General features: G+C 46.2%; 1 protein-coding gene across 3 annotated transcripts; it reads right to left on the minus strand.

Moving 5' to 3' along the window:
- Positions 1–15,759: 15,759 nt before the first annotated feature.
- Positions 15,760–59,417, minus strand: uox (urate oxidase). 3 transcript variants are annotated; one of them, XM_085983508.1, is made up of 8 exons: positions 59,310–59,417; positions 49,689–49,904; positions 47,757–47,873; positions 37,371–37,449; positions 25,939–26,125; positions 23,891–24,014; positions 17,092–17,175; positions 15,760–16,111 (listed from the first exon to the last, which is right to left on the minus strand). In XM_085983508.1, exons 1-8 carry the CDS (start codon positions 59,340–59,342, stop codon positions 16,037–16,039), a joined length of 915 nt encoding a protein of 304 aa, XP_085839634.1. In that variant the 5' UTR covers positions 59,343–59,417; the 3' UTR covers positions 15,760–16,036. The 3 variants fall into 3 exon arrangements, with proteins under 3 accessions (XP_085839634.1, XP_085839636.1, XP_085839635.1); XM_085983510.1 differs by lacking the exon at positions 59,310–59,417 and adding an exon at positions 58,705–58,786; XM_085983509.1 differs by lacking the exon at positions 59,310–59,417 and adding an exon at positions 51,610–51,684.
- Between the last annotated feature and the right edge of the window lie 12,672 nt (positions 59,418–72,089).

The raw sequence follows: 72,089 nt of genomic DNA on the forward strand, positions 1-72,089 counted from the left end.
CAAGGCACACAGATGTAATTCACTCTCCATTTTAAACCAGACATTCTGCCCTTAAATGTCATCCTCTGTCCACCTTTATAATGGAAGCTTCCCACGTAATCCTGTCACGCTGTAATTGCATCTTGCTGCCAGTGGTGGCACTGCAGTGCTCCAACTGGGGCAGGTTGCAATTACAGCCTGGTAAGTTTCACATAGACATAAATGGTGATGCAAGAATTAGTAATGGAGAAAGTTGTAAGGAAATGCATGGAGATGTACGATTCCTTAAGTGAATTGTAAAGGTCATCTTGACAAGTGCCCTCGTGTGTGTTCTGTCTTGTTCAACACAGAAAAGTAATATAATTGTAACAAAACAAAATTTAAAAATAAATTCTTCCCCCCTGCAATGAGGAGGGTGCCTTAATACTTAACAGGCCTCGAGCCTGCTCCGCCATTCAATGAGATCATGGCTGATCATCCAAATTCAGTACCCAGTCCCTGCTTTCTCCCCATATCCCTTGATCCCTTTAGCCTTAAGAAATATATCTAACTCCTTCTTGAATATATTTAATGAATTGGCCTCTACTGCTTTCTGTGGTAGAGAATTCCACAGGTTCACCACTCTCTGGGTGAAGAAATTCCTCCTCATCTCTGTCCTAAATGGCTTACCCCTTATCCTTAGACTGTGACCCCTGGTTCTGGACTCCCTGGCCATCGGGAACATCCTTCCTGCATCTAGCCTGTCTAGTCCTGTTAGAATTTTATAAGTTTCAATGAGATCTCCTCTCATTCTTCTAAACTCTAGCGAGTATAAGCCCAATCGACCCAATCTCTCCTCATATGTCATTCCTGCCATCCCAGGCATCAGCCTGGTGAATCTTCGCTGCACTCCTTCCATGGCAAGTACTTCCTTCCTCAGGTAAGGCGACCAAAACTGCACACAATACTCGAGATGTGGTCTCACCAAGGCCCTGTACAACTGCAGCAAGACACCCTTGTTCCTGTACTCAAACCCTCTTGCTACGAAGGCCAACATACCATTTGCCTTCTTAACCGCCTGCTGCACCTGCATGCTTACCTTCAGCGACTGGTGCACAAGGATACCCAGGTCTCGTTGCACTTCCCCTTCTCCCAATCTATTGCAGTTCAGATAATAATCGGCCTTCCTGTTTTTGACACCAAAGTGGATAACCTCGCATTGTCGTCTGCAAACTTGGAGATATTACATCTAGTTCCCTCGTCTAGATCATTAATATATATTGTGAATAGCTGGGGTCCTAGGACCGATCCCTGCGGTACACCACTAGTCACTGCCTGCCACTCGGAAAAAGGCCCGTTTATTCCAACTCTTTGCTTTCTGTCTGCCAACCAGTTCTCTATCCAAGTCAATACCTTGCCCCCAATCCCATGTGCCTTAACTTTACACGCTAATCTCTTACGCAGGACCTTATCGAAAGCCTTCTGAAAGTCCAAATACACCACATCCACTGGTTCTCCCTTATCTATGTTACCAGTTACATCCTCAAAAAATTCCAGTAGATTAGTCAAGCACGGTTTACCTTTTGTAAATCCATGTTGACTTTGTCCGATCCTTTCACTGTTTTCTAAGTGCTTCGCTATTACATCTTTTATAAGACCTGATCATGATGTGTTTATTCTCTTGAAAGAAATGTTGAAATGAGGCCCGTTGGATGTCCTGGATGAAGAAAAGCAGGGAGTTGTCCTGGTGCCCTGGGTAACATCCCTCCCTCCCTCTACCAAAACAGAATAACTACTCAAGCATCTCATTAGCATTTGTGGGATCTTGGTGTGTGCAAAATAGCTGCCTGGTAGGTCTAAAGGAGTCGTTGCTCTTCAAAGTAATTCAGCGTATGTGAAGCACATTTTGGGGATTTTGATTTTTTAAGACTTCTGAAGAGGTGGTTTGTACGCTTTGAAAAGTTCAGTAAGTTTACCGAAATGAGGAGTCAAGATGGCAACTGGCTACCCACCTTTTTAAACAGTGTTTGCATATAACAATGATGTATTAATTCCTGGTGTTAAACTTGCAATGATGATCTTGTTTCATTAATCCTTAATGAGCAAATTGAAACATTTCTAGCTGTCCTTAAGTGTCAGTCTTGGCTCAGTTGGTAGCGCTCTCTCGCCTTTTGAGTCCGAAAGTTGGGGGTTCAAGCCGCATTCCAGATACTTGAGCACATAATCTAGGCTGAATCTTCACTGTACTACACTGTTACAAATGCTGCCTTTTGGGTGGGATGCTAAACCGTTAAACTGCTCTCTTGGGTGAACATCTAAGATCCCATGGAACTTCGAAAAAGAGCAGGGGAATTCTCTGTGTCCAAGCCAACATTTATCGCTCAGTGAACACCATCAAAACAGGTTGCTGTTAGTGGGACCTTGCTGTGTGCAAACTGTACGCCAAAAGTACTTCATTGGCTGTGAAGCGCTTTGCATCGCCCTGAGGCTGTGAAAGGTGCTATATAAATGCAAGTTCTTGTTTTTAAAAAAAAAAAAAAAAAAAATTTTTAATTGTAAATGTTGGAAATCTGATATTAAAAACCAAAAACGCTGGAAAACTTTAGAGAGAAAGGACAGGTAACATTCTGATTGTAGACCCTTTGGTCAGAAGCACTTTAGTGAGGTTTGACCGAGAGAGAAAAGAAGGGAGAGAATCAGCAGATACTTCAATCAGTGTAACCCCGAGCTTCCGGTCGCCTGTCATTTTAATTCTACACCCCACTCACTCTGACATCTCTGTCCTCAGCCTCCTACACTGTTCCAATGAAGCTCAACGTAAGCTCGAGGAACAGCACCTCATCTTTCGATTAGGCACTTTACAGCCTGCCGGACTCAACAATTTCAGATCATAACCTTTGCCCCTATTTTTGCAGACAGCAGAGTTGGTGATGATTCTGCTATTCCCATTTACACCTAGACCCATCTTTTGTTTCTTGTCCTAATACCATCTCCTTTTGCCAAGCACCAGCATCCCTTTTGCCATTTAATGGCCCAGAAATTCGGGTCGGGGGCTTCCTGCAGGTGCAAGCCCCCGACCTGCACTTACCTTGCGCGCCGGCCGTTGAGCTTGTAAGTTTTGCAAAATTCAGGCAGTTCCCCCCCCGAAGATTATATTTAATTAAAAGAGACCCTGGTTGGACTGATTTTAAAACCAGGGCACCCAAAATGGCTGCGGTAAACCTCGTGACGAGGCCAAATGCGATTTTAAAACAAAGGTTTTGCAAAGTAAGCAGGTCAAGGAGTTCAAGTTTTAAACTAATCAAGGATTTTGTAAAGACTGATGAAATGGACAAAAGACTGTAACATTCCAGTCCTCAAGTGGGAATGGGCTCCATCAAGCCATTAGACTCTCTGCATTTTAAATCGGGAACCGCTCACCAGAGACATTAAGCCTGAATGGGAGCAATTCACAACTTGTCTTTAACAACAGCCAGGGTTTCGCGGCTACTTTAGACATAACGACTATCACTCTACAGGTCATTTTTATAAATGTTTTTAAACATTTAAGCGAGCTCACCCAAATCATACAAAGGACTGAACTGATTTGCCGAGCAAATAAGGGCTACCGAGAGGAGTATAAATATAGCCCCTCAGGAAGCCATGCTCTCTCTCTCTCTCTCTCTCTCTACTCGCCTCCCGCGCCCTGCCTGCCACCACCCCAGGAAGAGGACCTACGAAGAAGAGCCCGTCCCAAGAGGTGAGAGACCCTGCCAGAGACTCTTTTATTACTGGGGTATTTTCACCTGGACGGTACCCTGTGCAGCATTGAAACCACGTGGCATCGAAAGGCAGCAGGGCAAAGAAGCAAGATTCTCGTCTGTTTAAACAACTCGGACTGGTGAGCGTGGAATTCTGACCCCTCATAAGATAGCCTAGCGAGGTGTAGAGGGTGGGAGTTAAGGGGATTGCTAAAATTGTCATTTTAGTCATTTCCCCTCGGTGTGCCGTTTTCTCCTCCCCTGTTAAGTGCAAGTGTACTGCATTCATATCTTTTTGTGTAGTATTGTTATCTTATTTTCTCTGATAATAAATTTTGGTTTTCTTTGTACCAAACCACTAGTCTGCTCGTTTGTCTATATCGCTATCTGCCAATAAGCCTGGGGATCAGAACTAAGGGGTGAGCGATTCGAACCACTCATAAAGCAGCCGGAGACACAACCGACTGGCCAAAGCAAGTAGCAAAACCCCCTACAAGCTGTGGGCCCCCCGTGGAATTCCGATCCTGGGCCTGCTCCAGCTGCCGGCGCGCAGGGGCGCAGTTAGTTCGATGCGTCCCCTGGGATCACGTGGTCCATGGGGAGCCAATGGTAGCAGGGAATGCTCCATTCATAAGTTTGGCAGGAAGAGCTGTCAAAACTTAGAAATACTACGGGGCCCCAAAACATCACTAAATCTTCAAATAATTTTTTTTTTTTAAATCACATTTTTTAAATAAACTATAAATTACATGAAATAACTATTTTAAACAATAATTTAAATTTTTGAAAAAAATAATTACATTTACTAACGGGGCTAAAAAATAAACTTACCTTTCTTTAAAGTATTTAAAAATAATAAACCTGTGGGAAAAATGTTTTAATTTTAATTAATTCACCACTTACCTTGTGAAAAGCAGGCCTTACGCCTGCTTTTTAAATGTGTAACTTCTGCAGACTTACCCTCCCGGGAAAACCTGTATATAAAAAAAAACGTAAGTTCGATGCGCACGCGCAGCCTCACCTGCGCACGCGCTCAACCTCTGAACCCCTGCTTTCAGGGGAATGGAAGTGCCGGTTTCCCGTGCATGCGCAGTGCATGCAGGAAACCGGCACTTCCATTCGGCCTATGGGTGAGTACCCCGTGCGTACTCATCCGTGGAGACCCGAATTTCATTATCTCCTGTCTTCCACCCTATCACAGACCTTCCCTTTTGTTCTTTCCTCCCCCCCCCCTCCTTTCTCTGCCTCCGTACTTCCTTAAAACCTGTTACATCTCTAACTTTTTCCAGTTCTGACAAAAGGTCATCGATTTGAAACGTTAACTCTGTTTCTCTCTCTCCACAGATGCTGCCTGACCTGCTGAGTATTTCCCAGCGTTTTCTGTTTTCACTCATCACAGAGATGGAATTACAGGGCTACGTTTTTTTTAATTTTTTCTGGGATGTGGGCGGCGCTGGCAAGGCCAGCATTTATTGCCCATCCCTAATTGCCCTTTAGAAGGTGGTGGTGAGCCGCCTTGAACCACTGCAGTCCGTGTGGTGAAGGTGCTCCCACAGTGCTGTTAGGGAGGGAGTTCCAGGATTTTGACCCAGCGACGATGAAGGAACGGCGATATATTTCAAAGTCAGGATGGTGTGTGACTTGGAGGGGAACTTGGAGCTGGTGGTGTTCCCATGCACCTGCTGCCCTTGTCCTTCTAGGTGGAAGAGGTCACAGGTTTGGGAGGTGCTGTCGAAGAAGCCTTGGCGAGTTGTTGCGATGCATCTTGTAAATGGCACACACTGCCGCCACGGTACGCCAGTGGTGGAGGGAGTGAATGTTTAAGGTGGTGGATGGGGTGCCAAACAAGCGGGCTGCTTTGTCCTGGACGGTGTCGAGCTTCTTGAGTGTTGTTGGAGCTGCACTCATCCAGGCAACTGGAGAGTATTCCATCACACTCCTGACTTGTGCCTTGTAGATAGTGGAAAGGCTTTGGGGAGTCAGGAGGTGAGACACTCGCCGCAGAATACCCAGCCTCTGACCTGCTCTTGTAGCCACAGTATTTATGTGGCTGGTCGAGTTAAGTTTCTGGTCAATGGCGACCCCCCAGGATGTTGATGGTGGGGGATTCGGCGATGGTAATGCCGTTGAATGTCAAGGGGCAGTGGTTAGACTCTCGCTTGTTGGAGATAGTCATTGCCTGGCACTTGTGTGGCACAAATGTTACCTGCCACTTATCAGCCCAAGCCTGAAGCTCGTCCAGGACTTGTTGCATGCAGGCATGGACTGCTTCATTATCTGAGGAGTTGTGAATGGCGCTGAACACTGTGCAGTCATCAGCGAACATCCCCATTTCTGACCTTATGATGGTGGGAAGGTCATTGATGAAGCAGCTGAAGATGGTTGGACCTAGGATACTGCCCTGAGGAGCACCTACAGTGATGTCCTGGGGCTGAGATGATTTACTTCCAACAACCACAACCATCTTCCTTTCTGGTTGTATGACTCCAGCCAGTGGAGAATTTTCCCCCTAATTCCCATTGACTTCAGTTTTACTCGGGCTCCTTGATGCCACACTCGGTCAAATGCTGCCTTGACGTCTAGGGCAGTCACTCTCACCTCACCTCTGGAATTCAGCTCTTGTCTATGTTTGGACCAAGGCTGTAATGAGATCTGGAGGTGAGTGGTCCTGGCAAAATCCAAACTGAGCATCAGTAAGCAGGTTATTGTTGAGTAAGTGCTGCTTGATAGAACTCTCGACGACACCTTCCATCGCTTTGCTGATGATTGGGAGTAGACTGATGGGGCGGTAATTGGCCGGATTGGATTTGTCCTTTTTGTGGACAGGACACACCTGGGCAGTTTTCCACTTTGTCGGGTAGATGCCAGTGTTGTAGCTGTACTAGAACAGCTTGGCTCGAGGCGTGGCTAGCTCTGGAGCACAAGTCTTCAGCACGACAGCCAGGGTGTTGTCGGAGCCCCTAGCCTTTGCTGTATCCAGTGCGCTCAACTTTTTCTTTATCACATGGAATGAATCGAATTGGCTGAATACTGGCCTCTGTGCTGGTGGGGTCCTCGGAAGGAGGCCGATATGGATCATCCACTCGGCACTTCTGGCTGAAGATGGTTGCAAATGCTTCATCCTTGTCTTTTGCACTCGCATGCTGGGCTCCACCATCATTTAGGATGGGGATATTCATGGAGCCTCCTCCCATTAGTTGTTTAAATGTCCACCACCATTCACGACTGGATGTGGCAGGACTGCAGAGCTTTGATCTGATCTGTTGATTGTGGGATCGCTTAGCTCTCTATAACATTTTGCTTCCGCTGTTTAGCATGCATGTAGTCCTGTGTTACAGCTTCTCCAGGTTGGAACCTCATTTTTACGTACGCCTGGTGCTGTTCCTGGCATGCTCTTCTGCACTCCTCATTGAACATGGTTGGTTGCCTGGCCTGAGGGATATGCCGGGCCATGAGGTTACAGATTGTGGTGGAATACAATTCTGCTGCTGCTGGTGGCCCACAGCACCTCGTGGATGCCCAGTTTTGAGCTGCTAGATCTGTTCTAAATCTATCCCATTTAGCATGGTGGTAGTGCCACACAACACGATGGAGGGTGTCCTCAATGTGAAGATGGGACTTCATCTCCACAAGGACTGTGCAGTGGTGACATGGACATATGTATCTGCGACAGGCAGATTGGTGAGGACGAGGTCAAGTGGGTTTTTCCCTTGTGTTATTTCTCTCACCACCTGCTGTGTCCTATGTCCTCCAGGACTCAGTCAGTAGTGGTGCTACCGAGCCACTCTTGGTGATGGACATTGAAGTCCCCCACCAAGAGTACATTCTGTGCCCTTGCTACTCTCAGTGCTGATTCATCAGCTGAGCGAGGGAGGTAGGTGGTAATGAGCAGGAGGGTTCCTTGCCTATGCTTGACCTGAAGCCATGAGACTTTATGGGGTCTGGAGTCAATGTTGAGGACTCCTGACTGTGTACCACTGTGCTGCCATCTCTGGTGGATCTGTCATGCTGTTGGGATAGGACACATGGTGATGGAGGAATCTGGTACATTGGCTGAAAGGTATGATTCTGAGACTTGGACTGTTGCTTGGCTAGTCTGTGGGACAGCTCTCCCAATTTTGGCACAAGTCCCCAGATGTTAGTGCGGAGGACTATTGCAGGGTCGAGTGTGCTGGGTGTGCCAGTGTTATGTCTAAAGCCGAGGTCGATGCTGGGTTCGGTTTTATTCTTATTATTGACCCAGAAATTCGGGTCTCCACGGGTGAGTACGCACAGGGTGCTCACCCGTAAGCCCAATGGAAGTGCCGGTTTCGTGCATGCACTGCGCATGTGCGGGAAACCGGCACTTCCGTTCCCCTGAATGAAGGGGTTCAGAGGTCGCACGCGTGCGCCGGAGAGGCTGCGCGTGCGCATCGAACTTACGTTTTTTTTGCAGGTTTTCCCGGGAGGGTAAGTCTCCGGAAGTTACACTTTTAAAAAGCAGGCGTAAGGCCTGCTTTTTACAAGGTAAGTGGTGAATTAATTAAAATTAAAACATTTTTTCCACAGGTTTATTATTTTTAAATACTTTAAAGAAAGGTAAGTTTATTTTTAGCCCCGTTAGAAAATGTAATTAATTTTTTCAAAAGTTTAAAATAGTTATTTCATGTAATTTATAATTTTTAAAAATGTGATGGTTTTTAAAAATTTATTTGAAGTTTCAGTGATGTTTTGGGGCTTATAGTATTTATAGGTTTGACAGTTCTTCCTTTCAAGCTTATGAATGAAGCATTCCCTGCTACCATTGGCTCTCCATGGCCCACGTGATCCCAGGGGACGCATCGAACTAACTGCGCCCCTGGGATACGCAAGCACTGCGCGTCGGCAGTTGGAGCAGGCCCAGGATCGGAATCCCACGCGGGCCCACAGCTCAACGGCCGGCGCGCTAGGCAAGTGCAGGTCGGGGGCTTGCACCCGCGGGAAGCCCCCGACCCAAATTTCTGGGCCATTGTTTTTTTGTAGCGGTTAGTTACAACTGAGTGACTTGCTAGGCCATTTCAGAGGGCAGTTAAGAGTCAGCCACATTGCTGTGGGTCTGGAGTCACATATAGGCCAGACCAGGTAAGGACGGCAGATTTCCTTCACTAAAGGACATTAGTGAACCAGATGGGTTTTTACGACAATCCGGTAGTTTCATGGTCACCATTACTGATACTAGCTTTTTATTCCAGATTTATTTAATTAACTGAATTTAAATTCCCCGGATTTGAACTCCCGTCTCTGGATCATTAGTCCAGGCCTCTGGATATTACTAGCCCGGTAACATAACCGCTATGCTACTGTTCCCGTGACCTGCAAACTGCTTAACAGAATCTGTTTGATAATGTAAAAAGATCATGGATGAGGTGATAGAAAGCTGTTAAAGAATTTGCAAATCGACCCATACAAGTGAAGAGGTGGGAAAATGGGGACATTGGAGAGGAAAAGAAACTTCAAATGCTTCAAGTCTGAAACTAAATTTGAAATCATTTGCAAGACAAACGAGGTCAGCCATTCCCGAAAAGATGAACACAAGAGGCTATCGCCACAGGAGCAGACTCCCGCTCGCACTATGTTCTGACGAAGGGTCGACACAGAAAGGTACCAGGGAAGGTCCGCTTTTAGTGGAGGTGGCTGAATAGTGAACAAGGGTATCCCAGAGGGGTAGATGGAGTTAAAATGCAAATCAGCCATTATCTAATTGAATAGCAGAAAAGGCTCAAAGGGCTGAATGGCCTCCTCCTGTTTCTATGTTCCCAGAGGGAATGGTCACTTTGGGAAACGAGGGGAGAAGATATGCTTACTGGTTGGATTGTTTTGTGGTTGGCAGAAATAATGCAAGGTGATGATGAATGTGGAGGCTGGTGGGACAGAAGGTAAGGACAAGAGGGAGTCCCTGGTGTTATTGTTTAGGGTAAGGGGAGGTAAGAGCAGACACCTGGGGAACGGGGTGGGGAAACTCGATCCGGTTCACCGCAGTGGAAGGGAAATGTCAGCTGATGGAAGAGGGCATTTCCAAAGCTCTGGGGCCGAAATTGGAGACATTAGAGCAAGACAGCGGAAGGATTGCGTACGCGGTCGCAAGTGCCCCGCAAGTTCCCGGTTTCCGCCTGCGCTGCACATGCGTGAAAACCCGAAACCTGCGATCTGTCAAGTTTCAGCTCGACAGATCCTCCCCATGCGCAGGAAGTGGACATCCGCGGGCGGGGAGTTGGGCTATTTGCCCAGCGAATGCCCACAAAACCCTTGCACCCGGTAAAAGCAGGCATAGGGCCGCCTTTTACCAGCGTAAGGGTGAAAATAAATATTAAAATAAAATTTTTGAATGTTAAAATGATTTTATAAAATCATTAAAATTAGTTTAGGTTGTTTTTGGCCCCTTTTAAAAATGTTTACATTTATTTTTCAAAAAATTAAATTTTTGTTTTAAATCTTTAAATTGTATTTTTATTCATTTTAGACATGTGGTTTATTTTTCTTTAGGTTGCGTGCAAGTGTTTTTTATGTCATTCCTATTAATCTTATGGGGATTCCGTACATAAATAGAATCCCTATAAGCATAATGGGGATCCCCTTTCTGATTGGTTGGGCCGGCCCACGTGATCCCAGGGATGCTTGTGAACCGCCTGCGCCCCTGGGATACGTGAGCCTTTACGCAGGCCTGCACCCGCAGGACCGCAAGAGTCCAAAGATACGGAGGCGCCAGGTAGGTGCGCGCTTTACTTGCGGATTGGAGGCACTCGCCCGCGGGAGGCCTCCGACCTCAATTTCAGGTCCAGTGTTTCCACAGGATCCAGCTGAGAAGATGCAGGCTAGTTGCGGGAGTCGGTAGGTCTGTAGTAGATAATCTGTGGCATGTCTGTTGCCAGAGGCAAACCACATAAAGGCAAAGGATGTGCAAAATTTAGACGCATTGTTGATGAAATTCTCAAGAGTAGGGAGCAGCATCAACACAATTCCTTATCTGAGGAAGGATGTTCTTGCCATGGAAGGAGTTCAGCGAAGATTCACCAGGCTGATACCTGGGATGGCAGGAATGACATATGAGGAGAGATTGGGTCGATTGGGCTTGTACTCGCTGGAGTTTAGAAGAGTGAGAGGAGATCTCATTGAAACTTATAAAATTCTGACAGGACTGGACAGACTAGATGCAGGAAGGATGTTCCCGATGGCCGGGGAGTCCAGAACCAGGGGTCACAGTCTAAGGATAAAGGGTAGGCCATTTAGGACAGAGATGAGGAGGAATTTCTTCATCCAGAGAGTGGTGAACCTGTGGAATTCTCTACCACAGAAGGCAGTGGAGGCCAATTCATTAAATATATTCAAGAAGGAGTTGGATATATTTCTTAAGGCTAAAGGGATCAAAGGATATGGGGAGAAAGCAGGGACAGGGTACTGAATTTGGATGATCAGCCATGATCTCATTAAATGGCGGAGCAGGCTCGAGGGGCCGAATGGCCTACTCCTGCTCCTATTTTCTATGTTTCAATAATCAGTGTAACAGGGGAAGGCAGGAGTGGGGCCCAAGTAGGATTGGGTCTTCCACATATTCTACAAAAAGACAGGCATAGCCGGCAACCATATGCGTTTCCTTAATTACACCTTTTATCTGGAGGAGGTGAGTAATATTATAAGAAAAGTTGTTCAAGCTGTGGACTAGTTTAGCCAGGTGGGGAAGAGAGGTGATGGACAGTGACTGCTTGGGCTGCTGTTAAAGGAGTAAGTAGAAGACCCAGACATTATAAGAACATAAGAAATAAGAGCAGGAGTCGGCCATACGGCCCCTCGAGCCTGCTCCGCCATTCAATGAGATCATGGCTGATCATCGACCTCAACTCCACTTTCTCACCCGATCTCCACATCCCATGAGTCCAAAAATTTATCTAGCTCAGCCTTGAATATACTCAAAGACTCAGCATCCACAGCCCTCTGGGGCAGAGAATTCCAAAGATTCACAACCCTCTGAGTGAAGAAATTCCTCCTCATCTCAGCCTTAAATGGTCGCCCCCTTATCCTGAGACTGTGCCCCCTAGTTTTAGACACTCCAGCCAGGGGAATCCTGGGAGGGATGCAGGTGTAGAGGGACTGCGTGACCAAAAGGAAACAATTGGGGCTGGAGAATCTAAGAATCATTAAAGCTGCAGTGGGCATCAGAGGAGTCGTGAATGTAGGTGGGTTGGGATTGTACGTGGCGGGGTAAGGAGAGTCAAGATAAGAGAAAATTAGTTAAGTGGGACAAAATTAGTTAAGAAGTGCAGAAATTATCGGTTTGTTGGGACCGTCATGTTTTTGTATCTCGGGAGGAGGTAGAAACAGGTTGTGTGCACATTCTTGCATTGCTGTTAGTGGGATCTTGCTGTGCGCAAATTGGCTGCTGCGTTTTCTACATTACAACAGCGACTACAAAAGTACTTCATTGGCTGTAATGTGCTGAGGTGGTGAAAGGCGCTGGATAAATAATGCATGTCTTTCTTGGGGAAACAATGATGTTGGAGGTAATGGGAGAGATGACGTCAGTCTGGGAAACAACGACTAAGTGTGCAGTGATGGGGCTGTCGTCCAGGAGATAGGATGAGTCATCGGGATTCAGTCTCCGGCAGGTTGAGGTCCTTCCGCAAGAGAACAACAGCACTCTGTCAGCAGGTTTGATGACGATGTCAGGGTTGGAACTGAGAATGGAAAGCTACAAGTTCTGAAGAGATAGATTAGAGTGAGTAGAGAGTTCAAAGCAACTTTTCCCCCTTTTCTGTAAGGTGCTGAGATACAGGTCTTGCGAAGAATCACTGAAAAGACTATACGATAACATCAACAAGTTCCATCCCACCATCAAACTCACCATGGACTACTCCTCAGAATCGGTTTCATTCTTGGACACACGAATCTCCATCAAAGATGGACACCTCAGCACTTCACTCTACCGCAAGCCCACGGACAACCTCAGGATGCTCCACTTCTCCAGCTTCCACCCTAACCACGTTAAAGAATATCGACCAATATTCACTACAAGCCCACTGACTGCCACAGCTACCTGGACTACACTTCCTCCCACCCTGCTTCCTGTAAGGAGTCTATTCCATTCTCCCAGTTTCTCCGTCTCCACCGTATCTGCTCCGACGATGCCACCTTCCACACCAGTGCTTCAGACATGTCTTCCTTTTTCCGCAACCGAGGATTCCCCTCTACCGTGGTTGACACTGCCCTCGACCGTGTCAGTTCTATCTCCCGCACTTCTGCCCTCACCCCTGCCCCTCCCTCCCGGAACCACAATAGGGTTCCCCTTTCACCCCACCAGCCTCCACATTCAACGGATCATCCTCCGGCATTTCCACTACCTCCAAAGTGATCCCACCACCAAACGTATCTTCCCCTCCCCTCCCCTTTCAGCATTCCGTAGGGACCGCTCCCTCTGAGACACCCTAGTCCACTCCTCTATCACCCCAAACAGCCCTTCGCCTGGCACCTTCCCTTGCAAGCGGAGGAGATGTAACACTGCCCCTATACCTCCCCCCTTCCCACTGTCCAGGGCCCCAAACACCCCTTCCAGGTGAAACAGCGATTTACTTGTACTTCTCGCAATCTAGTATACTGTATTCGCTGCTCACGATACGGTCTCCTCTACATTGGGGAGGCCAAACGCAGATTGGGTGACCGCTTTGCGGAACACCTCCGTTCAGTCCGTAAGGGTGACCCCGAGCTTCCGGTCGCCTGTCATTTTAATTCACCGCTCCATTCCCACTCGGACCTCACTGTCCTTGGCCTCTTGTATTGTTCCACAGAAGCTCAACGTAAACTCGAGGAACAGCACCTCATCTTCTGATTAGGCACTCTGCAGCCTTCCAGACTCAATCTCGAGTTCAACAATTTCAGATCATAACCTCGGCTTGTAATTTTTCCACTCCTTTCCCCCCCCCTCCCCCCTTTCCTTTTGTTTCTCTCTCACACCTGGCAGCTATTTCTTGCCCTGCCAGCACACTTTACACCTAATCTCAGCCTATTACCATCTCGTCTAGCTCTTTTACTTCTTTTGTTTCTTTCACTTCTTTTGTCTGATCGCAGCCCTGCCTTCGATCTATTTTCTTTTCTTTCCAGTTTTGAAGAAGGGTTCGACCCGAAACGTCAACTCAAATTTCTCTCCACGGATGTTGCCTGACCTGAGTTTTTCCAGCATTTTCTGTTGTTATTTTGGATTTCCAACATCTGCAGTATTTTGCTATCATCCCCTATGGACAAGCCCTGCGAATACACAGGATCTGCTCAGACAAGGAGGAACGCGATGGACCCCTACAGACGCTGAAAGATGCCCTCGTAAGAACGGGATATGACGCTCGACTCGTCGATCGACAGTTCCGACGGGCCACAGCAAAAAATCGCATTGACCTCCTCAGAAGACAAACACGGGACACAGCCAACAGAGTACCCTTCGTCGTCCAGTACTTCCCCGGAGCGGAGAAACAACGCCATGTTCTTCGCAGCCTTCAACATGTCATCGATGACGACGAACACCTAGCTAAGGCCATCCCCACGCCTCCACTACTCGCCTTCAAACAGCTGCCTAACCTCAAACAGACCATCGTTCGCAGCAAATTACCTAGCTTTCAGGAGAACAGCGACCACGACACCACACAACCCTGCCACGGCAACCTCTGCAAGACATGCCAGATCATCAACACAGATACCATCATCACACATGAGGACACCACCCACCAGGTACATGGTACATACTCATGTGACTCGGACAACGTTGTCTACCTCATACGTTGCAGGAAAGGATGCCCCGGAGCATGGTACATCGGCGAGACCATGTAGACACTGCGACAACGGATGAACGGACACCGCGCAACAATCGGCAGGCAGGAGTGTTCCCTCCCAGTCGAGGAACACTTCAGCAGTCCAGCACATTCAGCTTCCGATCTTCAGGTAAGCATTCTTCAAGGCAGCCTTCGAGACACACGACAACGCAAAATCGTAGAGCAGAAACTGATAGCCAAGTTCCGCACTCATGAGGACAGCCTCAACCGGGATCTTGGGTTCATGTCACGCTACATGTAACCCCACCTGACGTAGGGTCATCCAGACTCGAGTCGTCGTTGGCTTGTTCTCTCTACACAGATGCGGCTGGACCTGCTGTAATTTCCAGCGGGAAAAATGTTTTTTGTCTGTTTTTTGTTTTTCATACAGACCCCAGCATCTGCAACATTTGACCCCTTGTGACCCCACCTCATTGTTCTTTGATGTAATGTTTTCCTGACTGCCCTGTTTGGACACCATTCACACCTTTGATTGCTGTGATTATCTCTCTGCCGAGGTGTGATAAATGGCAGTTAGAAAGATTACCTGTAATCATCTGGCATTATTCTCTGACTATATAATCTGTGTCTATAGGCATCTCTCCACTTCACCTGATGAAGGAGCAGCGCTCCGAAAGCTTGTGATTTCAAATAAAACTGTTGGACTATAACCTGGTGTTGTGTGACTTCTTACATTTGTCCACCCCAGTCCAACACCGGCATCTCCACACCACACCTTCTGTGAAGACAGTAAATGTTGATAAACTGTTTTATCAAGGCAACCAGTCCTGTCCTCGCTCTCATCCACTGGCTCCTCAATCCCCACACCATTGATATCAGAATCTTTATCCTAATTTGGAATTCACTCCACCTTACCTCTATAACCTCCTCCAGAACTAAACCCAGTGCACACACTCCACTCTTCTGAATTTTTAATTGCTGGACATCCATGGCTCCTCCTCCTTCCCCCCCCCCCATCCTAATCCCTCGAGCTTGCCCTGTCTCTCCACCTTAAAAGTCTCCTCAAGCACTTTGCCCACGCCTTTCACCACCTTCTCTACCCCCTGCTCGTTGTCTAATTGGCTCCTTTGTAAAACCCCTTGGGATCTTTCTCTTCTATAAAGTGTCAGGTATTTGTGGCCCCTGATCCTGAGCATTAATGACATCCACACATATATATATATATATATTTTATATATATATATATATAGTTCATTCTGTCCCAACCCAGGAGACTTGGATTGTAGATCAACTAATGCAGCACAGATGGACCTGTTTATTCCAACGTTAAAATGTATAGTTACAAATCATGGTGAGAGAGAGAAATACAAATCTCGAAGAGAGAGAAATACAGCACATCAGCAAAGGTTCAATATTTAACCTTCAGTGACCGAACCTTTTTCCATTTGCTTTTTACCATGAGAGCTTTGATTTTTTTTTTTGACCGGTTTCTTGAGCTTCTGAATCAAACGTAATACATAGATGTTTGATCTTGCTGTGCCCATTACTCTGACCATCTTCTGTCGGGAGCTGCTACAGTTTGGATGCAAGCTTCTTTCGTACCGTGCCCATAATATTACCGGAGGGGTTATCCACAGGCAGCATAACCTAAAGCAGATGAAAATATGGACATCAGAATTTGAATTCGTTAATTGATGTAAATGTCAGAGAGCTTCATGCATTGATGAAATTCTTTTTACTGTGAGTCAACTGAGGTCAAATCTCGCTGTCTGCTAGTTTGCAATCTGTAGCTGCTCCAAGCACACCCAAACATTATATTACATTGCAATGATATTTTACAGGCTTGACGCAGATCCTCTGTAGCGCTGCTCCTAGTATGTCAGATGATACACTGTTTTATAACGACTTACACCATTGTTATACCAGATAGCATGCAATGCACTATTCCGTCGCTAACTCGAATCTGTCTTTCATCTAGCCTGCCCTTTAAGGCCACCACATCTCACTTCAAAAGCAAGCATAGTGTTAATTGCTGTTGGTGGGAGGTTTGCAAATTGGAGGGTGCTTCAGGGCAGAAGAAACCAGCCTGAAATAAATGCCTTTCCCATTTTTTCAATATGTTTGACACTTTGAAGTCCGACAGACTTGCACTTGACCCAAAACTATATTATTCTACCCCACCTGACGTAGAGTCATCCAGACTCGAGTCGTCGTTGGCTTGTTCTCGCTACACAGATGCGGCTGGACCTGCTGTGATTTCCAGCAAAAAAATAGTTTTTTGTTTGTTTTTTGTTTTTCATACAGACCCCAGCATCTGCAACATTTGACCCCCTGTGACCCCACCTCATTGTTCTTTGATGTAATGTTTTCCTGACTGCCCTGTTTGGACACCATTCACACCTTTGATTGCTGTGATTATCTCTCTGCCGAGGTGTGATAAAGAGCAGTTAGAAAGATTACCTGTAATTTGGCAGTATTCTCTGACTATATATGCTGTGCCTATATGCATCTCTCCACTTCACCTGACGAAGAAGCAGCGCTCCAAAAGCTTGTGATTTCAAATAAAGCTGTTGGACTATAACCTGGTGTTGTGTGACTTCTTACATATATTCTTCTACACAGCTTACCTCATCATTGTTATGAATTCCAAACTTTGTCATATCGATTGTGAAGTAATGCTTATTTGGCATAACTATTTCGATCTCTTCCATCTAAAAAAAAACATAGAAATACAAAGGTACACATTATAGACTGGTGATCTATCTTGAAGGATCAATACACACTAACATATATCTTTTAATGACCTATCTTTTGAGATTTTTGGAAAAATGCATTACAATATTGGAGACGTGTATACAATACATATATTTTGCAAAACTCTGCCTAGTTTGAAAAGCCATTTGGTTTTCAATATAAATGCACCATGAACATTGGACATTTTAAACTGCATTCCAGTTTTGGGATTATGTATTCATATCATCAAGAGAAACTGTTGTAGGGATCTATCTGGGGAGGTCTATGGGGAGTTGGTAAGAGGTTTGAATTACTTCAGAATGGTACAGACAATGCGAATGCAGAAGAACAGTTACCAAGTTGTAAACTCCATTGCTAATATAAATCTTTGATTTCAGAGAGGCGTGAATGAGGCAGAAAGAGTTTTCTTCCTTGGTGTGTCAGTCTAGATGGTGAAACTTGGCGGGCGATTCCTCATGGAGAGCTTCACATCCGTGCCTGATCCTGCCCTCACTCATTGTGCAATTTCTAGCAGGTGGCCGCTGAATAGCAACCAGGAGCATTCAGGGCGACTGTCGTAACCCAACTGGGATCAACTAGATCAGCACCAGCCTCTGGTCTTTGTGGCTTTGTGCCTTAATTTTGTTTAATAACCTCTTGTGTGGCACCTTATCGAATGCCTTCTGAAAATCCAAATACACCACATCCACTGGTTCCCCCTTATCTATTCTGCTAGTTACAACCTCAAAAAATCTAATACAGGAATCTCTCGTTTAAACGGCACCTAAATATCCGGAATTCTCTAATAACCGGCAAAATTCTCACTCCGAAAACAACACCTCAATAACCGGAAATGTTGCCGAGTCCGAGTCTCCCGCGGTGGCCGAGTTAGTCAGTGGGGGTAGTTCTCCAAACTGTCACTACTCGGCTTCTTGGCGCTGTCGGAAGTCTCTGTAGGTGAGTACCCAATTATACTGCACGTTTCTTGATTTTTTTATTTTTGTTAAAAATAGCCTCGGTAGATATACCTCTCCGTTATCCGGAATTTTTAATCAACCAGCGCCATCCCGGTCTCGTCAGTGCCGGATACGAAAGAGTTTCCTGTAGATTTGTCAAGCACGATTTCCCATTCATAAATTCGTGTTGACTCTGCCCAATCCTATTATTATTTTCTAAGTGCCCTGTTACCATGTCTGTAATAATAGATTCTAGCATTTTCCCTACTACTGATGTCAAGGGTATTAAGGATTATGGAATCAAGACAGCTAGATGGAATTAAGATACAGCCCCGAGACCGGAGAGGCAGAGGACCTGCGAGGGAGCACCAGAGGCGGCGGAGGATAAAAGGAGCAGAGCGAGGCCCAGAGCCCCGAGACCAGAGAGGCAGCAGACCTGCGAGGGATCACCAGAGGCGGCGGAGGATAAAAGGAACAGCCCGAGGCAGCGAGGCCCAGAGCCCCGAGACCAGAGAGGCAGCAGACCTGCGAGGGATCACCAGAGGCCCGACCAATCCAGGTTCCGGGAGAGAGGTAAAAAGTAATCCAAGTGTGATGTCAGCAGGAAGCAGGTAAGTGATTGGTTGGTGAGTATTTCTCTCTTTAAAACTTTAACTCTGTTTTATAGTTTCTAATGTCTCTCTGGTGTAGTGGGGACTGTTGGTAAACTATTTAACTAGTGCAATTAGTGGGATTGATTGATTTAATTTAAACTCAATTAATTAAAGCATAAGTCATGGCAGGACAGCCCGGCCCTGTGATCTGCTCCTCCTGCGAGATGTGGGAACTCGGACACTTCCTGTGTCCCTGACAACTACGTGTGCAGGAAGTGCACCCAGCTGCAGCTACTGACAGACCGCATTGCGGCGCTGGAGCTGCGATTGGATGCATACTGGAGCGTTCACGATGCTCGGGACATCGTGAATAGCATGTTTACGGAGTTGGACACACTGCAGGTAGAGGTTGGACAGGAAGAAAGGGAACGGGTGACCAACAGGCAGAGTACTAGGCGCAGGCAGGTAGTGCAGGGGTCCCCTGTGGCCATCCCCCTCTCCAACAGATATACCACTTTGAGTACTGTTGGGGGGGGGGGATGGCTTATCAGAGGAAGGCAGCAGCAGCCAACTTCCTGGCACCAGGGGTGGCTCTGCTACACAGAATGGGAGGAAAAAGAGTGGTAGAGCTATAGTAATAGGGGATTCAATTGTAAGGGGAATAGATAGGCGTTTCTGCGGCCGCAAACGAGACTCCAGGATGGTGTGTTGCCTCCCTGGTGCAAGGGTCAAGGATGTCTCCGAGTGGCTGCAGAACATCTTGGAAGGGGAGGGTGAACAGCCAGTTGTCGTGCATATAGGCACCAACGATATAGGTAAAAAGCGGGATGAGGTCCTAAAAGCGGAATATAGGGAGTTAGGAGGTAAATTAAAAAACAGGACCTCAAAGGTAGTAATCTCAGGATTGCTACCAATGCCACGTGCTAGTCAGAGTAGAAATAGAAGGATACTTCAGCTGAATACGTGGCTAGAGGAATGGTGCCAGGGGGAGGGATTCAAGTTCCTGGGACATTGGAACCGGTTCTGGGGGAGGTGGGACTAGTTCAAACCGGACGGTCTGCACCTGGGCAGGGCTGGAACCGATGTCCTCGGGGGAGTGTTTGCTCGTGCTGTGGGGGAGGGTTTAAACTAAAATGGAAGGGGGTTGGGAACCTGAGCAGGGAGACAGAGGAAAGGGAAACAAGGATAAAAGCAAAAGATAGGAAGGAGAAAAACAAAAGTGGCAGTCAGAGAAATCAACGGTTTAAATCAAATGTGGCCACAGTAAATAATAATTCTAATAGGTCTAAGAGCGTTAAAAAAACAAGCCTGAACGCTTTGTGTCTTAATGCAAGGAGCATTTGTAATAAGGTGGATGAATTGGCTGCGCAAATAGAGGTAAACGGATATGATTTGGTTGGGATTACGGAAACGTGACTCAAGGACGGCCAAGACTGGGAACTCAACACCCAGGGGTATTCGATATTCAGGAAAGATAGGCAAAAAGGAAAGGGAGGAGGGGTAGCAGAAGGGATTAACACAATTGTAATGAAGGATATTAGCTCTGATGAGGTGGAATCTGTATGGGTAGAATTGAGAAATACTAAGGGGAAAAAAACATTATTGGGAGTGGTATATAGACCTCCAAACAGTAAGGCGGAGGTTGGGGATGGCATTAAAAGGGAAATTAAAGAAGCGTGCAATAAGGGCACAGCAGTCATCATGGGTGACTTTAATCTACATATAGATTGGGCTAACCAAATTAGTAACAATACTGTGGAGGAGGAATTCCTGGAGTGTTTACGGGATGGTTTCCTGCACCAATATGTCGAGGAACCAACCAGAGATCAGGCCATCTTAGACTGGGTATTATGTAACGAGAAAGGATTAATTAGCAATCTTGTTGTACGAGGCCCCTTGGGTCGGAGCGATCATAATATGATCGAATTCTTCATTTAAGATGGAGAATGAAGTAGTTGACTCAGAAACTAGGGTCCTCAATTTAAATAAAGGAAACTACAATGGTCTGAGGAGCGAGTTGGGTAGGATTGATTGGGGAATGGCACTCAAAGGGTTGACGGTGGATAGGCAATGGCAAACATTCAAAGACCGAATGGATGAACTACAGAAGTTGTTCATCCCAGTTTGGCATAAAAATAAAACAAAAAAGGTGACTCAACCGTGGCTAACAAGGGAAATTAGGGATAGCATAAGATCCAAGGAGAGGACATACAAATTGGCCAGAAAAAGCAATAATCCTGAGGATTGGGAGCAGTTTCGGATTCAACAAAGGAGGACAAAGGGATTAATTAAGAAAGGGAAAATAGAATATGAGAGTAAGCTTGCAAGGAACATAAAAACTGACTAAAAGCTTTTATAGATATGTAAAGAGAAAAAGATTGGTGAAGTCAAGCGTAGGCCCCTTGCAGTCAGAATCGGGGGAATTTATAATGGGGAGCAAAGAAATGGCAGACCAACTAAATACATATTTTGGTTCTGTCTTCACAAAGGAGGACATAAATAACCTCCCAGAAATACCGCGGAACATAGGGTCTGATGAAAGGGTGGAACTGAAAGAAATCAGTATTTGTAGGGAAATGGTGTTAGGAAAATTGATGGGACTGAAGGCCGATAAATCCCCAGGGCCTGATAATCTACATCCCAGGGTACTTAAGGAAGTGGCCCTAGAAATAGTAGATGCATTGCTGGTCATCTTCCAGAACTCGATAGACTCTGGAACAGTACCCATGGATTGGAGGGTAGCTAATGTTACCCCACTATTCAAAAAAGGTGGCAGAGAAAAAGCGGGGAATTATAGACCGGTAAGCCTGACATCGGTAGTGGGGAAAATGCTAGAGTCCATTATAAAAGATGTAATAGCAGAGCACTTGGAAAGCAGTGACAGGATCGGACAAAGTCAACATGGATTTACAAAAGGTAAATCATGCTTGACTAATCTACTGGAATTTTTTGAGGATGTAACTGGTAAAATAGATAAGGGAGAACCAGTGGATGTGGTGTATTTGGACTTTCAGAAGGCTTTCGATAAGGTCCCGCATAAGAGATTAGCGTGCAAAATTAAGGCACATGGGATTGGGGGCAAGGTATTGACTTGGATAGAGAACTGGTTGGCGGACAGAAAGCAAAGAGTTGGAATAAACGGGTCTTTTTCCGAGTGGCAGGCAGTGACTAGTGGGGTACCGTAAGGATCGGTCCTCGGACCCCAGCTGTTCACAATATATATTAATGATCTGGACGAGGTAATTGGATGTAATATCTCCAAATTTGCAGACGACACAAAGCTGGGTGGGCGTGTATGCTGTGAGGAGGACGTCATGAAACTCCAGTACGATTTGGACAGGTTGGGTGATTGGGCAGAAACATGGCAAATGCACTATAATGTGGATAAATGTGAGGTTATCCACTTTGGTGGCAAAAACAGGAAGGCAGATTATTATTTGAATGGCAATAGATTGGGAGAAGGGGAAGTGCAAAGAGACCTGGGTGTTCTTGTGCACCAGTCGCTGAAGGTAAGCATGCAGGTGCAGCAGGTGGTTAAGAAGGCAAATGGTATGTTGGCTTTCATAGCAAGAGGGTTCGAGTACAAGAACAAGGATGTCTTGCTGCAGTTGTACAGGGCCTTGGTGAGACCGCACCTTGAGTATTGTGTGCAGTTTTGGTCACCTTACCTGAGGAAGGACGTTCTTCCCATGGAGGGAGTGCAGCGAAGATTCACCAGGCTGATACCTGGGATGGCAGGAATGACGTACGAGGAGAGATTGTGTCAATTGGGCTTATACTCACTGGAGTTTAGAAGATTGAGAGGGGATCTCATCGAAACCTATAAAATTCTGTCAGGTCTGGACAGACTAGATGCAGAAAGGATGTTTCTGATGGCCGGGGAGTCCAGAACCAAGGGTCATAGTCTAAGGATAAGGGGTAAGCCATTTAGGACTGAAATGAGGAGGAATTTCTTCACCCAGAGAGTGGTGAACCTGTGGAATTCTCTGCCACAGAGGGCGGTGGAGGGCAGTTCATTAAATATATTCAAGAAAGAGTTGGATATATTTCTTGAGGCTAAAGGGATATGGGGAGAAGGCAGGGACAGGGTACTGAATTTGGATGATCAGCCATGATCTCATTGAATGGCGGAGCAGGCTCGAAGGGCCGAATGGCCTACTCCTATTCCTATGTTCCTCTTTTCTTTTGGTCTTCTGTTGTTGTCCTTGCTCCTTGTGGTAACGAACCATCCAAGGCTGAAAAGGCAGAGGACTAATCTGATGTGGGGCCTTCATTTTTAGTCACTGAAGGTTTCAAGAGCTGGAAAGTGGGACTAATTGGAGAGCTCTTTCAGCTGGCACAGACACAATGGGCCGAAATGACCACCTGTGCCGTAAATTTCTATGTTTCTATAAACCACTGGGAATCCTGTGACCGTTGCCTGGGTGATTATTTCCATTCCCCTCCCTGGAAAGGGGAGGGGGAAGCGATTGGCATCTGCTTGGCACCTCCCTGCACTAGCATGGCAGTCTTTAGAAGCTCAGTCTGAGCTAGATCATGGAGACTCAACTACATCCCTGTTTAGTATTGTTAGAGCGACACGTGGGTGCTAAGTTGTGTTGATTTAAAAGAAATAAACTCTATATACCGAATGATACAGTAATCCCTTCCGGGATCCATTATTATAAGGCTGGACAATGTCGCGGAGATAGGCTGGGCAAGACCACCGAGAAATTTTATACTTGAGACGTTGGAGAATGGAAATCAAAGGTCAGTTAAGGTTGAAGGGCAAGAGGTACAGAGTGCAGGACAGAATATAGCTCATCAGTAACGGGGTTAATATTACAACGTCCATGATATAGTGCCCCTCACATAGAAGAACGTCTCACAGCATTTTTCAAGGGGAAAGATAAAGGCTTCAATGACCAAGGACACAGAAGACAGGGTCGCAAAGATTGTCAGGCTTTTGAAGGAAAGGAGTGAGGGGAGGTGGGATTTGGGGGGGGGGGGGGCGTCATTCCACAGGGAGATTAGTGGCTGAGAGACTGGTCTTCAATGGTGGAGTGCTGGGGGGGCACGGGATGAGCAGGAATCCACAGTGGGAGAAGCAGAAGGTGCAGGCGGAAATATAGGATATCGTATAACTACTGAAAATAAGTACTGACCTCCGGAACTCTGCTCAAACTGAGGCACTGAGCATCATAGAGAGTGTTCTGGACGGAGGGAGAGTATATTCCAGTGTCATAGGGACCGGCAAATGTCTCGATGATAGAATCCTTCACGGAAATCCTGGAAAAAAGATAAGCTTGGTTAAACCTACTTTTCTGCCAGTTTTCTCCGACAAACCCCCTCACCCCTCTGAAGGTGCCATACAGTTGCATGGGTGTCAGTGCCAGGCAGCCATTTCACATGTGTGAGCCCAGAGAGAGGGGCCCGGAACTGCTTCGATCCCATTTACACCGATCGCGGCACCGGGAGCTTTACGCCCAAATTTCCTGCGAAGCTCATTTTGCCGACACCGAAGCGTTGAAGCTGGCGTGGAACAAGCGCAAACGCAGCGCCAACAATAGCGGAAACAGCGATTGGGCAGCTGTCTCCGGGGAATCCCGCTATCCTGGCAAAGCCACATGTATGCTCGCCCTGCTTCTCTCTGGTGATGGGGAAGGAAAGGTAGTCCCTTCTCCTACTGTAGAGAGCCTCTGTGACCTCCCAGATGCAGCGATGGACGGCAAACTGCGAGATGTTACCTATATCCCCTGTTGCAGACTGGAAGGATCCACTGGTGAAAAAATTGAGGGCCACGGTGACCTTGACTGCCGCTGAGAGCGTTCCTCATCCTGATCTGAGGCTCGAGGTCTGGTTGCAGATGGTGGCAGAGTTCTGTGACCACCTCCTTGGTGAAGCGGAGCCTTCTAGTTCACTGCTCCTGGTTTAGTTTAGGAGAATTGCTTTTGGAAGACCCTCGGAGGGTAAGACCCCCTGTTGAGAGCTCTGATAGCCCTCCTCCTCCCTCTGGCCACATGTTCCAATCTTTCTCACCGCCTGCGCTCCCTCTGCTGTAGATCCTGGAGGGGGAGGTCAACTGTCAATACAGCCCCCATTAAAGTAAGGAAGTGCAACACTTTGATATTTTGTGAGAATAAATGTAACTAATTTTTAGTAGTCACAACACTCCGGAGACTAAACAACCTTTAAATGACGGACTTAAACTGTTGCACAATGTCAAACTGACAAGGAAGCAGTGAAACAGCACTAACCTGAGAGCTACGACTCATTAAGTCGCATCTGCCTGCTTGACGCCTCCTCTCCCTGTCACTGTTTGGACAAGATGCTAAGGCAGGGGGCGATACTCAATTTGGCAGATCGGGCGCTCAGTGAGCATTGCACGTTCACTGACGTCATGATCTGCCTGGCGCTGAAATTCCCGGCACTAACTCATAGCGGCAGCACTACGGGGAGGGGGGGGGTGAATTTGGTGTGTGCCGCTGGATTCGCCTCGCCACGGCGCTACTGCCTCAACAGCCCATTAGCGCCCCCGCCAGGTGCCAACTGGAGACGCTAAGGTACCAAATTTTCCCCCCATAGAGTGATACAGCACAGAAGCAGGCCATTCGGCCCATCGTGTCTGGAGCTGGCTCTCTGAAAGAACAATCCAATTCATCCCAGTCCCCTGCTCTTTCCCCATAGCCCTGAAAATGTTTCCTCTTCCAATTCCATTTTGAAAGTTACTATTGAATCTGTTTCTACCACCCTTTCAGGCAGTGTATTCCAGATCACAACAACTCACCATGTTAAAGAAAAAATTCACATCTCTTCTCTAGTTCTTTTGCCTGTTATTTTAAATCTGTATCCTCTGGTTACTGACCAACCCACCAGAGCAAACAGTTTCTCCTTACTTACTCTATCAAAACCCCTCATAATCCTGAAAATCTCTATTAAATCTTCCGTTAACCTTCTCTGCTCCAAGGAGAACAAACCCAGCTTCTCTAGTCTCTCCACATCACTGAAGTCCCTCATCCCTGGCACCATTCTGATAAATCTCTCCTTGACCTCCTCTACTCTAAGGAGAACACCGATTTCCACTCTCGTTGACAAATGGCAGGCGGCTTGAGACACCAGGGGATTGGGAAAAAGTAGTGAGAGTGTTATCCTTAAATTAAGAATTCTGTAATTGCATATATGAAAATAACATGCTGTAGTTGCACAAACCTACCAGGCAGCATCAAAGTTAACATGTCTGGCCAAGCTGTAGCGCCACTTAGCGTACACGACAGTGGAGAGCACTCTGTCCCTCACTTCGGGCAATGTGGTGAACCTGTCTTTCTGGAACCCTTCAAACCCAGACTGCGTTGCTTTTAAGACCTTCATGTCTTTTATTCCAGAATGAACCACGGGTGGCTCTGCAAATCAACCAGAAGCGCGCTGGTGAGAAGTCTTTATAATAATTCGTAAGTGTCAGTCTTGGCTCAATGACTATGTTCTCGCCTGTGAGTCAGGAGATGGTGGGTTCAAGCCCCACTCCAGAGTCTTGAGCAGATCATCTAGGCTGACACTTCCAGTGTAGTGCTGAGGGAGAGCTGCGTTACTGGATGAGACGTTAGACCAAGGATCTGTCGGGAGGACATAAAAGATCCCGTGTCGCGATTTGAAAAAAAAAGCAGGGTGTTTTTCTGGATCCCTGGCCAGCATTCCTCCTTCAACCAAAAGCAGATGAACAAGTCATTCAACAAAATTGTGCATTTATATAGCACCTTTAATGTAAAGAATGTCCATGGTGCTTTACAGATATGAACATGAACGATTATCCTATCTCAAAAGTCTTGTGGGGAAGTTCAAAACTAGGAGCCATAAATAGAAGATAGGAGGAGCTTCTTTACCCAGAGCGTGGTTAGAATGTGGAACTTGCTACCACAGGGAGTGGTTGAGGCGAATAGCACAGATGTATTTAAGGGAAAGCTAGATAACCACTTAAGGGAGAAAGGAATAGAAGGTTATGCTGATAGAGTTTGCTGAAGAGGAGTGAGAAAAGGCTCATGTGGAGCATAAACACCAGCATGGGCCAGATGGGCCGAATGGCCTGTTTCTGTGCTGTGCGTTCTATGTAATTTGCAGTTACCCTGGCAACCCACTTTTTTATGTCCTCTTCTTTGGAAACTTGTCTCGGTCCCTTCTGAAGGACTGCAGTGATTTCATATTCACTGCATACTCCAGTAATCTCTTCCTGAGGGTGATGACTGTCTGGGAAAAGAAATACTTCCTGACATCTAATCTAACTCTTTGTATATGTATATTGTACTTGTACCTCCAGTTCTCCTATTCCTATTCATCTCAAATAAGCTATCCCATTAGATGTAATCTATTCCCGTCGTCATTTTAAAAAACCCCAATCATCATGTCAATAAAGCTGTGTTTCTCTACTGAAAATAGCTCGAACTCCTGAAGTCTACCTTGAAAGCTAAGAGCCCTATGAATGGGTATCAAGTTGGTCATTCTCCTCTGTACCTTCTCCGGGGTCTTGACAATGTACAAACAGCGCAATCAAATACCTTAATGTGACTTTTACACATGCTGTCTTGGTGTCTGCATTTATCATTATAGTCCAGCCAAGCAAATTTATAATTAAACATAAAACATGTATAGTGGACAAGCAGAACAAAATGTCACAGGTCAACCCACAAAACTAAAAAAAAGGCGAATCAATAAAACATTTTAGCAAATTAAAATTAAAATTGAGACTCGGGGGAAAAATTTGGTTGGTTTGCGCCTCCCGTTAGCGCCTTAAGAGGGCGCTGATGGGGCGCAAAGCAACTAGCACCCGGGCGCGGCGATGTTTGCGCCGCTCACGAAATTAACTGGACATTTTGCGGCGGCGCTAAACACTACCGCCACGATCTCCTGCGCCGGAAGATCGTGACGTCAGTCGAGTGTGCAATGCCCCGGTAGCGCCCCGGACCGGATATTGAGTGGCGCCCCCTGCCTTACCACCTGCCGCTAGCAACAACAGGTTGAGGGGAGCGTTTTGCAGTCAGGAAGGGACTAGGGGAGCGCTATTTAAAGGCGACCGCTTCCTGCCTTTTTTTGTTGGTGACATTTTTGCACCACGCATTCTGAGAGAGAGAGAGAGAGAGAGAGAGAGACTTCTGGAGAAATTCAACGCTGTGTGAAGGAGTTTTGGGTACTGAGCAGCACTTTGCAGGTTCATTTTGATTTGCCCTTCCTTGTATCGATTTAGAAGAGACTATGGGGGCTGCACTCTGAGCTCTTTCCCTGGGCCCCTCCATTGTTCTTTCCAGCAGATTTGATGTACAGGTCTCTCCAGGCCGAGATTCAAGGCTGCAATGAGCAGGGTGTGGATGGAGAGCAAGATCAACCCCCCTTTAAGAACTGGCCGGCACCATTGTGTCTGTGTTCCATTGCTGACTGACATCACATGAGCTTCGCCAGCGCTCTGAGGTAGCGCCTTGCTCCTTGGCCTTTGCACCTTAAGACAGGTGTGAAGCACCTGATTTAGCGCTCCAATCACCTCCAGGGGCGATAAAAGCCAAGTTTGCAGTCAGAGGCGATAATTAGCGCCAGGCGCTAATCTTTGCACCCGGCCGATAATTGCGCCCCAAATGGGGCGATACTGAATTTCTCCCCCTCAGTCTTTACAAAGTGCCACATTCTGATGATAGAAAGACGTACAATGTTGTGACATGACTAATTACAGCAGACAGGCAGAAACCTTATTTCAATATGTGCTGTGTTCTGGTTTGATCTATCAGAAACTGAGCGCTTCACAGCAAGACCTGCCCAGCTTTCCTGCAATTCCATGTCTGATTCCCTCCCCTGCCACAGTACCGAAACGGCCCTCATCAAAGTCACAAATGACATTCTATGTGACTGTGACCATGGTAAACTATCCCTCCTCATCCTTCTCGACTTATCTGCAGCCTTCGACAAGGTTGACCACACCATCCTTCTCCAGTGCCTCTCCTCCATCGTCCAGCTGGATGGAACTGCCCTTGCCTGGTTCTGTTCTTACCTATCGAATCGTAGCCAAAGAATCATCTGCAATGGCTTCTCTTCCCTCTCCCACACCATTACCTCTGGAGTCCCCAAGGATCTATCCTTGGACCATTCTATTTCTCATCTACATGCTGCCCCTTGGCGATATCATCTGAAAACACAGCGTCAGGTTCCACATGTACGCTGATGACACCCAGCTCTACCTCACCACCACCTCTCTTAACCCTTCCACTGAATCTAAATTGTCAGACTGCTGTGTTTGACCCCTGTGGTGTATGTAACCGTTCCACCTTTAAGAGAACTATTTTAAGAGTTGCACTACTTTATCTTGGCTGCTGTATACTGTAATACCGGTGGTGACCACACTGGTATATAAGTGCTGTGTAATGATTTATTGGGCAGTTCAGCCCTGACCTTCGACTAGTAAAGACCTGTTAAAATTTACTCTTGTGGTCTGTGTAGTAATTCTCATTATAACACACAGACTTAACAGTGGCGACGAGTACGATCTTACCCTGTGGCAGAGATACATCCAAGGCAGTTTGACGGGCGTTGAGAGGAGGCATCCGTCCTCATCATCCTGCTGAGAAAAGACGCAGGTCTGAAGAGCAAAGGAAGAATCCTGACACGAAGTCTTCCATCAGCAACAGGCAGTGATCATCCCTTCTATCACGGTGGTGGGTAAGCCGAGCAGCAAGTCGGCCACGTTGGCTGTGAAGTAGGGGAGGGAAAAACGGAGGATATAAGGGCGGAGAACTCGACCACGGCCGGGGAAAAGAGCCGGACAGAAGTCGGGGCCAGAGGCGCTGAGACTGGGGCAGCGTAAGGCACGGGAGCCGCGGTGAATGCAAACGCAGCCGGTGTAAAAGACCGGGCTGCAAGCGGGCTGGGAGACGCAACAGCGTCGAGAGAGAGCTCGACCGCAACCGGTGAAAAAGGCCGGGCAGCTACCGAGGCCGCGAGGCGCAGCGACCGGGTCAGCGTAAGGCGCGGGAGAAAATTTTTAAAAAACCGCGGAGAACTCAGCCGCAGCCGGGGGAAAGGACCGGACTGCAAGAGGGGCTGGGAGGCACGATTTGAAAACCGCTGGGGAGGGCCGAACGCAGCAATACGGCAATCGCCATTACAGCCAGCGGGGGAGAAAGGCAAACGCGGGAAGCCGCCATTTTTGTAGGCGGGGGAAGAAGACAAGTGCGGGAAACCGCCATTTAAAAAAAAAAAAGAAAAGAAAAATTTCTTTTTGTTTCTCAAGAAGATTGTGAGGATGCCTAAGCGTGGTAACATCAACGATTTCGATTCCGATGTTGAAGATTGGGCCACGTATGTAGAACGCATAGAGATTTATTGTAAGGCAAATAAAATATCCGATGAAGATAAAGCACTAACCTTACTAAACTCAATGGGTGCGAAGACATACGGGCTATTGAAGCATCTTCTATCACCAGCTAAACCGGCGGATCAGGCTTTCGCTAATATTGTTGCTGTCCTGAGAAATCATTTGAACCCCACACCGCTGATGTTAGTGGAACGATTTAAATTTTATGCGAGAACGCAACTGAAAGAGGAAAGCAACGCGGAGTATTTAATTGAACTGCGTAAGCTAGCGAAATACTGTCAGTTTGGGGAAGGACTGACAGAGGCACTGAGAGACAAATTCGTGTGTGGATTGTCGAAAGAAGGAACACAAAAGCGGCTGCTTGAAGAGAATGATCTTACACTTGATAAGGCTGCCACTATTGCAGCATCGCACGAAGCCGCAGCGAGAGGCACTGCGGAAATGCAGCTGAAGGCAGCGGTACTCAGCGTAGATCAAATGGCTTTGGGTACAATGAAATGTTATCGTTGTGGAAAGACAACACACGATCAGAACCAATGCTGGTTTAAAAACCAGGAATGTAGAAAATGTGGCAAGCTTGGTCACATAGCTAAAGTATGCCGGTCAGGAAAGAAGACCAGCAACAAAAAGTCACCGCAGGAAAAGTGCAGAAAGGTACATAAGGTGGCTGAGAAGAGTTCGGATGAACAGAATTCGGATTCAGACTCCAACAGCAAGGAACTGGGTAGTCTGAGAATTCACAATGTGAGTAAGGAAGCTGACCGACAAACTATCTGGGTCACACTGCAGATAGCAGGAGTCCAAGTGAAGATGGAATTGGACACCGGATCAGCGTTGACGGTCATGAATAAACAAGATTACAAAAGGTTATTCACACATATTCCCTTACGGGATACGGAGATAGTATTGCAGACATACACTGGGCAAGGAGTATACTCCATCGGAAAGATAAAAGTCAAGGTGATACACAAGGGCAAAGAACACCAAGGAATGGACTTATATGTACTACCTGAGGGAGGTCCACCACTTCTGGGACGGGAGTGGATCAGGAAAATAAATATGGACTGGCACTCCCTAAAAGCAATGACGGTAGATTCCGGAAAAAAAGATGTCAAACCTGAACGATTGTCCAGAATATTGGATGAGGCTAAAGAGGTGTTCCAACAGGGACTGGGAACACTAAGAGGAATTAAGGCAAAAATCAAGATTGCAGAACATGCAAACCCAACATTTTTCAAAGCCAGACCGGTACCTTATGCGATACGACCTGCTGTGGAAGCTGAGCTGGAAGGGCTAGAACGTTCAGGAGTACTGTCTAAGGTGGACTGGAGTGAGTGGGCCATGCCCATTGTTCCCGTCATGAAGCGTTCATCGAGTAACAAGCCAGGGGAACCGGGGAAGGTCCGCATCTGTGGAGACTTCAAGATCACGGTTAATCCAGTGCTTCACACGGTGCAATATCCGCTTCCGCGGATTGAGGATATCTTTGCTTCATTGTCTGGCGGGAAACACTTCACCAAGATAGACCTGGCGCAAGCGTACTTACAGATGGAAGTTGAGGAAGAGTCGCGCCAGTATCTCTCAATCAACACGCACAGAGGCTTGTATCGATATAATAGACTGGTTTTTGGAGTGGCTTCGGCTCCAGCAATTTGGCAGAGGGCCATGGAGCAGGTATTACAGGGAATTCCAAACACTCAATGTTACTTGGACGATATCCTGATTACAGGAGATGACGATGAGGAACACCTTGCAAATTTGAAACTGGTGCTCACCAGATTGAAGGAATATGGACTTCGAGTTAATCGCCAGAAATGTGAGTTCTTTCAGAAACGGATCTCGTACTGTGGTCATGTCATTGACCAGGAGGGGCTGCACAAGTCACCTGACAAGATCGAAGCTGTTGTGAAGGCTCCCGCTCCGGAAAATGTATCCCAGTTGAGGTCGTTCCTAGGGTTGATTAACTATTACCATAAGTTTCTGCCAAATCTATCCACGGTGCTGCACCCGCTGAATGCTCTTTTGCAGAAAGAAGTACCATGGAAGTGGAGCGAGGACTGTAAGAAGGCCTTTCACAAAAGCAAGGCATTGATCACCTCAGAGGAAGTGTTGGCTCATTTCAACCCAACGCTACCTATTCGTTTAGCTTGTGATGCTTCTCCTTATGGTATTGGAGCAGTACTCTCACACAAGTTGCCAAATGGCTTGGAAAGGCCAGTCGCATTTGCATCCAGATCATTGACCTCCGCTGAGCGCAACTATGCTCAGATAGATAGGGAGGCTCTCAGCCTGGTGTGGGGAGTAAAGAAGTTTAATCATTACCTGCAGGGCCAGAAGTTTACACTGCTGACAGACCACCAGCCGTTGGTATCCATATTCAACCCTAAAAAGGGCATTCCCATTATGACAGCGCAAAGGCTACAGAGGTGGTCCCTTTTCCTAGGGGCACACCAATATGACATAGAATACAAAGGATCAAAACAGCATGGGAATGCTGACGGTTTATCGCGCCTACCGTTGCCAACGGTAGAAGAGGCGCCTACAGTGGACCCAGTGGAGATGTTCCACTCAACCATAGTGGAATGTCTACCAGTAACAAATTCTACCATTGAAAAGGAAACGAGAAATGACCCGACTCTCTCACGAGTCTATGATTTAACGGTGAAGGGATGGCCAGCACATGGCGAACCACTGTTGCCAGCATTCTCGCAAAGAAGAGAACAGCTGTCAGTGTGCCGAGGAACTTTGATGTGTGGATCCAGAGTGGTGATTCCACCCAAACTCCAGCATAAAGTGCTAAAGGAGCTTCACGAGGGGCATCTGGGTGGAGTGAAAATGAAGAACCTAGCCAGAGCGTTTGTGTGGTGGCCAGGTATCGATGGAGACATCGAAGAAATGACCAAGAGCTGTCTAGGATGCCAGAAGGTCCAAAACGCCTCACCACAAGCCCCTCTACATCCATGGGAGTGGCCCTCATCTCCATGGCAAAGGGTACATATCGACTTTGCTGGTCCATTTATGGACTCAATGTTCTTAATCGCGGTGGATGCACACTCCAAATGGCCGGAGGTAATAAAGATGTCCTCCACCACCACGGAAAAAACCATCACAGTATTAAGGACCATATTTGCCAGGAATGGGCTGCCGGAACAGATCTGTTCTGATAATGGACCGAAGAATTCAGGAAGTTCTTAAAAAAACAATGGGGTTAAGCACTACACGTCTGCCCCATACCATCCCGCCACCAATGGATTAGCTGAAAGGTTTGTCCAGACCTTCAAGAAGGCCATAAAGGCCATGGGTAATGAAGACATAAATCTACAACATAAGGTAGATAACTTCTTGTTTGCGTACAGGAATGCAACACATGTGGTTACAAACCAAACTCCCGCCATGATGTTTTTCAATAGAAGACTAAGATGCCGGCTGGATTTGATCAAGCCAAACATCAGAAGGGATGTAGAGAACCGGCAATTTCAAGGCATGAATGAAAGGCCAACTAGAACCTTCCAGATAGGTCAACAAGTTTTGGCCCGGGACTACCGTACTGAGAAATGGCAGCCTGGAACTATTTGCACACGACTAGGACCGCTGATGTATACCGTGGACATTGGTGAAAGCATAATAAGGCGCCATGTTGACCAGATCATAGAGTCATCCGAAAAGGGACAACCTACACCACAACTCTATACGCCTAATGATGAAGCAGAGATACCCATAGTATCTACCTCCGATCCGGTGATACTGGAACCAGATGAACCCGACACTGGCATTCAAGCCAAATCGACCTTGCCAAAAGAACCTACTACACCACCGAAAACTACTACACCACCGAGGCGTTATCCGGACCGAGTCAGGAAGCCTCCAGAGAGACTGAATCTGTGAACTGTTTTTACATGAAGTTGTGTATATATGTTATTATGTTATGTTAATGGGGAATACATACTGTTAAGCTAAAAAGGGAGGATTGTGGTGTATGTAACCGTTCCACCTTTAAGAGAACTATTTTAAGAGTTGCACTACTTTATCTTGGCTGCTGTATACTGTAATACCGGTGGTGACCACACCGGTATATAAGTGCTGTGTAATGATTTATTGGGCAGTTCAGCCCTGACCTTCGACTAGTAAAGACCTGTTAAAATTTACTCTTGTGGTCTGTGTAGTAATTCTCATTATAACACAGACTTAACAACCCCGAGATGAGCTTCCGACCACATATCTGCTCCATCACCAAGACCGCCTACTTCCACCTGCTGCTGAAACCCTCATCCATGCCTTTATTGCCTCTCGACGACTATTCCAATGCTCTCCTGGCCGGCCTCTCATCTTCCACCCTACGTAAACTTGTGCTCATCCAAAACTCAGCTGCCCATATCTTAACTCGCACCAACTCCCATTCACCCATCACCCCTGTAATCGCTGACCTACATTGGCTCCCAATCCATCAGCGCATCAATTTTTAAATTGTCATTGTTATTTTCAAATCCATTGCCTCGCCTCTCCCTATCTCTGTAACCTCCTCCAGACCTACAAGCCTTCGAGATATCTGTCCAGTTCTGGCCTCTTGTGCATCCCCGATTTTAATCGCTCCACCATTGGTGACCGTGCTTTCAGCTACCTTGGCCCTCAGCTCTGGAATTCCCTCCCTAAACCTTGAACCTATCTAACTCTCCCTCTCCCTATCCTCCTCTAAGATGCTCCTTAAAATCTACCTCTTTGACCAAGCTTTTGGTCATCTGTCCTGATATCTCCTTCTGTGGCTCGGTGTCAAATTTTGTTTGATAATCGCTCCTGGGAAGCGCCTTGGGACATTTTGCTGCATTAAAGGCGCTGTATAAATGCAAGTTGTTGTTAATGAACCTTCTCTCAGAGTCAGCTTTGGATGCAGAATTAAAACTGGATGCTCAAACACTGGCCCAGTAATAAACGGGTTAAAATTAAGCACTGGGCAAACATCTGAACGTAAGTTCTGGAATTCCCTCCCTAAACCTCTCCGCCTCTCTGTCTCTCTCTCCTTTAAGGCGCTCCTTAAAACCTACCTCTGTAACCTGTCCTAATATCTCTTTATGTGGCTCGGTGTCAAATTTTTTCTGTTGATGCTCCTGTGAAGCACCTTGGGACGTTTTTACTATGTTAAAGCTGCTATAGAAATGCAAGTTGTTGTTGTTGTTGGTTGTGCTGCTTTGTGAGTTGTTAGGAAGACTCCCAAGGGCCATCCTTCCTCTCCCAGCGCTGACCAGGTGCTGTGCACTGGAAGACGGATTTCCTCATTTAAATGGAGAATGCGGATGTTGGGGACACTGCTAAAGGTGCTCCATTGGACGCCATGAAGATCCTGAGAAGTCCTGGACCTTAAAGACAGCAGCAATGTTAAAAGGGCTTGTCAAATGGAAACCATATAAGTGACCCAGAAGAACTTTGTGTTTTTTTTGGTGGGTAATGGGCAGGATCGTTATGGTGCCAGCTTCTGATGAACCATAGTAAGCTTGTCATTTATGTGTGCCAGAAGCTGTGATGTGCAAGTCATAGGAACATAAGAACATAAGAAATAGGAGCAGGAGTAGGCCATTTGGCCCTTTGAGCCTGCTCCGCCATTCAATGAGATCATGGTTGATCTTCTGCCTCAACTCCATTCACCGGCCCTACTGCCATATCCCTTGATGCCCTTATTAGTCAGAAATCTATCGACTTCTGTTTTGAATATACCCAATGACTGAGCCTCCACAGCCCTCTGGGGTAGAGAATTCCAAAGATTCACCACCCTCTATGTGAAGAAATTTCTTCTCATCTCAGTCCTGAATGGCCTACCCTTTATCCTGAGGCTGTGGCCCCTGGTTCTAGACTCCCCAGTCAAGGGAAACATTCTCCCAGCATCCATCTTATCAAGCCCTATAATAATTTTGTATGCTTCAATGAGATCCCCTCTCATTCTTCTGAATTCAAGAGAATACAGGCCTAGTTTACTCAATCTCTTCTCATACGACAGTCCCGCCATCCCAGGAATCAATCTCGTGAACCTTCATTGCACTCCCTCTATGGCAAGTATATCCTTCCTTAGGTAAGGAGACCAAAATTGTACACAGTACTCCAGGTGTGGTCTCACCAAGGCCCTATATAATTGGAGTAAGACTTCTTTACTCCTGTACTCAAATCCTCTTGTAATGAAGGCCAGCATACCATTTGCCTTCCTAATGGCTTGCTGCACCTGCACATTCAATTTCAGTGACTCATGTACAAGGACACCCAGGTCCCTTTGAGCACCTGCATTCCCCTATCTTTCACCATTTAGGAAATACTCTGCCATTCTGTTTTTTCCTCCCAAAGTGGATAACTTCACATTTATCCACATTATATTCCATCTGCCATGTTCTCGCCCACTCGCTGAGCCTGTCGAGATCCCCTTGAAGCCTCTTCACATCCTCTTCGCAACTGACACTGCCACCTTGCCATCAGCAAATTTGAAAATGTTACATTTAGTTCCCTCATCCAAATCATTGATATAGATTATGAATAGTTGGTTATTACTAATAATAATTTCTTTAAGTTCCTCATTCTCGTCACACCCTTGGTTTTCTTGTGTTTCTGGGAGGTTTTTTGTGTCTTCCTCCGTGAAGACAGAAACAAAGTATTTATTTAATTTCTCTGCCATTTCCTCATTCCCCATTATAAATTCTCCCATCTCTGACTGCAAAGGACCTACATTTACCTTCATCAGTCTTTTCCTTTTCACATACCTATAGAAGCTTTTACAATCTGTTTTTATATTTTTCGCTAGTTTGTGCTCATATTCCATTTTCCCTTTCTTTATCAATTTCTTGGTCCCCCTTTGCTGATTTCTAAAAAGATCCCAATCCTCAGGCTGACTGCTTTTTCTGGCAACTTTATAAGCTTCCTCCTTTGACTTAATACTAGCTTTAATTTCTTTTGTTAGCCATGGTTGGATCACTTTTCCTTTTGGGTTTTTATGCCCTAGAGGACTATATGTTTGTTGGTCAATGGTCTTCACATTTATTTAAAGATTCTGCCCCCTGTGAATGACTTGATGTTGCTGTGACATGGCGGGGATTTTTTAAAAAATTGTTCTTGACAACATTGGCCAGGCAATATTAATTATTCATTCTCAGAAGCTCTGAGGGCATTTAGAATCAACCACGTCATGGAACTGCAGGTTTGCCAGACGAGGTAGGGCTGACAGGTTCCCTTCCTTGAAGAACATTGGCGAGCCCGTTTGCTCGGTGGCTCCTGAGATTAGTCAGATTTGTTTAGCAACAAAATGACAAGATTTCAAACCAAAGACTTACCATTTTGGATCTGCTCAACTTCACAAAAGCGGGTTGCTTCATGATTGAGAATGAAGGCATGCACATGCCCTACACCACCCTGTATTAAAAATAAATTCACATGTATTCCTTGCGTTTCCCAGTCAACAGATTTCCTACTAAGAGCAGTTAAGTACAGTATAATAAGTTTAATGTCATTAAAAAATAATGTTTTTATAAAAAGTGAGTTGTTGTGATCTGGAACGTGCTACCTGAAAGGACGGTGGAAGCAGATTCAATAGTAACTTTCAAAAGGGAAATTAGATATATACTTGAAAAGGATAAAATTGCAGGGCTATGGGGAAAGAGCAGGGGGAGTGGGACTAATTGGATAGCTCTTTCAAAGAGCCGGCACAGGCACGATGGGCCGAATGACCTCCTTCTGTGCTGTATCATTCTATGATTATGCAACGGTTGTTGGATGTTAAAATCAAGTGGAGTTGATTTCCTTCGTGTCCTAGATGTTTCGAAACAATCAACAGATTTATCAAAAACAGGCCTCGATTTGTTTGCACAGAGAGGAACTCTTTCCCCCAACGGTCTGAACCCTGGACTCTGATAACATTCCAACGCACCTCTCCTCCTCAGATGAACTTCACCGGCTCGTGGTCAGTTTTAGCATCAATAGCAGAAACTGGACACGCACCCACAGAGGCACAATTTAGTTGTGGAACGGTGGCCACGGAATGGTCATGGCTCAGATCCACACCACCTACCTGGTCTCAGGTGCAGTACGAAGCTGTAGTGAGAAAATCTAAATGGTGAGAATATTGGGCCAGATTTTGCCGTAGCAGGGCATCTACCGTTGGTTAGACTTGCCCTTCAGCTCAAATGTGCGAGGTGATAACGGCACCGTGAGGGCAACAGGGCATCTGTGACATGAGTGAACAGGGGCAAGCAACAGGGTATCTCCTTAACCAATCAGATTTAAAGATTGGGAACTGAACAGTGGAAGGACTGAGAAGGAGGATGAATTAAAGGGGGTGAATTCAATATTAAATCAGGTACAGAAAGAGAAATAGAGAGAGGGAAAGAGAGAAATAAAGAGAGGGAAAGAAAGATTGGATGAAGAGAGAGAAAAAAGGGACAGAAATGAAAAGTTAAAAAAATTAAATTTAAAATTTGTTATTTTTTTAAATCTTGCTGAAAAAGTCAAAACCTGAAGGAATGAGAAGCCACACTTTTAATGGTTAATTTTTAGTGCCAGAGAGGTTGATTGGCAGTAATTAACAATTATTACTTTGTTAAAAGGGTACTTACGCTGCTAATTACTAGCCCTAAATATCTGCAGTGGGTTTAGTTCATATCTATCGCGCAAATGTAGCAACTTCAGGACATTCAAAGTCTTTCAATGATGGAGCAGGCAGTGAAATGCCGTTTTTGCGAAGCTAACGGCGGAGCAGCGCTACTCGGACAGCAACGTTTGGATATTTGCTTTTTTGGATATTCACGTCTGTTGTATGAATGCATTAAAGCATAGAGTCAGGCAGACAGGAGTTTAGAAGATTGAGAGGGGATCTCATCGAAACTTATAAAATTCTGTCAGGCCTGGACTGACTAGATGCAGGAAGTGTGAGGGTGCCAGTCGGTTCCTTTTGTAACCTCTAGATGGCACCTTCACTTGTTTGTTTCTCTGTTAATTGTTCCTAGCCTCCTGTGTTAATTGTTCCTAGCCTTCTGTGTTAAGTCTTAACGGCCTGTTAGCTGTTCATGGGTTTCACCTGGTTTTCTTGGTATATAAGTTCTGTAGTTTGTTCCCTCGGTGCTCAGTCCTAGCCGGGTAACCGGAGGGACTAGCCCTTGCTCTGTGGCTCCTGGCTTTAACTAGTTGGTTGCCATGGTGTCTCTCGAGCTTTGTATTTAAGATGTATTCTCGAGCTTTGTATTTAAGATGTATTCTCGAGCTCTGTGTTTAAGATGTATCTAAGTCTGTGTTCTTGTTGTTAGTCTTGATAAGGTGCTGGGCTGGACTAGCGTGTTGCCATGTTGGAGCTTGTCCTGAGCTTTGTATTGATAAGCTGATTACCCCTGTGGTAGCTTGTCTCGAGTCTTGTCTCGGCAAGCCGGTTGCTCTTGAGGTAGCTTGTCTCAAGCTCAGTATGGACAAGTGGCTTTTCCTCATGGAAGCTGTCCTGAGTTCCTATCTTGACTAGCCGTCTTGTAACTTGTCTCTAGTTCTTATGTATATTGCCGTGTTCCTTGTGTGAATCTAGTTATGTGTGGCTTACCCCTGTGGTAGCTTGTCTCGAGTCCCGTCTCGGCAAGTCGGTTGCCCTTGTGGTAGCTTGCCTCAAGCTTAGTGTTGTTTTGTAACTTGTCTCTAGTTCTTATGTATATTGCTGTGTTCCTTGTGTTAATCTAGTTATGTGTGAATCTAGTAAAGTTCAAACAAAGTACTGTATATTTGCGCCTCGCCTCGTTTCTGCGCTTGGGTCCAGAACCTACATTACTCGGAGAGCACGGCCCCGTGTTCACACGGCCCCGTGGCTCCCCAACCCCGTCACAGGAAGGATGTTTCTGATGGCCGGGGAGTCCAGAACCAGGGGTCATAGTCTAAGGATAAGGGGTAAGCCATTTAGGACTGAAATGAGGAGGAATTTCTTCACCCAGAGAGTGGTGAACCTGTGGAATTCTCTGCCACAGAGGGCGGTGGAGGCCAGTTCATTAAATATATTCAAAAAAGAGTTGGATATATTTCTTGAGGCTAAAGGGATCAAGGGATATGGGGAGAAGGCAGGGACAGGGTACTGAATTTGGATGATCAGCCATGATCTCATTGAATGGCAGAGCAGGCTCAAAGGGCCGAATGGCCTACTCCTGCTCCTATCTTCTATGTTTCTATAACTGTGATCTTTACTTTATTGGTAAAATGGCTGACTGCAGCTTTCCTGGGTAATTCCCATAATGCAATACACATTATATTACCGTATTAACTGGTGTTAAACTCGCATATTACATTACCGTATTGACTGGTGTCAAACTCGCAACCGTATTGACTGGTGTCAAACTCGCAATCAATACACAACATCCCCCTTTTCCTTGGAAACAAACTTGCAGTTTACAAACAGTTGCTTACAATAACACTGCATAAGTTATTTGATTTATAAACTTTTTACAAACTTGTGTCTTACCACACAACTAAATAATTCCCAGGTTTAAACATTTAACATCACCCATGCAGTTCTCGCACAGTTTATGTTGTGACATAATCAGACAGTCTTTGGGGTTTTCTTTTAACCCTTTGAGGTCTGGCTGTATTGGGTATGTCTGACATGTTGGTGTCAGTGGGTATTGCCTGTGTCACAGTGGTATGTGTGTCAGGGTCTACTATACTGTCCTCAGTCCCTTGTGTTTCCTCCTACTCATGGAGTGTCTCCTTTGGTCCATTGGTTCTGTATTTCTTCACAAACGTAGTGTTTCTCGAGTAGCGTGCTCCGTCTGGAGATTCTACTACTACTTGACTCCCTGTTTTACTCAAAACTTTATGGGGTGTGGCATTAAAAGGAGTGGTGAACTTGTCCACTTTGTCCTGCCGCACCAGCACCGTGTCGCCAACTTCCACCTCTGAGTATTGTGTTCTCCGCTGTTCATCTGCGTACAGTTTGGACTTGCCTTTTTGTTCTGCGTCCCGGTCACGTACTTCCATGTCTGCGCGCGACTCTATGATGTCTGGCAGCTTGCCTCTCATTTTCCATTTAAAGAGCAGCTCTGCCGGGCTCTTTCCTGTCGTGGCATGGTCAATGCTCCTGTACACAGTCACATATTTTCTAAGTTCACGTTTCCAATCTAGTCCTTCTGACTGAGCAATTCTGATTCTCTTCATCAGCAATGCATTCTGGCGCTCGACTTCTCCGTTAGCCTGAGCCCATTTTGCTGCCGTTTTCAGGTGTTTGATCCCATTGTTTTCACAGTATTCTTTGAATAATTCAGATCTGAATTGGGGACCATTATCAGATTTGCAGGTGATTGGCAAACCATGACGGCTGAAGATTGACTCTAAACTATCAATAACCTTCTCTGTTGTTGTGGAGGTCATGATGTCGTATTCATAGTAGCGACTGTAATAATCAACTACCACAAGAATGGAGTGGTTGGATGGCAAGGGTCCCAGTAAGTCTATAGCTACACCCTGCCAGGGGCCCTTCGGTAATGGTGTTGGTCTCAACGGTTCAGGTGAGTCAGGTCTGGCTACTATCTGACAGCCGTGGCACGCTTTACAGTGTTTTTCAGCTGCCTTGTCCATGCCAGGCCACCAAACCTTGGTTCTGAGATGTTGCTTTGTTTCAACTATTCCCAAGTGTCCTTCATGTGCTAACACCAGGACTCGTGCGTGTAACACTGTGGGTAGCACGATGCGTGTTCCCCGAAGAACTAGGTACCCCATTAGGCACCGCTCATTTGCAATTGCTGCATAAGCTTTACAGTTCTCAAAATGTCCGTTTGTGATTGCCTTCCGTACCTCAATCAGCTCTGGGTCGGTAGCAGAGGCTTCCTCCACCTCTCTAGTAGTGAGTGCTTTTGGTGTTGCACTCACAGCTACAAATCTCACATATTCATCTGAGCCATGAGAATGTCTCTCCTGTTTTGCTGTCTCCCCCAGCAATCGTGACAGTGGGTCTGCAATGTTTTGCTTGCCTGGAAAGTGTATCACCTGAAATCATACGGCTGTAATCTAAGTACCCATCTCTCTATACGGGCACAGGATTTAGAGTGTGGGCCGTATATCACTTGTAATGGCTTATGGTCAGTTACCAAGTTAAATTTTCGGCCATACACATATGGATGCAGCCTCTCACAAGCCCATACAAGAGCTAAGACCTCTCTCTGTTTGAGAGTATTTCCTCTCACAACCTGTTAAACTACGACTTACATAGCATATTAGTACCTCTTGTCCCTGTTGGTCCTGAACTAGTACTGCGCCTAAACCTACAGGACTGGCATCTGCTATCACCTTGGTTGGTGCGTCCTTATCAAAATATGCTAAAGTGCCGGCTCTGGCCAACTCTTCCTTGAGTGCACTGAATGACTGTCTCTGTTGTGATCCAAATTTAAATGGTGTGTCTTTTCTCGTCCGGCATTGCAGTGGCTCTGATAGCGTTGCAAACTACGGGATGAATCTGCTACTGTACCCAACGAGTCCCAAGAAACTCCTCACCTCTGTAGCATTCTCTGGTTCCCGAGCTTCTGCCACCGCTCGCACTCTCTGCTGTTGGTCCGATGCCCTTTTCAGACAACAGGATTCCCACAAAAATCAATCGGTCCATGTTGAATTGGCACTTCTCTGAGTTTAGTGTCAGTCCACTTTCCATTAGTCTGGTCATGACAGCGCGCAGGCGTCTGTCGTGCGTTTCCTGGTCGTGTGCATAGAAACATAGAAACATAGAAACATAGAAGATAGGAGCAGGAGTAGGCCATTCGGCCCTTCGAGCCTGCTCCACCATTCAATGTGATCATGGCTGATCATCCAAATTCAGTACGCTGTCCCTGCCTTTTCCCCATATCCCTTGATCCCTTTAGCCTCAAGAAATATATCCAACTCTTTCTTGAATATATTTAATGAACTGGCCTCCACCGCCCTCTGTGGCAGAGAATTCCACAGGTTCACCACTTTCTGGGTGAAGAAATTCCTCCTCATTTCAGTCCTAAATGGCTTACTCCTTATCCTTAGACTATGACCCCTGGTTCTGGACTCCCCGGCCATCAGAAACATCCTTCCTACATCTAGTCTGTCCAGACCTGACAGAATTTTATAGGTTTCGATGAGATCCCCTCTCAATCTTCTAAACTCCAGTGAGTATAAGCCCAATTGACACAATCTCTCCTCATACGTCATTCCTGCCATCCCAGGTATCAGCCTGGTGAATCTTCGCTGCACTCCCTCCATGGCAAGAACGCCCTTCCTCAGGTAAGGTGACCAAAACTGCACACAATACTCAAGGTGCGGTCTCACCAAGGCCCTGTACAACTGTAGCAAGACATCCTTGTTCCTCTACTCGAACCCTCTCGCTACGAAGGCCAACAAACCATTTGCCTTCTTAACTGCCTGCTGCACCTGCATGCTTACCTTCAGCGACTGGTGCACAAGGACACCCAGGTCTCTTTGCACTTCCCCTTCTCCCAATCTATTGCCATTCAAATAATAATCTGCCTTCCTGTTTTTGCCACCAAAGTGGATAACCTCACATTTATCCACATTATAGTGCATTTGCCATGTTTCTGCCCAATCACCCAACCTGTCCAAATCGTACTGGAGTTTCCCGACATCCCCCTCGCAGCTTACCCTCCCGCCCAGCTTTGTGTCGTCTGCAAATTTGGACATATTACATCCAATTCCCTCGTCCAGATCATTAATATATATTGTGAACAGCTGGGGTCCTAGGACTGATCCTTGCGGTACCCCACTAGTCACTGCCTGCCACTCGGAAAACGACCCGTTTATTCCAACTCTTTGCTTTCTGTCCGCCAACCAGTTCTCTATCCAAGTCAATACCTTGCCCCCAATCCCATGTGCCTTAATTTTGCATGCTAACCTCTTATGCGGGACCTTATCGAAAGCCTTCTGAAAGTCCAAATACACCACATCCACTGGTTCTCCCTTATCTATTTTACCAGTTACATCCTCAAAAAATTCCAGTAGATTAGTCAAGCATGATTTACCTTTTGTAAATCCATGTTGACTTTGTCCGATCCTGTCACTGCTTTCCAAGTGCTCTGCTATTACATCTTTTATAATAGACTCTAGCATTTTCCCCACTACCAATGTCAGGCTTACCGGTCTATAATTCCCCGCTTTTTCTCTACCACCTTTTTTGAATAGTGGGGTAACATTAGCAACCCTCCAATCCATGGGTACCGTTCCAGAGTCTATCGAGTTCTGGAAGATGACCAGTAATGCATCTACTATCTCTAGGGCCACTTCCTTAAGTACCCTGGGATGTAGACCATCAGGCCCTGGGGATTTATCGACCTTCAGTCCCATCAATTTTCCTAACACCATTTTCCTACAAATACTGATTTCTTTCAGTTCCTCTCTTTCATCAGACCCTATGTTCCCCGGCATCTCTGGGAGGTTATTTGTGTCCTCCTTTGTGAAGACAGAACCAAAGTATGTATTTAGTTGGTCTGCCATTTCCTTGTTTCCCATTATAAATTCCCCTGATTCTGACTGTAAGGGACCTACGCTTGACTTCACCAATCTTTTTCTCTTCACATATCTATAAAAGCTTTTACAGTCAGTTTTTATGTTCCATGCTAGCTTACTCTCATATTCTGTTTTCCCTTTCTTAATTAATCCCTTTGTCCTCCTTTGTTGACTCCTAAACTGCTCCCAATCCTCAGGATTATTGCTTTTTCTAGCCAATTTATATGTCCTCTCCTTGGATCTTATGCTATCCCTAATTTCCCTTGTTAGCCACGGTTGAGTCACCTTTTTTGTTTTATTTTTATGCCAAACTGGGATGAACAAATTCTGTAGCTCATCCATTCGGTCTTTGAATGTTTGCCATTGCCTATCCACCGTCAACCCATTGAGCGCCATTCCTCACTCAATCCTACCCAACTCGCTCCTCACCGCGATAATGTCGTCTGAGATGTTTTCAACACCCTCTATTCCAGCTAAGGCATTAGCTATCTCATGCTGATATTGCTCACTAGCTGAAGATACACCGAATATCAGCAGGTTCGATAATGTCCATGTCCCTCAATTGTTTTATTTTGGCCTCTACTGCCCCCTTTAAGTTGAATGGTATACGCCCGAGTGGCTGGGCCACAGGCTTCACTTGTGGGTCGATATACAAACTGGTCTGATTTGTGTTCAGCCTTCCTACTCCCTGGAACACCTTTTGGATACCGCTGTTCTAGTAGCTATCTTACATCTACCACAGCTGAGACATCTGCGCCTATTTTTAAAACTCCCAGTTTCATGGCTGTCTCCCTTCCTAGCAACGGCTCTCCATGGCCTTTAACCACAATGAACTCCGCCTGCTCAGTTCTCTTACCTATTGTAATCCCACATGTGAATACACCTTTAACCGACAGTGGTCGGCTAGAAGCATAAGAGAATAACTTTCTCTCTGTCTTAGGGACATGTGACTGACACTTAATGTGTTCTGACTTTAATCCTTCCCATGTATTCTCATCTATCACATTACTAGTTGCACCCGAATCAATTAACATTCTCAGGTTTACTCCCCCCCACACAAGATAAGTCTCTCTGTCACGTTATTTCCAGTAACAGCAAATGCAAAGTCATTTTGTTCCTCTACATTGTTCACACTGTGTTTCTTTGTACCCTTTGTGCGGCATACTTTGGAGAAATGATCCTTTCCCTTGCACTTATGACACGTTTGTCCGCGTGCTGGGCATTTCGGATCTCTGCCCATGTGGTCTGTGCGTCCACATCTGTAACATTTCCTTTCGTTCCTATTGCCATTTCCCTTTGGTTTCTCTGTCGAGCTTTTCGCATAATACCCCCTTTTCTGTGTAACACGACGAACAGTATCTGTCTCTGCCTTCTCTGTACATGACATGGCTGACATCTGCTCCTTGACGTTTTCACATTGTGAGGCCAACTGCAACGGGCGGGCGAGCGTTAGACCATGCCCTTCCTCTAGCAATTTCCTCCGCACATAGGCTGACGTGCACCTACTCAGGATAGCGTCTCTCATTTGATTATCCGCATCCCCCCCCAAAAGCACAGTCTTTAGCAGCCTGCCGCAAGCGAGTAGCAAATTGTTGCACAGTCTCGCCTGTCTTCTGGGACAACTTATGAAAAGTCTGTCTAGCAAATGCTGCATTGACCTGGGGCACGAAGTAGTGATTCAAAGCACTAACCGCCGCCGTGTAGTCTGCTGGCTCTCCTGTGTCCGGTAGAGTTGAAAAGAAATCCTGGACATCTGGTCCTGCTAGGTGTAGAAGTAGAGCTCTTCTCCTCTGCTTTGTGGCAGCTGTAGAGGTATCGACGATAATGAGTCCTTTGCCATCGGCATAAAGCTCAAAAGACGTTAACCACCTCGTCCATCTTGGACCCAACGTGGCTGGCTCACAAAACATGCAAAATTTTGAATGCCGGTCTTCTCCATCCTAGCTAACTAAAACTTGGGCAACTACCTATTTAAAATGATTCCTGTTCGTTATCCTCATCGCCAATGTTGTATGAACGCATTCAAGCATAGAATCAGGCAGACAGGCTTCTAACTGTGATCTTTACTTTATTTGTAAAATGGCCGACTGCTGCTTTCCCGGGTAATTCCTATAATGCAATGCACATTACATTACCGTATTAACTGGTGTTAAACTCACACATTACATTGCGAGTTTGACACCAGTCAATACGGTAATCAATACACGACAACGTCTGCTCCTCGCCTGAAGTTGCTGTGTCATTTAGACATAAACAACAGCGAGCACCATTAGCCTCGCCGCTATTTTGACTGGAAAATCTGGTCCATTGAAGGATAGAACGTGCATTTATATCATCCCTTTCACATCCTGAGACTTTCCAAAATACTTCACAACTAATGATTTGCATTTGAAGTGCAGGCACAGCTGGAAAAGCCAAACGCAGCAGCTGGTTTGCACAAAGCAAGGTCGGACTAACAGCAAATTGAACAAACAAAATAAAACCAGAACATTTCGGAAATACACAGTGGGACAGTCAACATCTGTGAAGAGAAAACCTTTAAGAAACACACCCTTCATCTCTTCATAGATGTTGACTATGAAGCCTAGCCACTGACTCCATCCCTCTCCCTAACATCTGTCTGAGGCTGAACCACACTGTTCGCAACCTTGGTGTCATATTTGACCCTGAAATGAGCTTCTGACCACACATCCGCAGCATAACAAAGACCGCCTACTTCCACCTCTGTAACATCGCCCGTCTCTGCCCCCTGCCTCAGCTCATCTGCTGCTGAAACCCTCATCCGTGCCTTTGTTTCCTCTGGACTTGACTATTCCAATGCACTCCCGGCTGGCCTCCCACATTCCACCCTACGTAAACTTGAGGTCATCCAAAACCTAAAGGAGGAAAGAGAGGTAGTGAGGTGGAGAGGTTTAGGCAGGGAATTCCAGAGCTTAGCGCCCAGGCAGCTGAAGGCACGGCCACCAACGGTGGAGCGGTGGAAATTGGGGATGCGCAAGAGGCCAGAATTGGAGGAGCGCTGAGATCCTGAAGGGTTGTAGGGCTGGAGTAGGTTACAGAGAGAGGGAGAGGTAAGGCCATAGAGGGATTTGAAAACAAGAATGAGAATTGTTTGGCACATGAGAGCCAACAACTCGGACGAGGCAGAAACGGGCAACAAGCGCTCATGGAATTATAACGCAATAAGGCGTCTCTGCTTCTTGGTAACGTTTGCCTAAAATCCTTACTTTTTCTAGACGTTTCCAGGGTGCCTCCTGCATGTAGACCATGGTCCGTGTAACGTGTTGAAAGGAAGACAAGAAGTGGTCACAAATATCCAGTGCAAATTCTTCAATAGTTCGAATCTGACAAAATATAACATTTCAGTGTGAACTGAAGTCGTTACTCGTTTTCTTTACGTTTCATTCTACAGGAAACCCTTTGGTATCCAGCACCGACGGGACCGGCGTGTTGCCAGTTGATCAAAAATTCCGGATGACGGAGAGGGTTATCTACCGAGGCTATTTTTAACAAAGAAAAATTTTAAAAATCAAGAAATGTACAGTATACAGTAATTGGGTACTCACCTACAGAATGTTGTGTTAAATGGATGGTGGAAGATGCTTGATTAAGTACAGTACTGCCAGTTGAGGGTAATGCAATGCAATGACTACCAGCAGCGTGGGAGACACACAGTACCCCCTGTAAAATGGCGGATCAGAAGAGACTACCGGCAGTGCGGGAGAGTCAGACTCCTGTTACAGGGGTATTGAGGTGTTCCGACTTCCGACAGCGCCAAGAAGCCGAGTAGTGGCAGTTTGGAGAACTACCCCCACTGACTAACTCGGCCACCGCGGGAGACTCGGACTCGGCAACATTGCCGGTTATTGAGGTGTTGTTTTCGGAGTGAGAATTTTGCCGGTTAAGAGAGATTTCTGGATATTTAGGTGCCGTTTAAGTGAGAGTTTCCTCTACTATTTTTGATGTAGGAGTTTGTGTGAGTCAAACTGTGAGCTCCTTCACAGTTCCTATAAAAGTGTCACCTCTGAAAATGATGGACAGAACCTGGTCAGAAAGTTCAAGATTGGGCATCTGGAACCTGAAACTGAAGGGGTGCAGTGGATACGGGAAGAATAACACACAAATAAATAACTGAAAGCACAGCCCAAACAGGTCAATTAAAATTTCTGCAACAAGTAGATTCTTCTGGAATCAGGGCCACTGGTTTACAGTGATTGAATAAGTGAAATTCCATTTTATGGGGTTTCAGGATGTTAATGTTCTCCTGGGGATTGCATTCCACAATTCTTTCTTTGAGAGCACGTCCCAAACCCACAACCTCCACTAAGGACAAGGGCAGCAGACGCATAGGAACACCACCACCTCCAAGTTCTCCACCAAGTCACACACCATCCTGACTTGGAAATATATCGGCCGTTCCTTCATGGTCACTGGGTCAAAATCCTGGAACTCCCTCTCTGACAGCACTGTGGGAGCACCTTCACCACACGGACTGCAGCGGTTCAAGAAGAAGACCCACCACCACCTTCTCAAGGGCAACTAAGGATGGGCAATAAATGCCGGCCTTGCCAGCGATGTTCACATCTCGAGAATGGATTTTTTTTAAAATTCCATCTCTGTTTCTGTGAAAACTGAAAAACAGTGGGCCTGTTCATTGCTCATTTGTAAAAAAAGAAAGCATGTTGGTCACGTTCCTACAGTAGGGTTGCCAACCCTCAAGATTTGGCCTGGAGTCTCCAGGAATTGGTGATTTATCTCCAGGACACTGCAGCGAGCAACCCTGGAGAGAAATCATAGGGGCTTTAAAAAAAATTGCGTTTTTTTTCATTTTCTTTGAAGACTTCTGTTTAATAGTTATGAAAAATATTGGAGATGGGAAAGAAGGCTGTGTGACTGACTGTCACTAATCGTCCAATTGGGTAATGAAAAGTCTTTTCTCTTTTGGCCGTGGGAAGGCGGGGCGCTGTGAGGATGGGCGTGTCGGCCGACCAATGGCGGGGGCGTGGGGGCGGGGCAGTTGGAGGCAGCAGGTCACGTGATGAAACCTCCAGTAATACATGCAACCAGAGTTGGCGACCGTAATCTATTGTCAGGTGCCATATTGGCAAGATTGCTCAAGAAGGAAAGTGTTACATCAGCAAGACCCTAACCAAACCTACCCCTTTGTGCTTAGCCAAGACATGAACGGTATTTTTGATAGTGTCGGTCGGAATGATATCAGAATTGTCTCCATGCATGTAGTCCTTTACTGTCTTTAGTGTAAGCTGAACATTTGCTTCAATCTCTTTTATGTAATGATGGTTTCCCTCTTTCCTGATAGTCAGGACCTTCACCGCATCTTTCCCGTAGCCCATACGGACAAATTCCACATCTCCCTGTATTACGAAAGAAAACACGATCAGATCAAATCCAACAGACAGAAAATGCTGGAAACACTCAGCTAGGCCAGGCAGCCTCTGTGAAGAGCAGAAGGCAAGGTTAACTTTTCAGGTCTTATGACCCTTCGGAAGAACTTTGTCAGGGTTCTGACAAAAGGTCATCAACCTGAAATATTAACACTATGGCCTAGAAATTCGGTGGCACCCCGTTTGGGGCACCAAGCTTGCTTGGGCGCCGGAATTACCGCTCCGGACGGAGCCGCTTGCGCCTGCCCGATATTCAGTTTCAGCACCCCAAACGGAAGCGGGGCGCTGCTCGAGGCGCCCCGCGTCCCTTTTGGGGCGCTGCAACTGAATATCGCAGCGCAACATGCCGCAGCGCCACACGCTGCGGCACGGCGCGCTGCGGTACTGCAGGCCTTCCTCCCCTTCTTAAAGGGGATCGGAGATCGCGAGTGCCGGCAAAAAGAGCCCGGCACTGAGGAGAAGTGCCGGGCTCTTGGGACACAGCCGGCACTGCCCGGGGGGGTGGGGGCTCAGGAGGCCGGGGACGGCGGCGCGAGGAGGTGCTGGCAGGCGGCCAGCAAAAAAAATGGCCGCCCCGCACCTCCCCTTTAATTAGCGGCACTGCCGCCACAGGTAGGCCCCCCTGAACCGGTCGCAAATTGCGACCGGCATTACAGCGGGGGGCGCAACCAAATATCGCGACCGGGGTGGTAGCGGGGCGCTGCGCACACCAGTGACTTCATCGGTGGCGGCGCAGCGCTACAGGCTAATGCTGCCATTAGCACCCCGCTAAATTTCGCGGGAGGCGTGGCCAGTGGCGCTAAACCCACTAAGTGCCCTCTTTGGGCGCTAACTGGTGGCGCAGCCCACCGAATTTCTAGGCCTATGTTTCTCTCTCCACAGATGCTGCCTGACCTGCTGAGCACTTCCAGCATTTCCTCCTTTTTTTCAGATATCCAGCATCACAATATGTTTCTCTGTTATGCACCAATTATAACATTGTGTTGTAAGTGCGTTGAAGAATATTTCAGAGCGAAAAAGCACTGGGATGAAAAATAACTATTGGCCCATCAACTATACACATATAAAGATAAATGTTCTCCTTTAGGACATCCCCCTTGCATAGCTTCACCTGCTGGGAGTGCATATTGGGAATTTGGGTGTGACTGATGCACGGCTCCCGAGATAAATAATGGATGGAGAATTGTGGAGGCCTCTGATTCGATGCACACCCAGGTTCACAATACACGCTCCCAGCAAGTGAAGCTCTGGCTGAGAGCTCTGAAGACCACAATTTACCCTCCAGAAACATGGAAATGTGTCACATTGGAAGGGGCCATTGCAGTTCATCCAGAAGGCCTTTTGAATCATAATCATCCACTCGCCCAGCTCCATAACCCATTTCTGTCAAATAGCTATCATAGAAACATAGAAGATAGGAGCAGGAGTAGGCCATTCGGCCCCTCGAGCCTGCTCCGCCATTCAATGCGATCATGGCTGATCATCCAAATTCAGTACCCAGTTCCTGCTTTCTCCCCATATCCCTTGATCCCTTTAACCTTAAGAAATATATCCAACTCCTTCTTGAATATATTTAATGAATTGGCCTCAACTGCCTTCTGTGGCAGAGAATTCCACAGGTTCACCACTCTGTGGGTGAAGAAATTCCTCCTCATTTCTGTCCTAAATGGCTTACCCCTTATCCTTAGACTGTGACCCCTGGTTCTGGACTCCCCGACCATCGGGAACATCCTTCCTGCATCTCGTCTGTCCAGTCCTGTCAGAATTTTATTAATAAAGGAAATCCAATTCCCTTTTGAATTTCCTTACTCTATTTGCCTCCACTATCTCCCTGGATGATCTGCTCTGTATATTCACCAGCCGGTAAGTAGTTAAAACTAAGCTTCTTTGTTGACCTTCCTTCATCAGCCTTTGAGTCCATTCACCCCACCGTTTACATTTTGCAGTCATGAATCGCCACAGGTGAAAGTTCAAAGGAGACAAAACTCTGCAGTTTCGCCCTGACCCTTAAAGTTACTTGAGAGAAGATGGCACAATGAACCTCTTAACCAAGGTGTGCTGGTCAGAAATCTTTTCTAATTGAGGTCAGACATTTTCAACATTGAACTTTTATTTCAGAATCGCAGCTACTATCTTGCATCTTGTTGTTGGATATTACATTGCATAACACTTAGTTTAATGATCTACTCAACATCGCTGAAAGTGATTTATTTTTCCCACCCATTTTGCTTTCCTAAGGCTGCGTTTCCATGTTATAACGAGTCAGCTATCTGATTTGGTAATCACATACGAACTACGTAAGGGCAAAGAAGATAGCTACATTACAACAGTGACTACACTTCAAATGTAATTCATTGACTGTAAAGCACTTCGGGACTCCTGAGGTTGTGAAAGGCACGATATAACTGCAAGCCGTTCTTTTAAGCAGGAAAAGCTGGCAGATGAGTGAAAGGAAAGGTCAGACCTACTGATCACAGTCAGTAATTACAGCTCTTCAAATTCTGTATCTGCTCAACGCCGCAATATTACAGCTTTACTTGGCAGTCGCCAGACAGAAACCCATCTCTTGTTCCTTTACACACTAAACCATTAAAAGCAATGAACTGAAGGAGGATGGTCTACTCCATCCTGGAGTCTGCCTCTACACAAATCCCTAACGAATGCTGAGCAATGCAGCGCTACACGGTTTGCTCGTGCTTAGACCACAGCTCCATATATATGGTGGGGACACGAGTTGCTGCGAATGGAGTTCAATGTTGTGAATCCAAGAGGTCTTCAGAGAACAGTAGCGATGAAGGTTTATCACACCACATCTCCTCACAAGCAATGTCATCACCAGGAATGCTTTCTCCACCTTACACAATCTGTTTCATACCAAGTCCTGCTCGTCCATCACCTCTGTCCTCGTCGACTGCCTTTGGTTCCCATTTAAGGTCAAAATCCTTGTCTTCCAAGTCCCTCAGTGGTTTTGGCTCACCCTACCTCTGCAACCTCTTCCAGATCTTTGTTCTAGTCCGTGTCCTTCTGTCTTATGAACCTGGACTCCTGTGCACTCAGTGGAAGAACATTCAAACACCTCAGCCCAATTCTCTGCAGTAGCCATGGTGTGGAGATGCCGGAGTTGGACTGGGGTGGACAAATGTAAGAAGTCACACAACACCAGGTTATAGTCCAACAGCTTTATTTGAAATCACAAGCTTTCGGAGCGCTGCTCCTTCTTCAGGTGAAGTGGAGAAATGCATAAAGACACAGCTTATATAGTCAGAGAATCATGTCAGATGTTTACAGGTAACCTTTCCAACTGCCATTTATCACACCTCGGCAGAGAGATAATCACAGCAGTCAAAGGTGTGAATGGTGTCCAAACAGGTCAGTCAGGGAAACATTACATCAAAGAACAATGAGGTGGGGTCACAAGGGGTCAAATATTGCAGATGCTGTCGAGCGACATTGGCTTGTTCTCTCTACACAGATGCGGCCGGACCTGCTGTGATTTCCAGCCAAAAAAAATGTTTTTTGTCTTTTTTTGTTTTTCATACAGACCCCTGCATCTCCAAGAAGATCGCGCATATCGACACAGACATCAAGTTTCTACAGAGATGCAAGAAAGCAGACAAGATCCCGAAAGGACTACAGATCACTAACCCACTCAAGTCGACCTACAACACAGACTACGCTGAGAGACTCTGCCATCGTACCTCTCGCACACTCCTCAACCATCTCGTACAGCAGACGCCGCAACCTCGAAACCGAGATGGAGTCCATGTTCTCGGCCTGTGCTCAGGACGCAGCAGACCAGCTACGAGACACCGCCAAACAAACAAGGCAACGGAACTACACTAGCTACATGCACACCAAGAACAGGAAGCTTGAGAAACTTGGCATCACCAGCAGCAGCAACCAAGCCTCCCCCGGTACCACGGTTGAAACCACAGGGAAATCCATCGTCAACCTGTCCGACCACACCCTTCAACCAGACGAAATTGAAGTTCTCAGCCGAGGGCTCAATTTCTGCCCCACCACCAAAATGGACCCCATCGGTCTCGCGGCAGACACAGAGGAATTCATCAGGAGAATGAGGCTCCGGGAATTCTTCCACAAATCCCAAGATGTCAGCAGCGAACCCAATGAGACAATCAATGATCCGGAACAGCAGACAGAGGGATCCGCAGTGCAGCAACCGAAGAAGAAAGAGTCAAATTGGACCCCTCCGGAGGGTCGCTGCCCTAAGCTTGACATGTATGCTCAAGCTGTCAGGAGATGCATCAACGCCAGATTCATCAGCCGCACTCACAAGACAGTCCAGAATGTCACCCGAGCACAACGCAACGCCATCCATGCTCTCAAGACCAACCGCAACATCGTCATCAAACCAGCAGACAAAGGAGGTGCCATCGTCATACAGAACAGAACGGACTATTGCAAAGAAGTATACCGACAACTGGACAACCAGGAACACTACAGACAGTTACCCGCAGATCCGACCAAAGAACACACCCGCCAACTCAACAGACTGATCAAAACCTTTGATCCAGACCTTCAAAGCATCCTACATGCTCTCATCCCACGTACTCCCCGCGTGGGAGACTTCTACTGCCTCCCAAAGATACACAAAGCCAACACACCTGGACGTCCTATCGCATCAGGCAACGGAACCCTGTGTGAGAACCTCTCTGGATATGTCGAGGGCATCCTGAAACCCATCGTACAGGGAACCCCCAGCTTCTGTCGCGACACTACAGACTTCTTACAGAAGCTCAGCACCCATGGATCAGTTGAACCAGGAACACTCCTCGCCACGATGGATGTCTCGGCACTCTACACCAGTATCCCCCACGATGACGGCATCGCTGCGACAGCCTCAGTACTCAACACCAACAACAGCCAATCTCCAGACGCCATCCTACAACTCATCCGCTTCATCCTTGACCACAATGTCTTCACCTTCGACAACCAGTTCTTTACCCAAACACACGGAACAGCCATGGGGACCAAATTCGCACCCCAATACGCAAACATCTTCATGCACAAGTTCGAGCAAGACTTCTTCGCTGCACAGGATCTCCAACCAACGCTATACACCAGATACATCGACGACATTTTCTTCCTATGGACCCACAGCGAAGAATCACTGAAAAGACTACACGATAACATCAACAAGTTCCATCCCACCATCAAACTCACCATGGACTACTCCTCAGAATCAGTCTCATTCCTGGACACACGAATCTCCATCAAAGACGGACACCTCAGCACTTCACTCTACCACAAGCCCACGGACAACCTCACGATGCTTCACTTCTCCAGCTTCCACCCTAACCACGTTAAAGAAGCCATCCCCTATGGACAAGCCCTGCGAATACACAGGATCTGCTCAGACGAGGAGGAACGCGATGGACACCTACAGACACTGAAAGATGCCCTTGTAAGAACGGGATATGACGCTCGACTCGTCGATCGACAGTTCCGACGGGCCACAGCGAAAAATCGCATAGACCTCCTCAGAAGACAAACACGGGACACAACCAACAGAGTACCCTTCGTCGTCCAGTACTTCCCCGGAGCGGAGAAACTACGCCATGTTCTTCGCAGCCTTCAACATGTCATCGATGACGACGAACACCTTGCTAAGGCCATCCCCACGCCTCCACTACTGGCTTTCAAACAGCCGCCTAACCTCAAACAGACCATCGTTCGCAGCAAATTACCCAGCTTTCAGGAGAACAGCAACCACGACACCACACAACCCTGCCACAGCAACCTCTGCAAGACATGCCAGATCATCAACACAGATACCATCATCACACGTGAGGACACCACCCACCAGGTACATGGTACATACTCATGTGACTCGGCCAACATTGTCTACCTCATACGTTGCAGGAAAGGATGCCCCGGAGCATGGTACATCGGCGAGACCATGCAAACACTGTGACAACGGATGAACGGACACCGCGCAACAATCACCAGGCAGGAGTGTTCCCTCCCAGTCGGGGAACACTTCAGCAGTCAAGGACATTCAGCCTCCGATCTTCGGGTAAGCATTCTCCAAGGTGGCCTTCGAGACACACGACAACGCAAAATCGTCGAGCAGAAACTGATAGCCAAGTTCCGCACCCATGAGGACGGCCTCAACCGAGATCTTGGGTTCATGTCACGCTACATGTAACCCCACCTGATGCAGGGTCATCCAGACTCGAGCGACATTGACTTGTTCTCTCTACACAGATGCGGCCGGACCTGCTGTGATTTCCAGCCAAAAAAAATGTTTTTTGTCTTTTTTTGTTTTTCATACAGACCCCAGCATCTGCAATATTTGACCCCTTGTGACCCCACCTCATTGTTCTTTGATGTAATGTTTCCCTGACTGACCTGTTTGGACACCATTCACACCTTTGACTGCTGTGATTATCTCTCTGCCGAGGTGTGATAAATGGCAGTTGGAAAGGTTACCTGTAAACATCTGACATGATTCTCTGACTATATAAGCTGTGTCTTTATGCATTTCTCCACTTCACCTGAAGAAGGAGCAGCGCTCCGAAAGCTTGTGATTTCAAATAAAGCTGTTGGACTATAACCTGGTGTTGTGTGACTTCTTACAATTCTCTGCAGTCACTTCCTAAACCCTTTTTGCCTTGTTAATTCTCCCCATGTCTAAAAGTATCATCAAAACCAATGATTTCAACCATGTTTCTGGTCATCTCTCCTAACTCTTCTCCTTCTGCCATTCCTCCTCTCTAAAGTACTTTATGACATTGTGAAAGACGCTATAGAAATGAAAGTTGCAGAATTAGTACATCCTAGGGCAGGCTTGTTGGTAGCTGCTGACTTTCATGGTTCTGGGGGATAGCTCACAAATTGAATTTTTTGATGAAGTAACAGGGAGGATTGATGAAGTGAATGCAATGGATGTCGTCTACATGGATTTTCGGAAGGTGTTTGACAAAGTACCACATAGAAGGCTGGTTAACAAAATTGAGGCTCGTGGAATAGGTGGGTCAGTGGCAGCTTGGATAAGGAATTGGCTTAAGAACAGAAAACAGCGAGTTGTGGTAAATGGCTGTTTTTCAGACTGGAGGGTGGTAGACAATGGTGTTCCCCAAGGGTCAGTGCTGGGGCCACTGCTTTTTTTAATATATATAAATGATCTGGATAGTGGAATACAGTAGAATTTCTAAATTTGCCGATGACACCAAACTTGGGGGTGTGGCAAACAGTGATGATGATACCAATCGACTGCAACAGGACATAGAAAGGCTTGTAGAATGGGCAGACAAGTGGCAGATGGAATTTAATACAGAGAAGTGTGAGGTGATGCATTTTGGCAGAAGGAACAGGGAGAGGCAATATACACTTAATGGCACAGTTTTAAAGAGTGTGCAGGGACAGGGACCTGGGAGTTAATGTGCATAGGTCCCTGAAGGTGGCGGGACATATTGAGAGAGTGGTTAGCAAAGCATATGGGATCTTGGGCTTCATAAGTATAGGTATTGAGTACAAAAGTAGAGAAGTTATGCTGAACCTTTATAAAGCACTGATTAGGCCACAACTGGAGTATTGTGTCCAGTTCTGGTCACCACACTTTAGGAAGGATGTGAAGGCCCTTGAGAGGGTGCAGAGCAGATTTACCAGAATGGTTCCGGGGATGGGGGATCTCAGCCACAAGGACAAGTTGGAGAAGCTGGATTTGTTTTCACTAGAGCAAAGGAGGTTGAGGGGTGATTTGATTGAGGTGTACAAGATTATGACGGGTTTGGATAGGCTAGACAGGGAAAGGCTGTTCCCACTAGTTGATGGTACAAGGACTGGGGGACACAGATTTAAGGTTTTGGGCAAGAGATACAGGGGGGACGTGAGGAAAAACTTTTTATGCAGCGAGTGATGAGGACCTGGAACTCACTGCCGATGGAAGTGGAGACACTCAATGTTTTCAAGGGGAGACTGGATAGGCACTTGAGGGAAATAAACTTGCAGGGCTACGGGGATAGAGCGGGGGAATGGGACTGACTGGATTGCTCTACAGAGAGCCGGTACGGACTCGATGGACCGAATGGCCTCCTTCTGTGCCGTTATGACTCTATGCTACATTAATTTGCTAAGGTAGGATTTGAACTTCCTAACCTCTGGGTAACTAGTCCAGTACCATAACCACGAGGCTACAGAATGCAGGACTGTTGTCCAGGAGACCGATCACAACTTGTACCTTTTTGAATGGTGCCACAGACCAAGTTTAACACGTCATCCAAAGGATGGCACCTCCAACAATGCAACCATGGGCCAGTAATTAGGATCGGGGGCTTGCCGCGCGTGCAAGCCCCCGATGTGCACTTACCCGGCGCGCCGACAGCTGAAGCCTGGGCCTGCTTGGAATTCCTGTCACTGGCCCGGTTCAGCTGTCGGCGCGCTGTGCTTGCCTGATCCAGCGGCGTAGTTAGTTCGATGTGCCGGCTGGGATCAGGTGAGCACTGTGCAGCCAATCAGGGGAGGGGAAACTTCATTCATGAGTTTGATCGTAAGAACTGTCAAGCTCATGAAAACTACGGGCGCCCAAAACACTACTTAAACTTTAAATAAAATTTTAAAAAACGTTCCACTAATTAAATGAACTATAAATAACTTTAAAAAACTATTTTAAACAATTAATCAAATTTTTGAAAAAAATAATTTTTTAAGAAATCGGGTCTAAAAATAAACTTACCTTACTGTAAAGTCCTTAAAAACAATAAAGCTGTGGAAAAAATGTAATAATTTTAAATAATAGACCACTTACCTTCAAGAATCCACTCCTTACGCCTCCTTTTTATATGTGTAAAAAGTTCAGGCCCTTGCACACGGGCAAACCTGTCAAAAAGAAGGAAATTCAATGCGTGCGCGCAGAGTCCTGCGCGCACGCGTTGGACCTCTGAACCCCTTGGAGGAAATGCCGGTTTCCCGCGCATGCGCTGTGCATGCTGAAATCTGGCACTTCCAACGGGCCCACGCGTGAGTACCCCGTCCGTACTCACGGGTTGGGACCGGAATTACTGGCCCATTGTCTCAGTACTGCACTGACACGTCAACCTAGATTGCATGCCCAAATCCTGCAGGAGGGCATGAACACACAACCGTCTTACATTATATAAGCACACACGTGTACACCAAGAAACTGATACTAGAGACAGAGTCACACCTACAGACACAGAAATACAATACAGACCAAGAGGCTCAGACAGAAACAGTGACAAATACTATTACCCTTGCAAATAATTTTAAGATCTTAAATGCATCAAATATTTTAACCACTTGTTTTCTAAATCATAATCTAAAATAAGTTTACAATCGCATTGGCAAAAAGTACCGACAAATAAATAATAATGTACATTTTCCATGACATACCTTTTTATAACCGGGATAATATGAACTGGACATCTTCCTTAGAGACAGAAAATGCTTTTGTCTAAAGGGATATGGTCATTCGTGATAACTGCCGGCTTGTATGTGCTTCTGGTCACTTTGTCCTGTAGTTAATAATTAAAGTTGAGGCACAAACAGGATTTAATCTGACATAAGCAATGGGAGCTTACGTTCGATCCTTTGGATCTCAGGCTGGCATTATTCAAGATAGGTTAACTGCTCTTTTTGGTTGGAACTTCGACAACCTATTTCTTGATTATGCCCTCCTTGAAAGGGGAAAGGTAAAGAATATCGGGAAAGTTAGTGTTAGAGTAGTGATGCATGACGGGGGCTTGGTTCTATGGTACAGACAATGGTCAAGGAGAGTAGGGTGCAACATTGCCACGCATAATCACGGGATGTAACCACAGGGTTGCAAACGCTGCTACCACTCATTCTTAGTGTGGAAGCAAGTCATCCTCGGTTCCGAGGGACTGCCTAACAAGAAGAAGCGCTGCAAGAAACTAAAACTGTTCTGGTCAACAGGTGTGGCGAAAGAGCTGATGTTACAAGATGGCGTATCTGTGCAGACGGGTAACCGCAATAGGAACCACATGACTTAGGAAGCTGATGATGAGTTGGGCCACAATAGACATGGAGTTAACAATTCTCAAAATTAGGGCAAGGGTGCGCTGATAGCCACCTGGTGTTAATAGGAACTGGAACAAACGATGTTTGTAACATAGAATGTCCTAGAAAAGAGGCGGGAACAATGTATAGCACGCCATTTGGATGTATAACTATCTGACCACTGCTGTAACAATTTGGAGAAGCTTGGCTAAGACAGAAGCAGGCTGTCTCCCCATGCGTGCGAATAAAGATTGCTTGAACTCTCGATATCAGACTTGTGTTGCGTATTTAAAATTATTCCACAACACTCCTAATCCCTTCCTCCCCTCCCCCCCCACACCAGCAACCCCACCCCCACCCGCCACAACAGTTAAAGTAAGAAGGAAATATTAAAGAGAAACTTTTATATCAGGGCCTCAATCGCATAAGGAGATAGAAAATGAAATGCATATACAGGTACTGCAATATATTTCGAGTCATCAGGACTGTGGAGAAAAGCCACATTTTACAACCCCCCGCCCACCCACCGCGGGTTTTGGGTGGGTGGGGGGAGGGGCAGTGCCAGACACTCACCTAGGCCTAAGTTTGAGGTCCGGGGTATTTTAACACCCGGACCACATCTGGATTCTGCCAATCAGTTGCTGGGCGGATAGTGGCAGGTGGTCGGCAGATGGGAGTGGAAGTTCAGGCGGCCGGATGCCGCCAGCCAGTACCAAGCTCGCCTGCAAGCAGGTAAGTCACAGTGGGTAGGCGCGTTTTGGGAGGGTCCCGTGGGAGGGGAGGGGTGGGAGTCCGAACCCCACAACGCAAAGTATTTTTTAAGTTTGCCTTGGGCTGCCTCTTCTTCCTCCCAATAGCAGCCTGTTTTTATCTGACGGGTAAGTAGTTCCCCCACTTGGGCCCAGGCTAAACTGTGACCGGGGTCCCATTCACGTCACGGGACCCCCCGATTCGCATTAAACCGCGTGGTGCTCGCCTGATTCCAGTGGGCGCCACAGCCAAATCCGGCGGTGTTAAAAATCGCAGCTGGGCTGGGGAATGGAGCCATTGCATTTTAAGTGCTTGCCCACTCCGTTCCCGCCCAGTGTGGTGGCTTAAAATCCCCCCCTTGCGCCCCCCCAGGGTTCTTTGGCCAAATCTTGCTGGGGTGGGGCATCTCACGCCATTAATTCAACTTTTTCCTGCACCCGTCAGCTCGAAAAAATGTTGTGCCCTAATTGCGAAGGCAATGGGGCACCTGGGACCTTAGTGATCTCCTCAACCAATGAGATTGAGGGATTGAGAAAGAAACAGAGGAATGACTGAGAAAGGGGTTGAGTTAGAGTCCCATCAGGTACAGAAAGAGAAATAAAAAGAGGGAAAAACAGATTGGATTAAGAGAGAGAGAAAAAAGAGACAGAAAGGAAAAGGAGGAAAAAAAAAAGCTGTAACATTTTTAACATCTCTAAGAAGAATTTACTACATGCAGGAATGAGACTGAACAGGTGAAATTGTTTACTTTCTAAGCCAGAGATGTTGATTGGCATTGCATTCACAATTATCATGTCGTTAAAAGGGTAATTACGCTCTTAATTACCAGACTTAACTTTCTGCGCCGAGTTTAATGGGCAATTAATGTGCAAATCCACCAAATTGTTAAAAATAATGGGGAGGCTAAGGGCAAGATGTCATTTGTGCAAAGCAAACAGCGGAGCGACGTAAATCGACCAGCAAGTTCTGGAGATTCGCAACTCACGGCGTATCTCTTCAGCCCCTGAACTTGCTGGCCAATTTGCACATTAATAATGGCGTGTGTCGTTAACAGGCCATTATTTTACCAGCAAGATTTGGCCCACCATTTGTGATCATTGTCCAAGAAACACATCAAAGATATTGGGCCGGATATTCCGATCCCTACGGGTGTGTACGCGCCGTGTACCCACCCGTAGGGACATCGGAAATGCCGGGTTCAGGCGTGCACTGCGCATGCTCTGAAAACCGGCATTTCCGATCTGTCAAGAAAGCTCTTGACAGATCGGACGCCTGCCCTGGAGAATGGCCTCTGCAGGCAGAGAGTTCTGCTTTCTGGAGACCCTCCGCCCACAGAAAACCTTTCGAATTCTTATGCCTGGTAAAAGCAGGCGTAAGGCCTGCTTTTACCAGGATAAGAGTTGAAAAAAGTTTTTTTTTAAATTTCAGTCATTTATCATTTTAAAATACTTTAAAAAAGGTAAGTTTATTTTTAGCCCTGTAAAAAACTTTAATTATTCTTTTCAAAAAAATTAAATTTTTGTTTAAAATATTTAATTTATTGTAATTTCAACTAATTAAAAAAATGTGATAAAAAAAAATGTATTTAATGTTTTGAAGTGTTTTTGGGGTGATCTCCATTCATATATTTGACAGGTCCATCTGTCAAGTGTATGAAGGGAAATTCCCTTCTTTGATTGGCTCCCCATGGCCCACGTGATCCCAGGGATGCTTGCGAACCACCTGCGCTTCTTAGATACGTGGGCCCTGCACACTTGGAGTTCGAGCAGCCCAGCATCGGAACTACACGCACCTCGGGAGCCCCCAGGTAAGTGCATAGATTTTTTCCAGATTGGAGGCTTCCGCACGCGGGAAGCCTGCGATCGGAAAATATGGGCCCATTGTTTACTGATGAAGCATTGAAGGAGATGATGGCAGCTCTGGCTCATTTTCTGGCGGTGGACCTCTGTACGAATCTGCACTTTCTGCGATCCAATCATTTTTACCTGTCTCGATGATTGATTAGTTGTCTACGGACCCCTACATATCCATCTTAATTCATCCATTCAGAAAGACTCTATGTAATGTTATCTTAATAACATAATTACGAGTCTCCCAAGCAGTTGTAGTGGAGTGCCATTTATTCAGTCCTGACTCTGTGTCTCCTAGTCCAGTAATTCAAGCATGGCCAAGATGGCGTCGGATCCCGCCCCCGGATATGATGTCAGCTGTCAACCAGCTGTCAATCAAACCCCGCTGTCTTTACGACAGCTACGGTTATCCGTACATCTTCCCCCTTCAATGAAGACATAACACAGTAACAACATAACATAACATAACACATAGAACACTTGTTAACATCATACAGAAACAGTCAGTGTAACTACACCATTGAACTAATTGCAGGTAGGTATAAACCTTACCCACACCCAGGAGTCCATTAACTGTTTACAGTCTTATCAATCCCTGTCTACAGGTCAAGTTTAACTACAGGCTTTCTGGTGCGCTGTAACCTACGTGGCTTAACGGGTGTTTGCTGAACCACTCCAGTTGTATCCCTTAAGTTCATGTCTGTACCAAACAGGTCCCTTGTCACATTATCACTACTGTGTCCTTCGTCACTTTGTGGCATTTCCCTCATCTCGTCTCTTTGTGGCATTTCCCTCATCTCGTCATCCTCTCTGTCTTCCTGAGGCTGAAAGGTCTCTGTGGTTTTCAGTAGGTGCCTCCTGTTTCTGCGAAACACATTGCCGTTCTCTGTCATGACACTGTATGACCTGGGGGGCGACCTGTTGTAGAACGGTGGCTCTTTTAGGCCATGACTCAGGCCCTTCAATGCGAACTATATCCTTCTCCTGTAGAGGCACTAGTGTAGTGGCTGTGCGGTCATGAAGTGTTTTTTGTTTCTGTTGTAGTTTCCGAGCCTTGTCTGGCCACACCTCATCTCTGTGGTCAGGTGTGACATAACTGGGAAGTCGTGTACGGATTTTCCGACCCAGTAAGAGCTCAGCTGGAGACTTGCCACTTGTTAGCGGGTCCGCCCTGTACGACATCAGGGCCAGATATGGGTCAGTGTTGCTGTGTGCTGCTTTCTTTAATAGTCTTTTCACAATCTGTACCCCCTTCTCCGCTTTTCCATTAGCCTGAGGATAGAGCGGACTGGAGGTTACATGATTAAACTCATACTCTGAAGCAAATGACTGAAACTCATGACTGGCATAGGGAGGGCCATTATCAGAGACCAGGGTTAGAGGGATGCTCTGCCTGGCAAAGATTGACTTCAGGTGAGTTATCACAGCTCTTGATGTGGTACTGGACAAGAGAGCCATCTCTGGATAATTGGAATAATAATCAATAACTAACAAATAGTCTTTTCCTTCATAGTGAAATATATCAGTTCCGACCTTTTCCCAAGGTTGTGATGGGAGCTCTGTGGTAATGAGGGGCTCTTTTGTTTGCTTGTAGTGATACTCCTGACATGTAGCACACTCGCTGATCAACTGGTCAATATCAGAGTTCATGTTTGGCCAGTAGAGTGCCTCATGTGCTCTCCTTTTTGACTTTTCTGCACCCAGGCGCACTTCATGTATCCTGTTGAGCATTTCTCGTCGCATAGAGGTGGGCACTACTATCCTGTCACACTTAAGCAGTAGTCCATTGACCACAGAGAGCTCAGACTGAATGTGATAATATTGTTTACATGACCCTTTCTTCCAGCCCTCTTGAAGATTTCTCATTACTTTACTCAGGACTGGGTCCTTTGATGTCTCTGTGACTATCACTGATAGTTGTTCCTGTGTGGCGGGCAATGCTGCGTAGACCATATCCACATGAAGAGCCACATCCTCTTCTGATTCACTGTTTTGTGTGGCGTAAGGCGCAGACCTGGATAGTGTGTCTACAATGAACATTTGTGTCCCTGGCACATATGTTAGCTCAAAATCGTAACGTTGAAGTCTCATCATTAAGCGTTGTATCCGTGGTGACATGTCACACAGATTCTTCTTTGCAATCCCTAGCAGTGGCTTATGGTCCGTTTCTAGGATAACCTTGGGAAGACCATAGATATAGGTATGAAATTTTTCACACCCAAATGCCAAGCCAAGGCACTCCTTCTCGATTTGCGCGTACCGGCACTCTGTAGCCGTCATGGAGCGTGACGCATACGCCACTGGTCGCCATTCTCCTTCATCTTCCTGTAGAAGGACAGCCCCTAATCCATTCTTAGAGGCATCTGTGGACACTTTTGTCCTCTTTTTAGGGCAGAAGAACCTCAGTTGGGGTTCACTTGCTAGAATGTGTAGCAGCCCCTTCCATTCTCTCTCATGTTCATGTCCCCATTGGAACTCTGTCTCTTGGTGCAGCAGTTTTCTCAGATGAACAGTTTTCACTGCTAGATTTGGAATGAATTTTCCTAGGTAGTTAACCATGCCAAGGGCCCGCTGAACCCCTTTCTTGTCCTTTGGTTTCTCCGTGTCATGTATAGCCTTTACCTTTGACTTGTCTGGCTGAATCCCCTCTGTAGAGATCTTGTCTTCGAGGAATGTGATTTCATTGACACTAAACTGACATTTGTCTTTATTTAGTTTGAGTCCATACTGCTGTATTCTCTGAAGTGTTTTCTCCAGTCTGAGTGGAGCCCCATATTACCAGATCATCCACGTACACCCGCACTCCCTCCAGGCCCTCGATGATTTGCTCCATTGCTCTGTGAAAGATTTCTGGGGCGGAGCTAATACCAAAGGGCAGACGCTGGTAGGAGTATCGACCAAACGGGGTGTTAAAAGTGCACAGTTTAGCACTTTCTTCATCAAGTTTCAACTGCCAGAAACCATGCGAGGCATCCATCTTGGAGAAGACTTTCGCTTCTGTCATAAAACAAAAAAGGTGACTCAACCATGGCTAACAAGGGAAATTAGGGATAGCATAAGATCCAAGGAGAGGACATATAAATTGGCTAGAAAAAGCAATAATCCTGAGGATTGGGAGCAGTTTAGGAGTCAACAAAGGAGGACAAAGGGATTAATTAAGAAAGGGAAAATAGAATATGAGAGTAAGCTAGCCGGGAACATAAAAACTGACTGTAAAAGCTTTTATAGATATGTGAAGAGAAAAAGATTGGTGAAGTCAAGCGTAGGTCCCTTACAGTCAGAATCAGGGGAATTTATAATGGGAAACAAGGAAATGGCAGACCAACTAAATACATACTTTGGTTCTGTCTTCACAAAGGAGGACACAAATAACCTCCCAGAGATGCCGGGGAACATAGGGTCTGATGAAAGAGAGGAACTGAAAGAAATCGGTATTTGTAGGAAAATGGTGTTAGGAAAATTGATGGGACTGAAGGCCGATAAATCCCCAGGGCCTGATGGTCTACATCCCAGGGTACTTAAGGAAGTGGCCCTAGAGATAGTAGATGCATTACTGGTCATCTTCCAGAACTCGATAGACTCTGGAACGGTACCCATGGATTGGAGGGTAGCTAATGTTACCCCACTATTCAAAAAAGGTGGTAGAGAAAAAGCGGGGAATTATAGACCGGTAAGCCTGACATTGGTAGTGGGGAAAATGCTAGAGTCTATTATAAAAGATGTAATAGCAGAGCACTTGGAAAGCAGTGACAGGATCAGACAAAGTCAACATGGATTTACAAAAGGTAAATCATGCTTGACTAATCTACTGGAATTTTTTGAGGATGTAACTGGTAAAATAGATAAGGGAGAACCAGTGGATGTGGTGTATTTGGACTTTCAGAAGGCTTTCGATAAGGTCCCACACAAGAGATTAGCATGCAAAATTAAAGCACATGGGATTGGGGGCAAGGTATTGACTTGGATAGAGAACTGGTTGGTGGACAGAAAGCAAAGAGTTGGAATAAACGGGTCATTTTCCAAGTGGCAGGCAGTGACTAGTGGGGTACCGCAAGGATTGGTCCTAGGACCCCAGCTGTTCACAATATATATTAATGATCTGGACGAGGGAATTGGATGTAATATCTCCAAATTTGCAGATGACACAAAGCTGGGCGGGAGGGTAAGCTGCGAGGAGGATGTCGGGAAACTCCAGTACGATTTGGACAGGTTGGGTGATTGGGCAGAAACATGGCAAATGCACTATAATGTGGATAAATGTGAGGTTATCCACTTTGGTGGCAAAAACAGGAAGGCAGATTATTATTTGAATGGCAATAGATTGGGAGAAGGGGAAGTGCAAAGAGACCTGGGTGTCCTTGTGCACCAGTCGCTGAAGGTAAGCATGCAGGTGCAGCAGGCGGTTAAGAAGGCAAATGGTATGTTGGCCTTCGTAGCAAGAGGGTTCGAGTACAGGAACAAGGATGTCTTGCTACAGTTGTACAGGGCCTTGGTGAGACCGCACCTTGAGTATTGTGTGCAGTTTTGGTCACCTTACCTGAGGAAGGACGTTCTTGCCATGGAGGGAGTGCAGCGAAGATTCACCAGGCTGATACCTGGGATGGCAGGAATGACGTATGAGGAGAGATTGTGTCAATTGGGCTTATACTCACTGGAGTTTAGAAGATTGAGAGGGGATCTCATCGAAACCTATAAAATTCTGTCAAGTCTGGACAGACTAGATGCAGGAAGGATGTTTCTGATGGCCGGGGAGTCCAGAACCAGGGGTCATAGCCTAAGGATAAGGGGTAAGCCATTTAGGACTGAAATGAGGAGGAATTTCTTCACCCAGAGAGTGGTGAACCTATGGAATTCTCTGCCACAGAGGGCGGTGGAGGCTAGTTCATTAAATATATTCAAGAAAGAGTTGGATATATTTCTTGAGGCTAAAGGGATCAATGGATATGGGGAAAAGGCAGGGACATTGAATGGCGGAGCAGGCTCGAAGGGCCGAATGGCCTACTCCTGCTCCTATGTTCTATGTTTCTATTTCGCTGACTATTTCCTCTCTCTTTGGAATTTGGTAGTGCTCTCTTTTGATATTGGCGTTAAGTCCTTGGGATCCATGCAGACACGCAATTTATCAGTTTTCTTTGATTTGACGCAGACCATGGAATTTACCCAGTCAGTCGGTTCCTCAATCTTCTTTATGACAGCTAGTCCCTCCATGCGGTCTAGCTCTTTCCTCAGTTTTTCACAGAGAGCCACTGGAACTCTCCTGGGTGCGTGAATCACAGGTTGTGCATCCTCTCTCAGTTTGATGGAGTATGTAAAGGGCAGTGCTCCGAAACCCTGAAATACATCTGCATACTTGTGTGCTGTAATCTCATGAGTCAGATTTGTACTATCTTGGGGGGCACTCTGTACACGGTTCAGTTCATTGATAGTATAGACTCGTTTTACCAAGCCCAAATTCACACAGGCCTTATTCCCCAACAGTGACTCATGTCCTTCAGGCATTATAACAAAGGTCAAAGGGTGAATATGATTTTTTACCTTAACATTCAGCCTACACGTTCCTTTTGTTTCAATGCTTTGTCCATTGTATGCCTTCAAAGACACTGTCTTGTTCAGTATTTTAGGTCGCACTTTGAGATTCCGTGCATCACTCCAACTTATGAGGTTTGCCTTAGCACCTGTATCTAGCTTAAAGGGAACAGTGGTGCCATTTACCAGCAAGGGAGCTATCCAAACTTCAGTCTTTGGTCCTACAGAGTGCACTTCATTAGCATTTTTGCCCTGTTTTGACTCATTTTGCACCATTCCAACAAACAAAGTCTCTGCTCCTGCCTCTTCTGTCTCAATAGCATGCACTGTCTTTTTACCTTCAGTTTTCTCTTCCCAAAAACACATCTTGACAAAGTGATTCCTGCCTTTTCATTTTGCACAATTCGTCCCATAAGCAGAACACTGTCTGGCTACGTGTTTATTACCGCACTGTCTGCATTCGTAAGGCATCATCGTCTTGAACTCCATGGGCCCTCTTGTGTCCCTTTTGTGTACCACATCCACCGGCAGGTTTTTCAGCCCCAGGGCGCTCCCGCCCGCTGCTGTGCTGCTCCCTTCGAAAGTTTTCGTGTGCATGGCTGAGAGTTCACTAGCATGACATATTTTCACTGCTGCATCCAAATTTAGGTCATTGTCTCTAAGCATTCTCTCCCTCACCTTCTTGTCGAGTATTCCAAAAACGACTTGATCGCATATCATCGATTCCTTCAGGTCCCTAAAGTTGCATGTTTGTGCTTTTATTTTCAAGTCCGTCAAAAAAACACCAAAAGATTCTCCTTGCTTTTGCACGCGGGAGCGAAACACGAATCTCTCATATGTTTCATTCTTTTTTGGAGTGTAGTATTTGTCGAACCATTCTATCACCTTGTCCAGATCATTTTTATCATCTTTGGCTGCAAATGTAAATGTATTAAACAGCTCGATTGCCTGCGAGCCAGCCACTGTTAGCAACAAAGCTACTTTACGTGTTCCAGAGCTAGTCGAAGCGTCAATCGCTGTGAGGTAGAGAAGAAAGCATTGCTTGAAGACACGCCAATTTTCATCCACATTTCCTTCTAGTTGCAGGCTAGCCGGAGGTTTTATTCCTTCCATTGTTGTAGTATGTCCTTATCGTGAGTTCTATAAATCCTGGTACCATGTAATGTTATCTTAATAACGTAATTACGAGTCTCCCAAGCAGTTGTAGTGGAGTGCCATTTATTCAGTCCTGACTCTGTGTCTCCTAGTCCAGTACTTCAAGCATGGCCAAGATGGCGTCGGATCCCGCCCCCGGATATGACGTCAGCCATCAACCAGCTGTCAATCAAACCCCGCTGTCTTTATGACAGCTACGGTTATCCGTACACTCTATGGTCCCCCAACTGCTGTATCTAATTGTTTCTTAAATGACTTCCATTCCAAGTACTGATCGCTCTCTTCATGAGAAGGACTTCCTGGCATCATTTAAAAACAGACCTTTTACTAGTTTGAACCTGTGTCCACCCTCATACTACTCACACAGTTTAATTTGAATCCTGGATTAACCTATTCCATTCCCTTTACTATCTTATAAACAGCTAGAAGATCACCTTTCAGTAGCCTCCTTTTGAGGCTGAAAAACCTGTCTGTCAAGGCTTTCCTCATGAGTCATACCCCTGAGACTTACAGAACAGTAGAAAACAAAGTTCTAGAGAGACTCGACTATTCCAGCACTCTCTTGGCCAGCCTCCCACCTTGCACCCTCCACGAGCTCATCCAAAACTCTGCTGCCCAATTCCTAACTCGCACCAAGTCCCGTTCACCCATCAGCCCTGTGCTCGCTGACCTACATTGGCTCCCAGACCTGCACGCGTCGATTTTAAAAGTCTCATCCTTGTTTTCAAATCATTCCATGGCCTCGCCCCTCCCTATCTCTGTAACCCTCCTCCAGCACCTACAACCCTCCAGGATCTCGGCGCTCCTCCAATTCTGGCCTCTTGCGCATCCCTGATTTTAATCGCTCCACCATTGGCGGCCGTGCCTTCAGCTGCCTAAGCTCTGGAATTCACTCCCTAAACCTCTCCTCCACTCTACCTCTCTCTCCTCCTTTAAAACGCTCCTTAAAACCTACCTGTTTGACCAAGCTGTCAGCTGTCTTCATATCTCCTTATGTGGCTCGGTGTCAAAATTATTTTGGTAACATTCCTGTGAAGAGCCTTGGGACGTTATACTAAGTTAAAAGTGCTATATAAATACAAGTTGTTATATATAGATTCCAAAGACCGCTGTTAAAAAAAAAACCCACAAGACAGGTGAGGTTTCTACCTAGATCTATTACATTACATATTCTACTGAGTCCAATTACATATGGGTCAACATATAAAAATATGCATTCTGACCAATCCCCAAAAAGTCCAGCCTCGAGTGGCAGATGGGCAAGCTGTACACAAATGGCTGTAAAAGAACAAGATAAATTAGCAAACCGTCTGAAACTTTTGAAGGAATGTGTTGAGGAAACCTATAATTATCAGTAGGAACGCAAATGCACCGAACCCAATAATGGCGCCTCATATCATCGAAACAAGAAGTATGCCCAGAAATTTGATCTAAAACATCCAGGATCAAATTACACCTGGGGTAGATTGTTTTAAGACATTCAAATATGGGTGCATACTAAAACCCAATATTTGGATGATTTAGTTAAAAAGGAATAGCTAAGAATAGCAAACCGACATATTTTTGACATGACTTAGAGGCTGTTACCATACCATAATTAGTGTTTAATATACTAATAACTGCACTTAGGTAATGTTTACAGTTAACATTTTTCAACTAGTTATAAGTTTAAACAGAACAGTGTTAAATTAGAATACCTTTTTTAAATTAATTCGCAGGATCTGGGCATTGCTGGCAAGGTCAACATTTATTGCCCATCCCTAATTGCCCTCGAGAAGGTGGTGGTGAGCCTTCTTCTGGAACCGCTGCAGTCCGTGAGGTGAAGGTACTCCCACAGTACTGTTAGGGAGGGAGTGCCAGGATCTGGAAGGAACGGTAGAAGGAATGTAGGCAGAGATGGCAATTTGAATTTCGATGGTGTCACTCTATTCAAATTCGAGTAGATAAGAGAATGCAATGGATTTCTGTAACATTTGCATATTGAATTATCATTGGCCCGCAGGCATCTGTAAGGAATACCTATTATATTCACATGTGATCACATGCTGAGTTGTCATTGGCCTGCAGGCATCTGTAAGGACTGCTATTTGTTTTGAAGACCCAGGCTAGGGGTCCTAATTCCATCTTGTCCCCACTGCTGTATGAGTAAGTTCACAGACCTATTGCTTAAATAAAGAGTTAAACTGTAATACTCCATTGTCCTGCAATTTATTATTTTTGTACAAAGTGTGCAAAACAAGACATGGTGTCAGAACAGGGATTTGAAATGGACATCGTTGGCGCTCCCTTGCCTCGAATCGATTGGGGATCTTTGAACTTACCTGTAGAATGGTGCAAGTTCAAGCAACACGTGGAGTTAATGTACTTGGGTCCATTGAAAAGCAAAGGGGAGGAAGAAAGATGCAGCTACCCACTCCTGTGGATCGGACAAAAGGGGAGAGACATTTTTAACACATGGTCTCTCACCGCGGATGAAGCAAAGGTACTGAAAAGTTATTTTGACCGTTTTGAAGCATATGTGATGCCCAAGACAAATATGATATTCGCTAGGTACAAGTTTCAGGAGAAAGTACAAGGAGCTAGTGAGTCGTTTGAACAGTTCGTGACTGAGTTAAAACTGCTGGTAAAAGACTGTGAACATGTGGATAAAGATGAGATGGTCAGAGACCGCATCGTGTTTGGAATACATTCAGCTAAAGTGAGAGAGAAACTTTTGAATGTTGGGTCCGGGCTAACGCTGGACAAAGCTATGGACATAGCTAGATCACACGAGATAGCCCAAGCACAGTTGAAAACCATAACTGGCGCCATGAGCAGTTCACATGAACAGACAGTGCACACAGTTAATAGACACACACCAAAGAACACCGCC

This window comes from Somniosus microcephalus, chromosome 3 (assembly GCF_052327205.1).
Source record: "Somniosus microcephalus isolate GS21.2 chromosome 3, FLI_Smic_1.0, whole genome shotgun sequence".
Lineage (NCBI taxonomy): Eukaryota > Metazoa > Chordata > Chondrichthyes > Squaliformes > Somniosidae > Somniosus > Somniosus microcephalus.

Excerpts from the sequence above, each read along its gene's own strand:
- uox (XM_085983508.1), bottom strand. The coding sequence starts at position 59,342 with ATGTCCAGTTCATATTATCCCGGTTATAAAAAG. Across the intron at positions 26,126-37,370 it reads AGTTGAGCAGATCCAAAATG|AGCCACCCGTGGTTCATTCT; the intron begins GTAAGTCTTTGG and ends GTTGATTTGCAG. Across the intron at positions 16,112-17,091 it reads GAATTCATAACAATGATGAG|GTTATGCTGCCTGTGGATAA; the intron begins GTAAGCTGTGTA and ends CATCTGCTTTAG.